We start from the raw sequence: 71,439 nt of genomic DNA, 5'->3' as shown, positions 1-71,439 counted from the left end.
AGGGCATCAAGGACCACCCTGACCACAGCTTGCAGAAGATTGTGCTCGTCACTCTTAGCCTGAAGGGTCCTTCGCACATGGGCAAGTTCCTTTTCCAGCTTGATAGAGACATTCTTGGTGCTCAACCTTTGGCTCACCATGTCACCAAGATCCGCCCGGAAGGAGCGGACCACCTTGACGTCCTCATCCACCTTCTGCTGAAGGGTCATGGCCCTACTCTCGGCCTTCCGCCTGAGATCCCACTTCGTCTCTAGCTCCTTCAGGACCTCGATAGCCCGTTTACTAGCCTGGGCATCCTTCTCGAGTAGCTCATCCCGCTACTTCAGAATCCTGGCGGCCTCTTCCTCTTCTAGCTTCACCCTCGCTGATAGGTCCGTGAACATCCCATGGATCTCCTCTGCGTCTCGACGCGTCTTGGCCTCTCGCTCCTAGGTGGCAGCAAGCTGCGCGGCCATATCTGCTCACAGCCGGGCCTCCTCGGAAAGGCGATCCCACTCCGCCTTCTGCTCACAAAGGAATCGGGATTTATTCTGACTACGAGCAGCGAGAATCTGAAGAAGAAGAAGACCAGTATCAGAAATACGAAAACACAAAAACATGCGAAGAAAGAAGAAAACCAAGCGAATACCTGGGTAGTAGGAATAACAATCTCACGCAGGGCTCCTCTGGCCTGGTCCAGGGCATCTAGCATGGTCGAGATCCCAACGTCAAGACCCTCCTGCTCCATGCTCTCGGCACGATCATCGAGCGAGAAAAGAGCCGACATCGAATCCTAGGCGGCCATCCACTAGAGCGGTGGCTCCCCCTGCACGGGGGAGCGGCTGCCTCCCGACAAAGGGGCCAGGGGCGGCTCCCTCCTGATCCTATGCGGCACCACCACCATGCCCGATGAGCCTCTGGCCATGTCCGCCTCCATCCGGCCTGCCTCGTCCGCCACGGCCTGGGCCGCCGATGGCATCGATTGTGCCACCCCCTTGGACGCCATCACGGCAACATCCAGCCCTACCGGGCTTGGTACGGTCGCGGCCACTTCCACCTAGGGCTCCGGCGGCACGAACTGCACTACGCCCTCGGGCACCACCTCCGTCGGCGATACCAGACCCTCGGCCAGCTGTACCACGCCCGCCACGGAAGATGCCGCCTGCTCAATAACCACCGAGGGCGCGGGCGCCACCACAGGCGCCGTTAGATCGGCCAACACGGCTCCAACATCGGCACCACTCCTACCCAAAATAGGGGCAACGCCGGGCAGTGCCATCCATCCCACCTGAATGGCGAGGCTCTTCTTGGGCGCCAGCCCTAGGGAGTGGCCCGTCTGCAAGAACCTACACAAAGGTAAAAGCCATTAGATCAAAATAGAAAGGGAAAAATGATGAAAATAGGGGAACCAGCGGCTTACGCTGATGCCTTCGGCCGGCGGAAGCATTTTGGGGACGGATCCCCAGATCCCTGCCCCGACTCGTCTGGGCGGGACCATTTCGAGCTTGCCCCCTGCTCTGCGGCCGGGGGACTCATCTCCCTTACCTCATGGGGCGCGGCACCAGAGCCGCTCCCCTCCACCGTCTCATGGGGCGTGGCACCAGAGCCACTTCCCTCCACCATCCCCTCGGGGTCAGCGGCGGTAGGCCCGCCTTCCCCCATCCACCGATCCTCGGCCGGCACGCCGTGCGAAGCGGTGGACTCTTCGGCCTCCATCAACTCACTTCCCTCTACGTGGAACGGGAAGGGTCCCTGCACGGATGGGTGGGCACTTGTCAGCATGTCCTCATCCTCCACAACACCCCAATCCACGTCGATGGCTACCTCGTCGTCATCGTCATCATCGTCATCATCATCATCACTGCTCACGTCCTCTCCCCGATCCCGTGCTTCTTGCTTCAGTCGTATTTTCTTCTTCATCTGCTCCCTTGCATTCTTGTCCTGCTTGGCCATGAGGCAATTCGCTGCCGCCAGGGCCTTGTTCTTTGGTAGTAGAACCAGATTGTCTTTGAAAACTAACCCCCCCCGGCTGGTCCCAACATCGCAAAAGCGAGTATAAAAAAAATGGAGATCCAGGAAAAAGAAAGAGCACGGGAGAAGAAGGCTTACGAATTCGAAGAACCCAGGTTCCGGCCACATTGGGGGATGTCCGGGCACCAGATACACAATGTCGAGGACGCCACCTGCGGAATCCTTCGTCAGCTCTGTCGCCTCCTTAATGCGATGCGCCACTTCCGAGAAAGGGAGCACCTTGTCAACAAGCACCGTCCCCTCGAACGACATCCCGGGCATCATCCGATGCAGGGGAAGCGCGCGCGCCATCAGCGGCGCCACCCTCCTCGCATGATAGGTGCCAATAATCCCTGCCCCCTTTACACCCCATTCCTTCAGGACTTGGAGGGTGGAAAGAAGGTCGGAAAGGTGTTTCTTGTCTTTGAACTGGATGCCCCAAGCCCACGACTCTGGAGCCTCTTCAATAAGGCGCTCGGTGTACCTCAGCAGGGTGGCACTCACATCATCCCTGACATAAAACCACTACGAGTGTCATCCCTTGTTAGAGGTCGCCAGACGCATGAACGGGTAACCCTTCGATCGGGTATGGTGCAGATGAACGCTGGCACATCCCATCGGCACATTCAACTCCTTCCCCCCGATCCGCCTCTTTGACAAACTGACGGTAAAGAAATACCGCCATAGATCAAAATGGGGATCAATCCCCAGGAAACCCTCGCATAGGGCAACAAATGCCGCCATATGTTGAACCCTATTGGGAGTTAGATGCTGCAGCTCCACCTCATAATAATCCAGCAGCCCCTGAAGGAATCTATGCACGGGTACCGCAAATCCCTGCTCATGGAAGATGGCGAAAGATACGACATACCCTTTGGGCGGCGCCGGCTCACCCTCGTCACCAGGTAGCAGCCACTCCTGGACGGCGGATAGTGGACGGAGAAGGCCACGGCGGATGAGGCCCTCCAAACGCCGAGAGGTGATGCTAGATCTGCCCCACAACTCCATTAAAGCGATTGGGGAGAAAGGTAGGCGTGAGCTCGACGGCGGCTACAAGGCGGTGCAAGCTTGACGGCGGCTACAACATGGATGCAAGCCGGTCGACGGTGGTGGTGCGGGCGTAGGAGGCTGGGGTGATTGGCGGTGGATGTTTCAGACACAAAGGTAAGGGAGCGAAATACGAAACCTTGGGGGCAAACCCCGTGGTTTTATAGGGGCGACGGACACGAGACGGGCAACCGTCTGCCTCGATCTCTAGGCCTACCACGCGCATGGCCGCGTCATGTCGTGGGACACGCGCCCGCAGTCCCTATCCTCTCCCACAAAAAATCACAATGGATGATTCACCTTCCCTAGGCAAATCCAGACTCTCTACCCACCTGGGAAACGTAGGTCATGAAGACTTTTTTCTCTTTGGCCCACCTAGGGCCCAGAAGCTCGGTGGCCGGCCCAACTGAGCATGGGTTCACGAACGATCCGAAATCAAGGGCGCAAGTATTACTGGGATCTCGGTCCATGGTCAAGCCCTAGTTAGGTCAGCCCCGAATGAGATCCCTACGAATGGGATACCATGACCCCCTCAAAAAAATATCCAGTTGACGAAAAACTAAGTCCTTCAGCCTTACCCGCGAAGGGTCCGATACAACCCCCGGGCGACCCTACTCGAATCACCCGGGGGCTCAGGGGCTACACCCATCGGGTGCGCTCGCGCGCACCCTCTGGCAAAGTAACTTTGACAAAATCAAAAACACCCTCCAGGCGATTCTATCCGAATCACCTAGAGGCTCACTGGCTACTATCGGGGACCTAATACTGGGGTACCCCAGGAGGTGGAACTAATAACCATCGAATGTTAAAAACTTCTAGATGGACAAGGACGCCGCTACGTTCCTTGCCCGAATGACGGAAGTTTGGTCCCGTCTCGCCCGACGCCTTTGGGCCAGCCCCACCTCGCCCTAGGGCTGAAGGCTAGTCTCCGCCTCACCTGACGCCTTCGAGATAGCTCTGCCTCGCTCGAGGGTTGAGGGATAGACTCCGCCTCGCTCGACCCCCGGGGGTGGGCTCGGTCACGCCCAAGGGATAAGGACTAGACTCTGTCTCGCCTGACGATCGAGGACAAACCTCGCCCCATTCGATGTCCAAAGATTGGTTTCATCTTACCTGATAACTTCTCCCCCGTTCCCTCATGATGATGGGTACAGAGCAAGACAAGATGTTTGGGTCAACCACGGCTTCAAGGACCATACCCTGCGCCCCGGTAGGAAAGGTACTGCCAGGGAGCGACTAGATAGGTGCTTTAGACCCTTCCGGGCGCCGCAGAGCCCAAAAGGTATTGCAGGCGCGTGCTCCTCGCCGTTTAGAGTTGTAGGCGCCGCCTTTAGCTCTAGGACATAGAACCTGACGAAGATATATGACAACCACTACACTCCAGAAAAGGATTTGTGATCTACTTGAAGGACAGACATGCCGTCACCACGTTATGGACCCAAGGGAGCGGCGCCCGCTTCCTGACCCCTTGGGTCCACCAAATCAAAGGACCTTGCCCATAGTGCTACTCCGGACCCCGACCCCACGTCCCTCCGGCAGAGACTCATAGGAGCCAGAAGGAGTGCGGAGCAATGATGGGCAAGGTTCATAAGTCAAAACCACTGTACTGCAGCCCATACCCTGCGTAGGGCAGTATTCTGCAAACATCCTGACATTCTACAGGGGCATCGACAGTATTGTAGGCGCTTATCATCCTTTCACACCCATCAGAATGGGTAACCGAGCTGGGTAGACATGAGCCACAAGGCTAGGTGGAGTACGCATCCTAAGTCCTCACCCTTGTAAAGCCATCCCCTTTCATCTATAAAAGGGGATGCGCTTCCTCCAACAAAGGGAGACCAAACGACACAAGACACACACACACAATCAAGCTGCTACCAAGCTCTTGGCCTCCTTTCGACCCTTCCATCAGAGACTTGGGACCTGTCCCTCTCTCGATCGTTTGTATCCCCTACTACAAACCATTCACGGTGCTAATAACACGAGTAGCAATAAACTGGACGTAGGGATATTCAGCCCAAACCAGTATAAATCTTGTGTCCTTTAGCGCACCATTCGACCCTAACACGCATTACTATAAATTTACTTGCCGGTGCTTGTACGAAACACCGACAAGTTTGAAGTTCACTTCAACATGCAAACACTTGCAAAAGTCTTCATATTTCCATTGGAAATATTATTAGCCTAATGTCGTATTACCACATGTAGTATGCTATCCATTACCAAAAATATCATGTACCTCATACATGGTATACATATTCTATATGAGTGCAAAGTCTTTTGGATTCTACCTCGATCTATATAGAATCACTTGGGATTCTACTAGATGGAAAGGAATCTTGTTTAGTGGGCCATCGTACCGCTAACACAATTATGAGAGATTACAATCTCTATGGGTATTCATTTTTAATCATGGATGCACCCATGTATCCTGATTTTATTGATACTCCATGATGTTTTCATGTATTCAGTTGCATGGTTTTCAAACTGGAACTCAATACTAAAGAGTGATGATGAAAATCTACACTCTACTTAGTGCAACATATATGAAAACTATATGATTGTGCAAATTTCTTCCATATCATCTTGGGTGTATTATACATACATCAATCCCATAATATATGTTACGTACAAAATAATTTTCTCTCTTGATCCCATCAAATTTAGGCACATTTGGCTTGATCATTCTACATTTAGAATGATGAGAAAATTATTATCAATTCTATTGGTCACAACATCAATGTGAGCCACCAAATTTCTGAAGAAATTCAAGAACATACATGTGACTCCATTTCCATTTTATGGATCATAATGATACTATGTAATGCATATTTATGCAACTACAATGTTGTCCTAAGTGTGTGCCTTACTCATAAGGTACCACAAATTTGCCAAACTCATCGCTCAAATTCTTCAATTTAGAGCAAATGATCCCAGACGCGGGATCTAATCCATTTATATGAAAATGTTTGGTTTCTAGGGACTAAATCATTAAGTATCTTATATTCTTACACATGATGGTCAAACTAAATCTCTCATTGAGAGAATTAAGTTTGTTGTTTGATGACCCAAAATAGAATTACAATTTACCAACATTTAGTTGGTGGCATACGAATTTACACCTCATCATAAATCCAAATTTATCAACTACAATTATACGGCTCCCTCCATTGCAGTTAGTACGAGGAAATTTGGCCCTATAGCCAAAACATTTCTCATCTGTGAATCGGTAACATTTTACACGTACCGATATCACCACCGCGGCATACATCAATGGGCATTGAAGGTCTACACAAGGTATCATTATATGTCACTCAATAATACCTCAGATCTCTACTTGGGGATTTATTCATTGCCCGTATGCTGAATACATCTTTGAGGAAGATTCCAGACATTAGGGGGAGATACTTACCACACATAGAATGCCAGGAATCAGAAAAAGAGTATCACTATTGATATTTGGTCCTCATATCCACGTATCAAAGAATCTGAACCAACAGTTCAGAAATATCTTATATTTGCAACACATTGCAAATAGTCTGCCAAATGCATTTACTTGTCATAAAGTTGTCTCCAAATCCAATTCCCATTGAATGTGCCAGAAAGAGTGGAGGTACCTGATAAAACCACCCAGCGCCTAAATCTCAATAAGAGGGGGAGAAGTATGGCCACATGGGGATATAGCTTCTTGCAAGCATTCACGGATTAGGGGGAGAGAATTCTCCAAGATAGTACATGCATTCAACATCAAGTTGATAGACACTATGGATATTTGCTATCCAAAGCCTATGGATGTTTAACATCCAAAACCCCAACACAACTTGTGTACAAATTTAGGCGTTCTGTCATTGAAATGCCCTAACTCTGTTATTATGGGAAATGACATAGAGTTCAAGGGGTAAAAAATTTCCACATGCTTAATTGGTTCCATTGAATCAATCATACAAAAGACTACAAATTATCGACATACTCCTCAAAATTGCCATACACCTTTTTTGGATCCAAACCAAAAGTCCTAGGCAGAGTGTTCAAACACTCATACTGGCTCAATCAAAGGTGGCAATTAAGGCGAATTGCTTTCACTCATTAGTGAGAAGTCGTTACCTCTTAAATGACTTCTCCTCACATTGCTTTTCCTATGAAAGCATTATGGATTTTTCAAATCCATAAGGTGGTGAAACAGTGAGAGCTTGTAGCACATGGTTTCATGCAAAGACCTAGCATAACATACCCATTGGTGTGTGTGGAAATTATGTTCCTATATCGATAACTAGCAGATCAAATTTGATTTGGATAGATTCGGATTTTAAGTCCTAAATGAACTTTGTATTCTAAATCAAATGCAAACCATAACATACATTTGTGTACAAATCAAGTCACTCTATGACTTGAGATAGTCAAGTTGATTGTGGTACAACTGACTAGGTGAGTTCCTTCCATAGAAGGATGGCTCCCATCTGGATGATTTCACCTGTGTGATCATAATAAAATCCCAATTGAATTTTATACATCTCATAGGACACATATAAAAATAGGTACTCATCATATAAGACAGAATTTGAGATGTTATATTTGGGTAAAACCAAATTACGCTTAAGTCTATGGCTTAAGCATGTACATCAGTCATCCAATATTCAATTGATATTGTCTACCAATATCCAAATAATATTGGACAATTGTACTTCCAACACTATTGGTCATTCAATCCCTAAATATGGATAAATATACATTCAGACCCTGGGATGATAACCTTAGTGCCATCAAAGTGCTTATGTATCTTGCATATCGCAACATGCCTGATATTGCACCTGTAGATACTTGTTATAGCTTGAAATAGCGCAACTTCTATAACACCGAAATGTGGGAGTCAAAGAGGATATCCACAGATATCTATACGGCACAAAAGGATCTTGATTTATTGCTATATGAATTAAGATATGATCATAGTTGGCTATACAGGTACTGGCTATCTAATCCCCATAATGCTCGACCATATACTGATGTTATAGTGGTAAAGTTTTCATGGGAGTCATCAAACTTGACTCTAGTGGTTACTTCCACTCCTCATTTTGAAGTATTACATTAACATGTGTGACTTCATTGAATGGTCGCTTTTGATTTCATCGAATCACTAGCTATTATCTTCAAAGATAATGTAGCTTGTATTGTTTGGATGTAAACATGTTATATATGGGCAATATCACTATATTGCCTTATATAAAAATGTGTTACTCTCACAAAAGTGAGGAGATAAACACCTTGCAAACTAAATCAAATGAGAACTTCACGAGATTTATTCACAAAGTCTCTACCAATTTTCACATTTCACAATGTATTATTGAGATTGATATGCGATGACTTTGAGAGTTGCAAGGTTCAGGGGGAGACTCCTCTTGAAACTATAACCTGTTCAAACATCATATTATACTCTTTTCCTCTATGAGTTTTTCCTCACACAGTTTTTTCATAGAAGGTTTTTAATGAGGCAATATCAATACAAGTTTATATGCCATATCTCTTATTTTCCTCACCGGGGTTTTTATATGGAGGTATCTTAGACATGTACATGCCATATCTTCTGTTTTCCCCCACAGGGATTTTTGAGAAGGTATCAAAGACATATAATTACAATTATGATCCTCAGATCATATTTATTGTTCTCTAAATTTGGTTATGCGTTTTTTCTTCCGAGGTTTCCCATATAAGTTTACAATGAGACAATATATGCCATATCATTTTCTCATTATTTTTTCCACTGGATTTTAAGGAGTTTTAATGGCATGTCCACACATATTTCTCCGTATTTTTCCCACCGGGTTTTTAGAGAAATTATCCAATACATTGATCTAAGTGATGGATGACGCTATTGATCAAGGAGGAGTGTTATGAATCACTTTACTAGTGATCAACCGCTCTCTTAGAAGACACCCCTTCAGAAGTTGTCCCTTCACACACACACACATAATATATATATATATATATATATGGAGAGTATATTCAGTAGCCAGCTACAAAAATAAGTTATTCTGTAGCCACCTTCGTTTACGATAATTTTATATACTAATTTACGATAATATCAATACATATTTACGATAGTTAGGTTATTATAACACATGGGATATTTACCATAACGTTATAGTAAACCACTTAGTAAGGAGTTACTATAAACTCGTAAATTAATATAGTAATTATCGTAACTCAAAGTGGCCACAAAATAAGTTATTTTGTAGCCAGCTACAGAGTAGTAGTTATATATATATATATATATATATATATCATGGATCAATGAATAAACCAGAGTTTTCACTTTCATTTATCTCTTGAGTCTCTTGCTTTACATCAAAGACACTCCACGCTAAACATCAACGAATGCTCTACACATCGCTGGGCACCTCCGCATCGTACTTGTACACCATGAATCTTGGTGGCTTCATTAGCACCACGCGTCGTGCTTGGTGCGTCGTGGGCGGCGTGGCCGGTGCCGCGTCGGATACGTCGCCCGCAGCGATGGGCCAGGAGTGACCCGTGAGTTATCGCTTTGTTTGCAGCGATCCTCTGCTTCACGCTTCAATTCGGATGCGCCGGCCTGTTATTGGGTAAATTAAAATCAACAAGGCAACAGGGTATTTAGTGGTGGTTACCCTCATTCTCAGCACAGACATGGCCCATTGTTCTCACATTTCTGTGGGATATAAAGATTCATTCACAACGGACCACTCAACATGAACTGCGCGATGAAGATTTCAGCCACAGCGGCTGCGCCGCAGCGCTGAAAAGTTCAAGCGGTTCTTCTTCTGAATGATACATACATGTTGCCACGTCTCTAATCAAACATCTGAAAACTGGCATGCTGCAGTACTGACTTTCTTTTGGATGTTGCAATATCTTGAATGGGTGTTTATATGTTGTGATTATTTAGGGGGTGACAAACTGTCAAACTCGATTGACGGAGAGTTTACGCGTCAATGGACGCCGCCCACATAAAAAATCAATAATACCAGCAGCTATTAATTTACTTGTACTATTATAGTGGAATGCCGGTTTGCCACAAGCAAATTCACATAAGAGTCGTTAGGTTAATAAGTAATCGTGGGAGGTCGGCGTCTGGGCCAGGACGGTGGTTTTATTTTAACGGTAGCGTCAACGTTCGGATGGCTAATTGCGTCTAGACGTCTACGACTGCAGTCGGTTTCCCCTCCGTTTCGTGTGTCCACGCGTGGGCTCACGTCGCCCAAACTAGTCGCCCGCATGGGGACTGCTCGTGCCCCTTCCTGCTTTCTATACGTATTCCATGTGCAACATCTGATCTACTTTTGAAACATCCGAATGTAACACTTGCAACATATAAAAAGGACAGATAAAATACTTGAAACATTCATCTGAAACACTTGAAAAAAATTTGAAAACCATTGCAAATATACGCAAACATCGAGATAAAACACTTGCAACATATGTGTGAAACATATGCAACATCCAGATAAACGCACTTACAATATAGTCTAAAAAAACAGATAAAACATTGGAGATATACGCTTGCAACGTACGGATACAATAGTGGCAACATATGCAATGTCATGATCTACTTTTACAACATCCATGTGAAACAACTAAAACATACCTCTAAAGCATTTGAAACATTTCAAATATACACTTGCAACATGCATCATATCCTAGTGCGACCTTCTCCGCCGTCAGCATCGGGAACCGTAGCTATAGCAAGAAGCGAGGCCGGAGGGTTTCTGTGCCAAGGCCCAGCGCTTCTCCTTAGAGCAACTCCAACCGAACTCTTACTTGAGTCCTCATCTTATTTTAAGAGTTCAAACACATCAAAAACCTCTCCAACCGAACCCCTATTCAAGCCCCGATGGATGAGGGACTCTCATTTCTCTCTCATAAACTCCCAGATGTAGGAGTCCCTCATCCTCTCCCTCATCCTGCTTTCTCTCTTCCATAAAGCTGACAAGTGGGACTAATAAACAGGGCCTATGACAATACAGTGTAAAAGTAGGAAAAATTTAGGAGATCGGTTGGAATACCCTGAGGAGTAGGAGATGAAATATGGATGAGGGACTCTCATTTGCAGGAATAGGGGGGCAAAATTTGAGGGATTAGTTGGAGTTGCTCTTAAGCCGGTGACATCGTCGGGCGGGTTGGGCAGCAGAGGAGGAGCAACTACACCAGCAGCAGGCCACGCGCGCGGAGCATCGGCCAGAACAGCGGCATGAGGAGCGGGGCAGGCGCGCACAGCATTATCTAACAGGAACAGTGTAGGAGGAGCGGAGCGGGCAGCCGAATGAATGGATAGGTGATGTTAAATTAACTCGATATAATATATAAACGTTGTGTCACATGGCCCTACACCCTGTGTCTGTTCGACACTCCAGTAAAGCTCAGGTAGTGTTTAGTTCTCAAAATTTTTTAAGATTTTTCGTCACATCGAATCTTTGAACGCATGCATGAAACATTAAATATAAATAAAAAATAAAACTAAATACACAGTTTAGACGAAATTCACGAGACGAATCTTTTAAGCCTAATTAGACTATGATTGGACATTAATTGTCAAATAACAACGAAAATGCTACGGTACCATTTCGCTAAAAATTTTTCCAACTGAACAAGGCCTCGGACGAATGGACCAAGAATTACCGTTTATTTTACTGCCTGTGTTGTTTTACTGGTGTGTGTGGTCGCCCACTCGGACATGGTTGTGGTGCAGGCTAGCGGGCACGAAAATTTGAATTTGGAAAGGGAGCGCCGAAAGTACCACGCAATTTGGAATTTTAAATACACGAGCTACGACTTTTTAAAATAGCGCCCCGCCGGCCGCGGCCTAGCGGGAAACGGCTATAAAACGATAGTAGGCTTAAGTTCAAACGCTGCATTGCCGCCCAGGGAAAAGAAAAACTTTCTAGTTTCTACGATCAGGCACCCGGTCCCTGTCTCCCCTGTGACTGTGAGCATCGCATGGATCGGAGCTATTCTGGGCTAACCAAGGTAGGCTTCAGTGTCCTAGCGTGCAACTCGGCGCTCGCCGTCTGCAAATCCTGGGGCGACGCAGGCGCCGTCGCGTTCGTGCTCGTCGCGGACGCGGCCCTCGTCCTCCTCTTCGTCTGCCTCCGTGAGTTCGAGCGTCGCCGCGGCAGGGCAGGGAGCGGCAGGGTCAAGGCCGCGGTCTGGGCGCTCACCGCGCTGCTGACGGCGATGTTCGCGTCCAGGGTGGCTCCGCTCATGCCGCCGCCGGTGGACGCCCTGGTCTGGGGCATGGCCGTGGCCACGGCCGCCGGCGGGCTGTGGGCCTTGTTCTTCAACTAGCTAGTACCTAAGTTGCAGTCGTGCATGATTTGTATTTGCCTGTCGTCGCTTTACAGAATCCTATTCCTTCCTTCGTCACCTCGGTTTCTTCTTCTGGAACTGGATTCCACATCATTACGTTCGTAGCTCGACAAATAAAAGTCGAACGTCGTCTTGAATCTTGATAGTCGCTGTAGTTCAATGAGCGTCGGCTTGATGGAGAGAGAGCCGCGTCGGAAGGGGCAAGGTGCTGACTGCCGAGGCAACACTGCAGTGCTCTACGGAACTCAGATTTTTTTTATTCTGAGGCTCGCAAACGATGCGGTGGCGCACCGTTTACAATAATTTCCCTTTCCTTTTAGTGGAAATTTGGTTATCAAGCAGCATCATAGGTACCGTCTGTACCGGATTGTTGAAATCTAGGAAATAAAATCTAGGACACCGATTTTAGGAACACATAATACGTTCCAATAGAATATGTGGATACCGAAGTTTTAGAATTCCTGTCGGACGTGGGTAGCGCCTGGACGTCCGGACGGACGCGCGCGTCCCGAATGTCCGCGCAGCCCGTTCCCGTCCGCCTTCGCCCTGACCCCGTCCGTCTTCGTCACCCCCCACGCACGCACTTCGCCCCGCCTCTGCCCGCTGGTCGCCCATGACCCCCTCCTCTCCCTCCTTGCGGGCAGCACTCAGGAGCCGGGATGAGCAGATGAGAACGAGCACGCCCCCAACGCGCTACGACCGCAACACCACCATCCGTCCGCCCCAGCGGCACCGTCCACCGACCCCCCCCCCCCCCCCCCCCCCCCCGCGCGCACGCCATGCCCAACCTGCTCGAACCTGGCCATAGATGAAATATTTGAATGCAACATACGTCTAAAAAGTGGATGCAACATTTAGAACACACACTTACAACATGGGTGTAAAACACACGAAACATCAAGATTTGCAACTCGCAACATGAAACCATTTGCTGCAACATAAGACTGAAACAACTGAAATATTTTGAACATACTATTGCAACATATGTGTAAAACATATGCAACATCCAGATAAAAAAAAGATTGCAACAGATGTCTGGAAACAGATTGAACATTTTGAATAAACGCTTGTAACATGCCTCTGAAAAACTTGCAACATATACAATGCAACATCTTTCGATCTACTTTTGCAATATCAAGATAAAATAATTACAACATAAATCTGAAATATTTAAATCATACATATGCAGCATAGGAGAGGGAAGGCCGGGCCAGTCGATTCCGACCGTCGAGGCGGGAGCCGGCGGCGAGCCACAGTCTGCGAGCACCACCAGCGCCAGGCATGCTCGTGGGTGCCCTTAGCTCGACCGGAGAAGACCTGAGGCGACATGGCACGTGTGCCCCAGCGGCCATAGCGGGATCAGCGGCACGCCCAACGACGATGGGCAACGGACAAAAGGCGAGAGAGCGAGCGACGCAGGGAGAGGGGGCGCGCGGCACGGCCGGTGATTGGGGGGAAGGCCACGGTGCGGCACCCCGACGAGCACGCGCTGGGAAGACGGCGGACGGATGAGAAGCCACGTCGAGCGACGCCGGTGGCTACCACGCAGGTGAGCGCGTAGGGAGCAAGGGTGTGCAGCGCAGCTGGCAACGGAGAAAGGAAACGGCGCGACAACCTAACGAGCACGCACTGGAGAAGGGGGTGGACGGATAAACAGCCACGCTGCTTTAGGGCCGGGTAAATACACAAGGGGGATTGAGGTATGGGCTTAGGAGAGACAGGTGGATAAACACAAAAGAATAGAGATTTGTTTCTGTTTAGGACCCACCCCTAGGGAGGCGTGTTCGGACGCAAAGTAATTTGATGCATTGCATTGATCAGCGAAGGTGGACCACATGTGCGTGGCTAAATACGTATCAGTAAACGATGCCGGTCAGCTTTGCCGGCATGGTCCGCACCGCCTCTAGTAGTCGGTGGACGGCGTGGTCGGTGCCGCGTCTGGTACGTGGCAATTTTTTTTTATTTTTCAGCTTTTTTTCAAAAAATATTTATAAATAGATCTATGATGATTTGATTTTCGTTTATGGACCCTGATCTCGGTGCCATGGCTTTTGACGCTGAGGAAACGTGTCTCGGTGCCATGGCCAATGGCGCCGAGGTCTTGGCGAGGCGTCGGACGTGGTGGTGACCTGGCGTCGACGTGGGCATGGCATCGACGCCGAGCTGTGACCCTATAGATCTTGGCGTTTGAAATGAAACAAGTATAATTGTTCCGAGAAACATGCAACAACGTCATTGTGGTTCAGCTGGTTAGAACGCGCATGACTTGGCTCAAAGGCCTGGGTTCGAACCCCAACGCTAATTCTTTTTTGCTACATTTTTATAAGCAATAGAAAAAGAAAAAATATTTTGAGGAACATGCAATGAACCCATTGTGGTCCAGTTGGTTTGGACGGACGGGTCTCAGCCCACAGACCTGGGCTCGAACCCAAATAGCAAATATTTTTTTAATTTTTTTTATTTTTATAAAAAATTACAACAAGAAATATTATTCCTTTATTATTAGTGTCATGGGTTTCACCGCACACTGTATATTATTGTTTCATTATTCCACAGTACACTGTATATTTAATTTATTTTTTATTTGATTTTAAAACATTATGTACCTCGATTAAGTTGAGTTGAGTGACGTGTTTATTTATATCATGTTGCTTGGCTGTCCTTTTACTTACATGCATATGGTTTTGTCATCATATATAAGTTGAAGGCTTGCGAGACAAGAGTAAATAAATAAAAGAATATATTTTACATTAAGTAAGTGTAATTTTCTTTGCCTCCCTATTTTAGTGTTGATCTCTTTAATTTGCATACCTCCCTATTTTATATGAAATAGAATTAACAAGAAGAATGGGCTTAATGTATTAACTAAGAGGTCCATATTATTATCATTTGAACTGTTCAACTAAGTTTGATGAGGAATGGAGGAGGATCTCCTCCTCATAAGAAAAACACTACTACCGAGGTATATAAACTAATAAATAAATAAATACATCCATGATTATGATAATATAAGGAGGATTTGGATTTAGATAATATATAAATAATACACCTTGAGATGTATCCTTCATCCAAAACAAATTATAAATTAGTGAATAGTGTTCTCTCATGTTAATAATAACAAAGTTTGGTGGATCCCAGGACGTTAGTAATAACTAAGGGGGGCCTGTTTGGTTTCTACAGGATCTCCTAAATATCCTGTCACATCGAATGTTTGGACACATGTATAGAGTATTAAATATAGACTAATTCTGAAACTAATTGCACAACTTGCGACTAATTTGCGAGACGAATCTTTTAAGCCTAATTAGCACATGATTTGGCAATGTGGTGCTACAGTAAACATGTGCAAATGATAGATTAATTAGGTTTAAAAAATTCATCTCGAAAAGTAGCCTCCATCTATGTAATTAGTTTTGTAATTAATATATATTTAATACTCCTTATTAGTATCAAATATTCGATGTGATATGAATTTTAGGAGCGACTAAAGAACCAAACACCCTCTAAGTAAGCAAAAAAAATGATTAATAAATGCAGCAAACAAAATTTGCCTGCTGGATTTGTACCTAGGTCTTATGTTAAAGCCAAGCATCCTAACCAACTAGACTACAACTGAGATATAGCATGTTTCTTGAAATAAGTTTTCTTGTTCTATTGCTTATACAAATGTAGCAAAAAAAGATTCAGCGCTGGGGTTCGAACCTAGGCCTTTGAGCTAAGTCGCGTGCATCCTAACCAGCTGAACCGCAATAGTGTTGTTGCATGTTTCTCGGAACAATTATACTTGTTTTATTTCAAACGCCAAGATCTACGTCGCCTAGTCCTTATCCACGTCGGCGCCAGGTCACCGCCACGTCCGACGCCTTGCCAAGACCTCGGCGTCATTGGCCATGGCGCCGAGACGTGTTTCCTCGGCGCCAAAAGCCATGGCGCCGTGGTCAGGGTCCATAAACAAAAATCAAACCACCAGGGATCTATTTGTGAATATTTTTGAAAAAAAGGCTAAAAAAAATTCGGTACGTCCGTACGTGCCACAGGCCCACAGCACTACACACGTGTCGGCGGTGTCATCATCGTTTTCCCCGTCGCGGCCCATACCGAGAAAAGAGAGGAACTGGTGGTCCAGTGCAAGCCCAACATCGTTTTCAGGGTGGGTCATCATCCTTTGAGATGTATAGATACGCGACCCATAAGCTACCTTCTGGTGGCCAAGGCCCACTATGGGCGCACTACTCCGTACGTGTGTAGTAGGAGTACCTTTGCCATCCTTCGTCGTTGGGAAGGGGGGATGTAGGAGGGTCGGCGGCTAGTGGGACCCGAGAGGAGTGGGGAGCCAGAGGAAATGAACTAATCGAGTAGGAGCCACCCTCCCTGAAGATAGGCTCAATGGGGGGGGGGGGGGGGCGGGAGAGGAGAGAGAGAATGCGACAGGTAAGAAGAGATATGTGTGTTTGGGCGGAGTGGTGAGATGATGAAGAAAAGAATAAAAACACAATGATAGGTGTAGTCTACATTGATTGATGATCTACAAAATTATCTCCTTCAATACTCTGAAAAGGGTATTGGGACAACCATATTACCAATCTGTTGTGGAGTTGTAACTGGATCACCTGGAGATGCTCTTATCAATTACTTCCTCCGTCTAAGAAAGAATGCAAGTACGGGTTACGTGCCGATAAAAGTAGTTCAAGTTTGACCAAATTTCTAGTGAATATTATTTACATTTATGACTCCAAATTAATATATTGTGAAAATACATTTCATAATTAATCTAATTATATTTATTTGATATTAATAAATATTAATGCCTTTTAATCTATAATTAGTCAAACTTAAGATAAAAAATGTGATACTATGCTAAAATTGCATTCCTCCTAGATAGAGGGAGTACTTGGTTAGGCCATCCTCGTAGTCGTGCACCGAGCGGCGGAGCATATCCCAATACCAAGAGGGGCCTGGATTGCTCATTCCAACATGAAACCATCGTGACATATTATAGATATATAGAATTCAACTTGCTTCATATCTTGGGGGCCATTAAACTTCTGTCAACCAAGTTGGTAGTTTGGCCTCCACTATCCTCTGTCCCAGTGTGCACCCAAAGCCACCTGCACAAACTACGTGTAATTGGTTGAGTATTGGTTCAGCAAGGGTATCCGGAGCCCATCTGATTTCGATGGCCTTAGGTCAGATAGTGTTTTTAATCAGGTTTCATGCAGAGATCTAGCATAACATACCTATTGGTATGTGTGAAAATTATGTTCCTATATCGAATAGGTATGTGTGGAAATTATGTTCCTATATCGATAACAGGCAGACCAAATTTGATTTGGATAGATTCGGATTTTAAGTCCTAAATGAACTTTGTATTCTGAATCAAACGCAAACCATAACATACATTTGTGTATAAATCAAGTCACTCTATGACTTGAGATAGTCAAGTTGATTGTGGTACAACTGACTAGACGAGTTCCTTCCACAGAAGGATGGCTCCCATCTGGATGATTTCACCTGTGTGATCATAATAAAATTCCAATTGGATTTTATACATCTTATATGACACATATAAAAATAGGTACTCATCATATAAGACGGAATTTGAGATGTTATATTTAGGTAAAACCAAATTACGCTTAAGTCTGTAGCTTAAGCATGTACATCAGTCACCCAATATTCAATTGATATTGTCTACCAATATCCAAATAATATTGGACAATTGTACTTCCAACACTATTGGTCATTCAATCCCTAAATATAGATCAATATAGATTCAGACCCTGGGATGATAACGTTAGTGCCATCAAAGTGCTTATGTATCTTGCATATCGCAACAGGCCTGATATTGCATCTGCAGATACTTGCTATAGCTTGAAATAGCGCAACTTCTATAACACCGAAAGGTGGGAGTCAAAGAGGATATCCACAGATATCTATATGGCAGAAAGGATCTTGATTTATTGTTATATGAATTAAGATATGATCATAGTTGGGTATAGAGGTACTGGCTAGCTAATCCCCATAATGCTAGACCATATACTGATATTATAGTGGTAAATTTTCATGGGAGTCATCAAACTTGACTCTAGTGGCTACTTCCACTCCTCATTCTGAGGTATTACATTAACATGTATGGCTAATTGAATGGTCACTTTTGATTTCATCGAATCACTAGCTATTATCTTTAAAGATAATGCAACTTGTATTGCTTAAATGTAAACATGTTATATATGAGCAATATCACTATATTTCCTTATATAAAAATGTGTTACTCTCACGAAAGTGAGGAGATAAACACCTTGCAAACTAAATCAAGTGAGAACTTCACGAGATTATTCACAAAGTCTCTACCAATTTTCATATTTCACAATGTATTATTGAGATCGGTATGCGATGACTTTGAGAGTTGCAAGGTTCAGGGAGAGACTCCTCTTGAAACTATAACCTGTTCAAAACATCATATTATATTCTTTTTCTCGATGAGTTTTTCCCCACACAGGTTTGTCGTAGAAGGTTTTTAATGAGGCAATATCAATACAAGTTTATATGTCATATCTCTTATTTTGCTCACCGGGGTTTTTATATGGAGGTATCTTAGACATATACATGCCATATCTTCTGTTTTCCTCCACAGGGGTTTTTGAGAAGGTATCAAAGACATATAATTATAATTATGATCCTCAGATCATATTTATTGTTCTCTAAATTTGGTTATGGGTTTTTTCTTCCGAGGTTTCCCATATAAGTTTATAACGAGACAATAATAACATATGCCATATTATTTTCTTCTTATTTTTTCCACTAGATTTTAAGGAGTTTTAATGGCATGTCCACACATATTTCTTCGTATTTTTTCTACAGGGTTTTTGGAGAAATTATCCAATACATTGATCTAAGTGATGGATGACGCTATTGATTAAGAGGAATTATTATGAATCACTTTACTAGTGATCAACCGCTCTCTTAGAAGACACCCCTTCAGAAGTTGTCCCTTCACACACACACACACACACACACACACACACACACATATATATATATATATATATATATATATATATATATATATATATATATATATATATATATATATAATCATAGATCCATGAATGAACAAGAGTTTTCACTCTCATTTATCTCTTGAGTCGCTTACTTTACGTCAAAGACACTCCACGCTAAACATCAATGAATGCTCTGCACATCGCTGGGCACCTCCGCATCGCACCTGTACACCATGAATCTTGGTGGCTTCATTAGCACCACGCGTCGTGCTTGGTGCGTCGTGGGCGGCGTGGCCGGTGCCGCGTTGGATACGTCGCCCGCAGCGACGGGCCGGAAGTGTCATCCTGGCGCCGTGGCCCGTACAACACAAGGACATTGGACATCTTAGACCACATGATGATAGTGGCCTAACGTGGCCCATTCCCTGCGGGGTTGGAGATTGAACGGCTCAGAGGCTGGCTGGCTGTGGTGTCTGTGGCCAGTTTAGCGCTGCTTATATTTCGTAATCTAGAAGAATACTCATTTTCTGCTCAAAAAATAAAGAAAAGAAGAAGAAGAATTCTCATTTTGGAAGTAACGTGGAAGGTGTATATCCTGATTTTTGAGGCAGCAGACCTGGCCGATCCCTAACGGCCTAATCCACACATTATTCCAAGCTCCAACCACCCTCAGCTCATCTCCTCGATCACCACATGAAACAGAGAGACACCGCCGATGCCAGTGGCCTGGAGGTCGTCCTGGCCATGAGTCATGACCTCCGCCGCGGCCATGTACAGGGCGCGGCGCAACCGCAGGCGACTTGGGCTCCATCTCGCTTTCGTGACTCTCGGCTATGGCAAACTCCACCCTGTGACCCTGATGCTGTTCTTCTGAATGATACATACATGTTGCCACGTCTCTAATCAAACATCTGAAAACTGGCATGCTGCAGTACTGACTTTCTTTTGGATGTTGCAATATCTTGAATGGGTGTTTATATGTTGTGATGATTTAGGGGGTGACAACTGTCAAACTCGATTGACGGAGAGTTTACGCGTCAATGGACGCCGCCCATATAAAAAATAATAATACCAGCAGCTATTAATTTACTTGTACTATTGTAGTGGAATGCCGGTTTGCCACAAGCAAATTCACATAAGAGTCGTTAGGTTAATAAGTAACCGTGGGTGGTCGGCGGCTGGGCCAGGACGGTGGTTTTATTTTAACGGTAGCATCAAAGTTCGGATGGCCAATTGCTGTCGATGTTTGATCACCGATAGCCTACCACGGGGGTATCTGGGGCAGTATGTTCGGGCTTCAGCGTATGCAGAACTCGATGGTTAACGAAAGAGACAGTCGATTTATCCTGGTTCAGGCCCTCGATCGCAGATCGAGTAATAGCCCTACGTCCAGTCGGTGTTTGCCTTTGCGTTGGATTGACTATGAAGCGTTGTATCGTGTTGAACTTTCCAATCTAAGGAGCCCTGCCCTCCTTTATATAGTCAGGAGGCCAGAGTTCTAGTCGGTTTACAATGAGAGTTCCTAGTAGGATTACAGAGTAATACTGCTACTAAGATTACAGGGGAAGAATCCTAATTAGACTAGGTCTTCTCCCTTCCTTGCGGGGTATCCCGTGGGTCCCGTACCGACAAGCCCCCGAGCACTTCACGGTTGAGTTCTGGAAGCCTCGTCTTGTTCCTTCAAGCCTCGTTAAGTAGGAACAAGCGTCGTCCGAGTGCTTTCTCAAGCGAAACCGTGCAGCGCTTCGTGAGATCTTTGCGTGATTGCGTATCTTTTTGAAGAAAAAAGTACTCCTATTTGGATGTAGCCCCCGAGCCTCTGGCTATTTGGTACAAGGAGCTTGAGGGTCTTTTCTTGAAATCGTCCCGATTCTTTGTTGAAAGGCTCCCGAGCGTATACCCGGGTTGTTTTTAAAAGAACTCGGATATAGCTCGGTCCGGCTTCTTTTGGTCAGGAGTCCTTGAAGTAGCTTTGTCTTGAAGAAGTCTTCTTGGTGACGTGCACTTTTTCGAAGAAAAAAGTGCACTCACTGAGTGTAGCCCCCGAGCCTCTTGCTATTTGGAACAATGAGCTGGAGGGTCTTGAATCTTATATTGTTTTGAAAAATTGTTGTCTTGAAGAAGTTTTCTGAGTGACGTGCGCTTTTTTGGAGAAAAAGTGCACTCACTGAGTTAGCCCCCGAGCCTCTTACTATTTGGAACAAAAAGTTGGAGGATCTTGAATCTGAGTTGTTCCCTAGAATTGTATACCTCTCCTTTTGCAGCCCCCGAGCATATATCCGGGTTGTTTTGTTCAGGAGGAATTCGAAAGCAGAGTTTTGGCGTATCCTCCGGTAGTCTGCTGTTTGTCAGATGTAGTTGTATGGTGGTGGTTGAGTGTAAATGTCTTTCGTTCACGGGTTGTACTGTGTCGGTATATTCTTCCGAATATGCCTGTCTTCGAGTACTGTTCCTTCTCGCCTGAGTCTTCCATTATTGAGTCCTATCTTTTCACTGTGTCCTTTGCTAGGCTTATTTTGTTGGTACTCCTAGTCCATGTGCACCGCTCCTTTGATCTATAAATACCCTCCCAGAGTGTTTGTTTTCATCCATTGAACATTCTGTTGAAACCTTTGTGATCATTAACATGGTAGTTTGTGAAGTAGAGCAGCCCCCGGGCGTGTTTTGTAGTTCCTGTGTGTCTTGTCGTAGCTGGAGGAAGTCTTGTGATAGGGATTAGAGGTAGGCTAATCCCGCAGCAGCAATGTACCAGGATGTACGTGGCGGTAGTTGGAGGAAGTCTTGTGATGTGGACTTCGTTCCTTCATCTGGCAGTTCTGGGTTGATCCTCGTCGCCTGTCTTGAGACTGTTCGGTGCAGATCAACACCATATCCAGCATCACATCGGTCTTGGGTAGACAGATGCCTGTCGGCCTTCTCTGCTCTATGTTGTCCTGCCGTGCTGCTGATTTCCGCCTTGGATGCACTGCGTCCGTCATTTGAAGAAAACAGTGTAGCCGATGGCGGTTTGTTCTTCCGAGTAGCAATTTGGGACACGTAGTCGTTCCAGAGCCAGCCGTGTCCGTGTTCTTCTTTGCTACTTTGCTTTTTGTGGTACCGAGTACGTTGGGTCTTGTAAGATTTGTAATCTTCTATTTTTGAAGTTGCTTGTAATGAAAAGAATCTTGTCTTCTGAGTTGTTATTTATTTTTCTGCTGTAGTCCCGGTTGCTCATGATATTCCCGAGTTCTTTCCGTAAGAACCGAGTTCTTTATGTTCCTTGTGAAGTTGCCCTTCTTTTCTTCTTTGTTGATGGGTTGTTTTTGTAGTTATCTGATAACTCCGCAGTAGTGCTGAATGGATAAGTCTGAAATCTGCCCGTTGAATTGTACCGTTGTGTGGATTTGTGCCCTCCGTCATTTTAGCTGTGTCGGTAAATGGACCGTTGCGTTCTCACACGATGTTTTAACGAGCCTGGTGAGCCGTTTTTAACGCTGTGAAATCTATTTAAAGACCATTCATCTTCTTTTTCTTTACTGCCTTTCTCTTGCCTTCAAACCCTAGTTCTCAGTCATCCGCCGTCGCCATTGCCGCCGCCGTCTTTAGAGCCGCTGTCTAGGCTTTCTTTTCTCCTAATTGCTTTTTGCCTCCATTAGTTCATGGGTAAGAAGAAAACCGCAAGTAAGTCCCAGTCTTCTTTCATGGATGAGGAGTCATCACTCTCCGTGATCGAGAATCAGGAGTTTGTTGCCATGAGGGCCGCCTAGAAGTCTTGGCCGACTCCGACAACCACCGAAGAGTAGCTCCGTGAGCTTGTCAGTGACGGCTTGATCCAGAGCAAGGCTTTTGCTGAATGGAGAGTTCTAGGCGAGCATCGGGTCCCTGCTCCAGGTCCTGGTGAGATCGTTCTTTTGTCTCTTTCATTCGCGCTGGACTTTGCCTTCCCGCCTCTGCTTTTCTTCATCAATTTCTCAGCTATTTTGGGATTTGCTTAAACCATCTTGCTCCTAATGTAGTTCTCCACCTTTCAGTCTTTGTTCATCTTTGCGAAGCTTTCCTTGGAATTCCCCCTTCTCTTTCTCTATTTCGTTACTTTTTTCGCCTGAAACCCCAACCCCACCGTGAAGAAACCAGTGTTCTTGGTGGTTGTGGGATCCAATTTCGCTAGGGTCTTAAGAGCAAGTTCTTTGACTATGACCTGGTCGATTCTGTAAGAGATTGGCATACTGATTGGTTTTATGCCGTCAATCTGATCCCTTCCCTTGTTGTCCACTCTGGATCTAGTCCCGTGGTTAATGACCGATGGGATAAGAACCCTGTGTTGCCCGCTGAGGCCTAGGCAATCCAGCCATTCCTTGATAGGATTAGTATGCTGAAATAGCAGGGTTGAACCGGTTTCGGTATTGTTTCGAGTTTTCTTCGTCGCCGAGTTCAGGCTTTGAAGGAACGAGGGCACCTCGGCTTCGAGTACTCTGGGGCTGAGGATCCTTCCCGCATGGTTCTAGCTCTTGAGCTGACCGATGAGGAGGTACTCAAGCGTCTCTAGAAGATGCTGAAAGGAGCAAGCGTTGTCCCGCTTACTGTCTCTGAGTTCTCTGCCAACAACCCGCCTCCAGCTGTAAGTTGTTTTTCTCTTTGTTTGGGTGCTTTATGTATTCTTGTTGTATCCATTTTTGTTTAACTTTTCTCTGTCTTGTTGTTTTATTCTTTTTCATAGGAGCTTGGGCGCAACTTTGTTGACCCGATCCCTCTTGATGTTCTCCCTGCCATGGCAAAAACTAGGGAGAAACTTGCTAGAGCTTCCGCAACCAGTAAGTTCCCAATCTCCACAGCGCTTCCTAGAGTTTCTTCCGAATTTGTTGATGTATATGAAGAATATGTTCCTCGTCTAGTCCCCTGCGGTCCTCGTAGTGTCTCGAAGAGGGGGCGAACGGATAGGTCTTCATCTGGCATGCCTGCTTCCAAGAAGTCTCGCAAGCCAAGTACTCTTCCAGGTACTCCAGTTGTAGCTAGCATGCTCTTAGGTGAGCATATTTTATACTCTCTATCCCTTTGTTTTCTTGTTTTTATCTTGAACCGAGTACTTTTATTCTTTTTTCAGCGGGTGCTCTGGTGGCCTTGGTTGAGACCAAGGGGGAAGAGGATGATGAGGTACCCCTCATCATGCGGCGGTGAGTTGTTTTCATATTCCCCTTCCATTGAATTTCTCCTCTTTGTCTTGACTTTTAGTCTTGATCTTTCTGAAGTAACCGGACGTCGGGTATGGGTTCTTCTGAGGCTCCCGCGCCGGCTTCTTCTGAGGCCCCGGTGTTGAGTTCTTTGGTAGCTTTAGTACCGAGCTCTTCCGCACCTCTGGTGTCGAGTTTTTCCACGGCTCTAGCCTTGGCTTCTTTTGGGGCTCCGGTATCGGCTATACCGCTCCTGTCGCCAAGTGGCGGGGACGTTTTTGCCGCCGTGGTCCCCCTGTGAGGTCTTCTTTTGTCTTTGCGAGGAAGAAGGTGGCTGGGTGAGTAGATTATGGCTTCATCTTTTTGCTTCTGTTCTCCTTTTTTCTGGTTCTCATCGACGATTTCTTTTATCAATTTTCAGTCCTTCGTCTTCTCTCGCTTCTTCGTTGACTTCTTCTCAGCCCTCCGTCGCGCCACTGAGTACCGAGCCTCAGGACTCACAGCATACTGTTGGTGAAGTGGCTACAGGGGCTACGAAGCTTTCTGGCGATGGTGCCGCTGCAGACTTGGCCGCCCCGGAGGTGACCGTGGCCATTGTGTCGGGTCCTTCTGAGGGATTGGCCTTGGCTTCCTGGGAGGTCGCTCTGGTCGTTCCTTCTTTGCCTCGGCCGGCCTCTCCTTCTCCTTCTCCTTCTCTTGCCTCCGGCGGTCTGCCTTTTGCTGATGATGTGGTGCAGCAGTTCGATACCACTCATCGGCTATCGGAGTTAACTGCTGCCTGGGGAAACTTGTCGTCCCTTGCGACTTCTTTTGGAGAAAAGCTCTAGGTAAGCTTTTTCATCGTTCCTTCTTTGTCGCTTTTCTTTGGTCCTTATTCTTTGTTTTTCTTTGTATCTTTTTGCTTAGTCCTTCTCTCATGATCATACCGGCTTCTTTTTCTCGTCTGAAAACGAGAAAAAGTTGTCTTCAGAAGTGAGCATCCTGAAAGCTAATCTTGATCTCCTCTGGGCCGAGATGGAGGCTGAGCGTCAAATGCATCAGGATGAAGAAAAATCTCTTCGTGCTCGAGCTGTTGAAATCGAGAAGTAGAGGGATGCCGCTCTTCAGGAGGCTCGAAAGAACTCGGAGGCCGTGAAGGACTTGGAGGCCGTGAAGAAGGAGTGCAACGGTATTGAGGGTTATTTTTGTTTCTTTTTGTGCTCAAACTTTCCTTTCTGCTGACTTGTTGTTTGCTGCTTCGTCCAGCTCTCCGGGTTGAAAAGCAGAAGCTCTCGGAGGGCGTTGAAGAAATGAAGACTCTTGTTCGTACAAGTCACAACAAGGCTGAGGAGGTAATTACTCATGCTGAAGAGGAGCTTGCGCTTGCTAAGTTGATTAGGCGTGGAGCTGATAGAGATCTTGTGCAGGCCCAAAAAACCATTGAAGACTTGTCTGGCAGGTTGGCGACGGCTACTGAAAACTAAAAGGCTTTGTGGAAATCCTTTCATTCAGTAGCCGACGTTCTTCAAACTCTAGCGGATGACGGGCAATCTTGGGCTCAGTTGATTCCTCGAATTCCGACTCGTTTCCAAGAGTTTGTGAAGAGGTGCGCTCAACTGTGTACCAAGAATGTTCTGGCCCAAGTTCGGGTTCTTGCTCCAGCGATTCCTTTGTCCAAGATAGCAGAGGAATCTGATAGTCAAGAATACATCGATGCTGTTGAGAGGATGGAGCTAGAAGTTGAAGACTTGGCTAGTAGGATAGTAGATAATCTTAATATCATTCTCCCTTCTTCTGATGATGAGGCTTGATGTATTCAACTTTTATGCCCGTGCCTTGTAATATGACATTATACTTCTTTTTTGAATGAAGGTCTTTTTTGTTGATGTCTTCTTTGCCTGAATGCCCTGCCTATTCCTCGGATGATTTATCAAGTACTTTTCTGTTTAAGTAAACAACTCATTATATATAGATCTTTGTGTTGACGACCTTTCTTGATATGTCGAGTTGTAAACAACTCGTCATATGTAGATCTTTGCGTTCTTGGGTATCTCCAGTGTAGCCCCTGAGCCTCTTGCTATTTGGTGCAAGTAGCTGGAGGGTCTTGCTTTTGATAATGCTCTAGTCTATGCCCAGGCTTAGTTTTAGTCGTTTTGATTTTATTTCGGGGTTCTAGCTTGTTAGCTACCCTCATCAGCGGGCTCAAGCGTCTTTTCAGCTATTTTGCTCTCGGCCGGGATGCTCAGGCGTATTTTCAGCCATTTTCAATTTATTTTGGGTGTTAGCTTGTTAACTACCCTCATCGGCTGGCTCAAGTGTCTTTTCAACTATTTTGCTCTCGGCCGGGATGCTCAGGCGTCTTTTCAGCCATTTTGCATTTTATTTCGGGTGTTAACTTGTTAGCTACCCTCATCGGCGAGCTCAAGTGTCTTTCCAACTATTTTGCTCTCGGCCGGGATGCTCAGGCATCTTTTCAGCCATTTTGCATTTTTATTTCGGTGTTAGCTTGTTAGCTACCCTCATCGGCGGGCTTAAGTGTCTTTCCAACTATTTTGCTCTTGGCTGGGATGCTCAGGCGTCTTTTCAGCCATTTTGCATTTTTATTTCGGGTGTTAGCTTGTTAGCTATCCTTATCGGCGGGTTCAAGTGTCTTTTCAACTATTTTGCTCTCGGACGGGATGCTCAGGCGTCTTTTCAGCCATTTTGCATTTAGGAAACAACTCGGATAGAGCCATGAGACATATGTTTGTCGAGAGATAATCATCTTTATTGATCATGAGTATTGATGTGTTACAATGATACATTGCGGTATCTTGTTGATCATGAACGTTGACCTCTTGTGTCTTGTATACATATTCTCCCTTGAGTTATTTTTATGCGTAGAATCTTCATAGCTGACTGATGTGCCATGTATTGTTGACTTCTTTTCCATCTTCAATTATGAGCTTGTATGTGCCTGGTCCGATGACTTTTGCGACAATAAAAGGACCTTCCCATGGACTGAGTAGTTTGTGTCGTCCATCGGTTTTTTGTATTCTTCTTAGTGCTAGGTCTCCGACTTGTAATGATCGAGACTGTGTATTCTTGTTGTAGTGGTGCCTTAGTCCTTGGAGGTATTTCGCTGATTGTAGGGTGGCATTTATTCTGACTTCTTCTGTGCTGTCGAGTTCTAATCTACAGGTGTGTTCTGCTTCTCCTTCGTCGTATTGTTCTATCCTTGGTGACGTCCAGATCAGGTCTACGGGTAGTACGGCTTCTGATCCGTACACTAAGAAGAAGGGTGAGTATCCGGTGGCTCTGCTTATTTGAGTCCGTAGCCCCTATACAACTTTGGGTAATTCTTCGATCCATTTTGACCCATAGTCTACTAGTTCTTCATACAATCTTGGTTTTAATCCGGCTAGTATGAGTCCATTAGCCCTTTCTACCTGTCTGTTAGCTTCTGGATGTGCGACTGATGCGTAATCTATACTGAAGCCACAATCCTGTGCCCAACTTTTGAATTCTGTAGCTGTGAAGGGAGAACCCAAATCTATGATGATTCGATTGGGCATGCCGAAACGGTGTATAATATCTTGGATGAACTCGACCGCTTTGGCTACGCTGTATTTTGCGAGTGGTTTGTATTCGATCCACTTGGTGAACTTGTCGATTGCTACAAAGATGTACTCGAAACCACCCTTTGCTTTCTTGAGAGGTCCCACTTGATCCAGCCCCTAGCAGGAGAAAGGCCAAGCGGGTGGAATGTAGATGAGGTTGTGGGCTAGCACATGAGCTTATCTTGCAAACATCTGACAACTTTTGCATCTTCTGACGAGTTTTTCTGCGTCTTTCAAAGCGGTTGGCCAGTAGAAACTAGTGCGGAATGCTTTACCGACTAGTGTTCTTAAAGCGGCATGATTTCCACAGCAGCCTGGGTTTATTTCGTCTAGGATTTGTTTGCCTTCTTTAAATGAGACATATTTTAGGAGTACTCCTAATGATGCGGCTCTTCTGTATAGCTTGTCTCCCACTAGGACGTAATTCTTGCTTCTGCAGACAACTTGTGTGGCTTGATGTTTTTCCACCGGCAACTTATTCTCTTTGATGTAATCAATAAAAACATGTGTCCATGAAGTTTTGATCACCAGAATCTGGTTGCCTTTGGCTATGAGTTCTGTGGTTGTCTCACCGGATTGTTTGATAGAAGGAGCTGATAACTCCTCTATGAATACGCCGGGTGGGACCTTTGCCCCGTCGGATCCAAGCTTGGCAAGAAGATCTGCTACAATGTTGGAATCCCGCAGGACATGTAGAATTTCTAGTCCTTGGAAGTGTTTTTCGAGTTTTCGGATTTCAGCACAGTAAGCACCCATGTTTTCTTTGGTGCAATCCCAATCTTTGTTGACTTGGTTGATGACTACTGCTGAATCGCCGTATATGAGTAGTCGCTTGATTCCGAGGGTAATAGCCACTCTTAGCCCGTGTATGAGAGCTTCATATTCTGCTTCATTGTTGGTGGCTTGCCATAATATCTGGAGGACATACTTTAGTTGTCTTCCATCTAGAGAAATTAGGAGGACGCCTGCCCCAGCTCCGCCTAGCTTAAGTGATCCATCAAAGTACATCTTCCAATGATCAAGGATGGCGCTTGATACGGGTTGTTGAATTTCTGTCCATTCAGCAACAAAATCAGCAAGGGCTTGAGATTTAATTGCTTTTCGCGGGGTGAAATCGATGTTGAGAGCATCGAGTTCAACCGCCCACTTGGATATGCGTCCTGTTGTGTCTTTGTTGTGTAAGATGTCTCCTAGTGAGAAATCTGTTACCATGGTAATCTTGTGGCTTTCAAAATAGTGACAAAGCTTGCGTGAAGTGATCAGTAGGGCGTAGAGTAGTTTTTGCACATGCGGATACCGGATTTTTGATTCTGATATAACTTCACTAATGTAGTATACTGGGTATTGTACTTTATACACGCACCCTTTTTCTTCCCTTCCCACTACTATTGCTATGCTGACTACAGTAGTAGTTGCTGTAATATATAACATCATGTCTTCGTCTTTCTTTGGAGGTGTGAGGACTGGTGAGGAGGTGAGGTATGCTTTAAGTCTCTTGAAAGCTTCATTGGCTTCTTCCGTCCACTCGAACTTGTCTGTCTTCTTTAGTAGTTTAAAGAAAGGCAACCCTTTTTTGCCGAGTCTTGATATGAAACGGTTGAGTGTCGCTATGCAGCCTGTTAGTTTTTGTACGTCTTTGATGCTTCGAGGAGGGCCCATCTCTGTTATTGCTCGAATTTGCTTGGTGCTTGCTTTGATTCTGCGATGACTGACCAAGAATCCGAGTAGTTGTCCTGAGGGAACTCCGAATACGCACTTGTTTGGGTTCAATTTCCACCTCCACCTCTTTAGGTTCTCGAAAGTTTGTTTTAAGTCTTCAATCAGTGTATCTGGGTTCTTTGTTTTTACAACCACGTCATCCACGTATGCTTCTACGTTTTTGCTGATCTAATCACCGAGGCATGTTTGGATGGCTCTTTGGTAAGTGGCTCCAGCATTCTTAAGTCCAAATAACATGGTCCTATAGCAGTAGGCGCCGAACAGAGTGATGAAAGATGTCTTGCTTTGGTCCTGTTCTTTTAATGCGATCTGGTGATACCCGAAATAGCAATCAAAAAAAGATAATAGGGTAGATCCTGCTGTTGAATTAACTATCTGATCAATGCGTGGTAGCCCGAACGGATCTTTTGGGTAGTGTTTGTTGAGATCTGTGTAGTCAACACACATGCGCCACTCGTCTATGTTCTTTTTCTATACCAGAACTGGATTTGCTAGCCAATCCGGATGTAGAATTTCCCTGATGAATCCAGCTGCCATTAGTTTTGTAATTTCCTTTTTAATCGTTGCCTTCTTGTTAGGAGAGAATCGTCATAGTCGTTGCTTCACAGGCTTGGAGCCTTCATTGATATCAATTCCGTGCTCAGCCAACTCTCTTGGGACCCATGGCATGTCGGCCGGCTTCCAAGTGAAGATATTCTTGTTGTCCCGAAGAAAGTTGGTGAGCACGAGTTCCTATTTTGCTGATAGGTGGGCACTAATGGTTGCTGTTTTTGTGGGATCACCGGTGCCTAGGTCGATTTACTTCATGTTGGCTTCTTTTGGTGGTGCTAGGATGCTTGGTCTCTTAGCCGGTATCTCTAGTTCTTCTTGGCTTGTTTCTGCGGCGATAGTGGCTATTTCCTTTCTTCCATCGTTTGCCTATGCCTTTGCTGCAATTTGGATCGCATGTACGTCGCAGTCAAATGCGCGCTTTAAATCGCTCCGAAGAGAAAGAACTCTGTTAGGCCCTGACATCTTAAGAAACAGGTACAGATAATGTGGTATTGCCATGAATTTTGCTAGTGCTGGGCGCCCAAGAATTGCATGATATGAGGAATCGAAATCTATGACTTCAAATTTGATGAACTCTGTGCGGTAGTTCGAGGGAGTCCCAAAGGTAACTGGTAGAGTAATTTGTCCAAGTGGCATTGCTGCCTTGCCGGGTACTATGCCATAAAAAGGTGTGCTTGTTGGTGTGATCATCCCGGCGAGTTGTAGTCCCATCTTCCTTAGAGTTTCTGAAAAGATGATGTTGAGTCCTGCTCCTCCGTCAATTAGTACTTTTGTGACAGTCATACCGGCAATGGTTGGATCTAAAACCAATGGGTAATGGCCTGCGTTTCCTATGCTGGTCCACTGGTCTTCTCTTGAGAATTGGATTGGGTACTCTGACCAGTTGAGATATCTTGGTGTAGCGGGTTCTGCGGCCATAATTGTTCGTAGCGCTAGCTTTTCTTGATGTTTGCTTCTAGAGTCTGGAATTCCGGCAAAGATTACTGCTACTATCCCTCTGGATTTTTAGAACCCCTTGTCATCATGGTTGTCTCCTTCCTTTTTCTGATTGTCTTCTTTATTGTTTCCCTTGCTATCTTTTCTAGTGTACCTTTCGTTGAAGGTGTAGCAATTTCTGATGGTGTGCCTCCCATTGGGGTGTAAAGGGCAACGCATGTTTTCAATGTCATCATATCTTCTAGGCTTGGTAAATTTCTTTAATTTGTCAGCCATTGCTACCGTGTTGTCTGGTCCTCGCTTTCTCTCCTGATGTCTATTGTTTCGATGATTTTGCCTATCCGGGTTGTCTCTGTTGTTCCTTTTTGGGAATCTTTCTTTCGTTTTTTCTTCTGTAGTAATCATGTTTTCTACTGTTCTTCTAAATTCTTCGTTATTTCTTGGGTTTTCTTTGTAGAAGTCTTGGAATTGCCACCTAGCCACGATTCCGTGAGAGAAAGCTTCGATTACTTCTCGTTGTGTGATGTCATGTACTTGAGCTCGTAGTTCGCCAAATCATCGATAGTAATTTCTGAGACTTTTACTTCCTTTCTGCTTGAGTCCTTTTAATTCTGTGTTGGTGATTGGATGTGTAATAATTCCCGCAAAATTTTCACAGAAAGCTCTTTATAAGTCTTCTTAATTTCTGATTGATCCGGGATTTAATTTGTCAAACCATTGAAGCGGCATGGTTTCTAGGGCCATGGGGAAGAACAAGGTTTTGATGTCATCGTCTCCTCTGGCTAATTCAATCGATTGTGAGTAAATTCTAAGCCATTGCTTCGGTTCGGTCTTGCCGTCGTATTTGGAGTGGTTGGACAGTTTGAACTTGTGAGGTAGTCGAATCAAAGCGAGTCTGTTTGCAAAATAGGGAAATCTATCATGTGTCCTGGCTTCTGTATATTCTGATTCTGCGCCCCCTTCTTGCCAACTGTCATCTTGGTAAGAGTAGTTTTGTGTGGTTGTCCAAGTAGGTGCTTTGCTTTTGTCCTTTCTTGGTTGCTCGACTCGGTTATTTTGACTATGATTTCTTTGGCTTCCTCTGTTGTGACTTCCACTTGGTCCTAATCTTTCTAAAGCAGACTTCCTTTGATTTTGATCTTCCTGTTCATGAGATGTTTCCTTTCCGTCGTTCGTTTTAAAGATTGTTGATCGAAGGAAATCTCGAAGCTGTTCTTGTTTCTCATTGGGATGTGAGGTCGCCCTGAGTTCTTCTAGTGCTTCCCAGATCTTATCGTAGGGAGTACTCGCTGCTCGTCCTTCTTCGATTTCTCGTTCTGATTTTCTTCTATTGTACTAGGCTAGGTCTGATTCATATTTGATCCAAGTGTCTTTCTACTGTTTTGCATGGCGTTGTCGTCCTTGTTTTAATTTGTTCTTTCTTTCACTTGCTTGCCTCTGGCTCTCAGTCTCACCATCGTATCCCTGGATAAATGGTGATATATTGGACTCGGATTCATCTGAAGACCTTACGTCAGGTGCTTCTGGGGGGGTCAATGGTGATCGAGGACGACGAATCATGAGTACTTCTCTAGCGTGAGTTGTTCTGTCATTGTCGTTGATTTCTGTATTGGCAGAGCTGTTGATGACTTCAGTAGAGGTCTCAAAGTCATAGATGGAATCTCCTTCTTGGTAGGGTAGAATTGCTGTTGTTGTGTCATCGACTAGTTGGGCGTTGTCATCCTCAGGAACGGTATCTGGCCAGTGAATGATGCAATCTTGAGATGTTATGGTTAAAACGAGACCTTTCTGGGCTCCCTTCAGTGGCATTCTAAGCATGGGATAAGTGGATCCTTCATGCCATGTCTGATAGGATGTTGCCATGTTGTGGAGTCTGAACGGAAAAAGACTCGACTCCTTTGAAGTATTCTAGGTGTACTCCGAGTAGTATCCTTGACAGGTTGACGTTATGTCCCGGAGCTTTGTCAGAAAAGAACACGGTTTCCCGAAAGAACTCAGATAAGACTTCATTTCGGAAGCGGAACCTGAGTTTGAATCGGACGCGTGAATTTGCGAGAACTGAGTCGGATTGAGCTGTGCGAATCTTTCGGCAAGCAGATCTGTTGTTATCGTCGAAATAGGATGGTCCTGATGATGATCTGAATCTTCAAGAAGACGGCCTTGGAGCTTGCCATCGTCGCCCGCCTTGCAGATCCATGAACCGAAGATGAAGGTCGATCCCTTCGAGAAGATCATGTTGTCGAGGTCCATCAAGCTCTCGGATGCAAAGTCACCGAAAGCCCCTACCTGGCGCGCCAGCTGTCGATGTTTGATCACCGATAGCCTGCCACGGGGGTACCCGGGGTAGTATGTTCGGGCTTCAGCGTATGCAGAACTCGATGGTTAACGCAAGAGACAGTCGATTTATCCTGGTTCAGGCCCTTGATCGCAGATCGAGTAATAGCCCTACGTCTAGTCGGTGTTTGCCTTTGCGTTGGATTGATTATGAAGTGTTGTATCGTACAATTGTTCTGTTGAACTCTCCAATCTAAGGAGCCGTGCCCTCCTTTATATAGTCAGGAGGCCAGAGTCCTAGTCGGTTTACAATGAGAGTTCCTAGTAGGATTACAGAGTAATACTGCTACTAAGATTACAGGAGAAGAATCCTAATTAGACTAGGTCTTCTCCCTTCCTTGCGGGGTATCCCGTGGGTCCCGTACCGACAATCGCGTCTAGACGTCTACGACTGCAGTCGGTTTCCCCTCCGTTTCGTGTGTCCACGCGTGGGCTCACGTCACCCAAACTAGTCGCCCGTATGGGGACCGCTCGTGCCCTTCCTGCTTTCTATACGTATTCCATGTGCAACATCCGATCTACTTTTGAAACATCCGGATGTAACACTTGCATTATATAAAAAGGACAGATAAAATACTTGAAACATTCATCTGAAACACTTGCAAAAATAATTAAAAACTATTGCAAATATACGCAAACATCGAGATAAAACACTTACAACATATGTGTGAAACATATGCAACATCCAGATAAACGCACTTACAACATAGTCTGAAAAAGCGGATGAAACATTGAAGATATACGCTTGTAACGTACGGGTACAATAGTGACAACATATGCAATGTCCTGATCTACTTTTACAACATCTATGTGAAACAACTAAAACGTACCTCTAAAACATCTGAAATATTTCAAATATACACTTGCAACATGCATCATATCCTGGCGCGGCCTTCTTCGCCGTCAGCATCGGGGAACCATAGCTATAGCAAGAAGCGAGGCTGGAAGGTTTCTGTGCCAAGGCCCAGCGCTTCTCCTTAAGCTGGCGACATCGTCGGGCGGGCCGGGCAGCGGCAGCAGAGGAGGAGCAACTACACCAGCAGCAGAGCAAGCGCGCGGAGCATCGGCCAGAACAGCGGCATGAGGAGCGGGGCAGGCGCGCACAGCATTATCTAACAGGAACAGTGTAGGAGGAGCGGAGCGGGCAGCCGAATGAATGGACAGGTGATGATAAATTAACTCATATTAATATATAAACGTTGTGTCACATGGCCCTACACCCTGTGTCTGTTCGACACTCGAGTAAAGCTCGGACGAATGGACCAAGAATTACCGTTTATTTTACTGCCTGTGTTGTTTTACTGGTGTGTGTGGTCGCCCACTCGGACATGGTTGTGGTGCAGGCTAGCGGGCACGAAAATTTGAATTTGAAAAGGGAGCGCCGAAAGTACCACGCAATATGGAATTTTAAATAGGGTCCTTTTAAATACACGAGCTACGACTTTTTAAAATAGTGCCCCGCCGGCCGCGGCCTAGCGGGAAACGGCTATAAAACGAAGGCCGAACTGCTCGGTCGTCTCGTCACCGACACCAACGATAGTAGGCTTAAGTTCAAACGCTGCATTGCCGCCCAGAAAAGAAAAACTTTCTAGTTTCTACGATCAGGCACCCGGCCCCTGTCTCCCCTGTGACTGTGAGCATCGCATGGATCGGCGCTATTCTGGGCTGACCAAGGTAGGCTTCAGTGTCCTAGCGTGCAACTCGGCGCTCGCCGTCTGCAAATCCTGGGGCGACGCAGGCGCCGTCGCGTTCGTGCTCGTCGCGGACGCGGCCCTCGTCCTCCTCTTCGTCTGCCTCCGTGAGTTCGAGCGTCGCCGCGGCAGGGCAGGGAGCGGCAGGGTCAAGGCCGCGGTGTGGTTGCTCACCGCGCTGCTGACGGCGATGTTCGCGTCCAGGGTGGCTCCGCTCATGCCGCCGCCGGTGGACGCCCTGGTCTGGGGCATGGCCGTGGCCACGGCCGCCGGCGGGCTGTGGGCCTTGTTCTTCAACTAGCTAGTACCTATGTTGCAGTCGTGCATGATCTGTATTTGCCTGTCGTCGCTTTACAGAATCCTATTCCTTCCTTCGTCACCTCGGTGTCTTCTTCTGGAACTGGATTCCACATCGTTACGTTCGTAGCTCGACAAATAAAAGTCGAACGTCGTCTTGAATCTTGAGAGTCGCTGTAGTTCAATGAGCGTCGGCTTGATGGAGAGAGAGCCGCGTCGGAAGGGGCAAGGTGCCGACTAACGAGGCAACACTGCAGTGCTCTACGGAACTCAGATTTTTTTGATTCTGAGGCTCGCAAACGATGCGGTGGCGCACCGTTTACAATAATTTCCCTCTTTCCTTTTGGTGGAAATTTGGTTATCAAGCAGCATCATAGGTACCGTCTGTACCGGATTGTTGAAATCTAGGAAATAAAATCTAGGACACCGATTTTTGGAACACATCCTACGTTCCAATACAATATGTGGATACCGAAGTTTTAGAATTCCTGCGGGGCGTGGCTAGCTAGTGTCCGGACGTCCGGGCGGACGCGCGCGTCCCGGATGCCCGCGCAGCCCGTTCCCGTTCGCCTTCGCCCCGACCCCGTTCGTCTTCGTCACCCCCACGCACGCACTTCGCCCCGCCTCTGCCCACTGGTCGCCCTTGACCCCCTCCTCTCCCTCCTTGCGGACAGCACTCAGGAGCTGGGTTGAGCAGCTGAGAATGAGCACGATCCCTATGCGCTACGACCGCAACACCACCATCCGCCGGCCCCTAGCGGCACCGTCCACCAAAAACCACCCCCCTCCCCCCGCGCGCGCACGCCACGCCCAACCCGCTCGAACCCGGCCATAGATGAAACATTTAAATGCAACATACGTCTGAAAAGTGGATGAAACATTTAGAACACACTTGCAACATGGGTGTAAAACACACGAAACATCCAGATTTGCAACTCGCAACATGAAACCATTTGCTACAACATAAGACTAAAACAACTGAAATATTTGGAATATACTGTTGCAACATATGTGTGAAACATATGCAACGTCTAGATAAAAAAGATTGCAACAGACGTCTGGAAACAGATGGAACATTTTGAATAAACGCTTATAACATGCCTTTGAAAAACTTGCAACATATACAATGCAACATCTTCCGATCTACTTTTACAACATCAAGATGAAATATTTACAACATACATCTGAAACGTCTAAAACATTTGAATTATACATATGCAGCATAGGGGAGCAAAGGCCGGGCCAGTCGATTTCGGCCGTCGGGGTGGGAGCCGTTGGCGAGCCACAGTCCGCGAGCACCACCAGCATCGGGCATGCTCGTGGGTGCCCTTGGCTCGGTCGGGAAAGACATGAGGCGCCACAGTACGTGTACCCCAGCGGCCATGGCGGGGTCAACGGCACGCCCAACGACGATGGGCAACGGACGAACAGTGAGGGAGCGAGCGACGCAGGGAGCGGGGGCGCGCGGCGCGGCCGGTGATGGGGGAAGGCCACGGTGCGGCAGCCCGACAAGTGCGCTGGGAAGACTACGGACGGATGAGAATCCACGTCGAGCGACGCAAGTGGCTACCACGCAGGTGAGCGCGTAGGGAGCAAGGGTGTGCAGCGCGGCTGGCAATGGATAAAGGAAACGGCACGATAGCCCAATGAGCTCGCGCTAGAGAAGGTGGTGGACGGATGAGCAGCCACGCTGTTTTGGGGCCGAACAGATACGCAATGAGGATTGAGGTATGGGCTCGGGAGAGACGGTTGGATAAATACAAAAGAATAAAGATTTGTTTTAGTTTAGCCGTGTTCGGACGCAAAGTTACAGGACGGCGTACAGGAAGTATTGCAATCCGAACGATACCCCAGCGGACATGTAATTTGATGCATTGCATTGATCAGTGAAGGTGGACCACATGTGCGTGGCTAAATACGTATCAGTAAACTATGCCGGTCAGCTTTGCCGGCATGGTCCGCACTGCCTCTAGTAGTCTGTTGGACGGCGTGGTCGGTGCCGCGTCTGGTACGTCCGTACGTGGCACAGGCCCACAGCACTACACACGTGGCGGCGGTGTCATCATGGTTATCCCCGTCGCGGCCCATACCGAGAAAAGAGAGGAACTGGTGCTCCAGTGCAAGCCCAACATCGTTTTCAGCGTGGGTCATCATCCTTTGAGATGTTGTATAGATACGCGGCCCATAAGCTACCTTCTGGTGGCCAAGGCCCACTATGGGCGCACTACTCCGTACGTGTGTCGTACGAGTACCATTGCCATCCTTCGTCGTTGGGAAGGGGGGATGCAGGAGGGTCGGCGGCTAGTGGGACCCGAGAGGAGTGGGGAGCCAGAGGAAATGAACTAAGGCTCGTTTAGATCGTAAAAATTTTTAGCTTTCGGCTACTGTAGCACTTTCGTTTGTATTTGATAAAAATTATCCAATTATGGACTATTTAGGCTTAAAAGATTTGTCTCGTTAATTACGGGCAAACTGTGCAATTAGTTATTCTTTTTACCTATATTTAATGCTCCATGCATGTGCCGCAAGATTTGATATGACGGAGAATCTTGAAAAATTTTGGATTTTGGGTGGCATCTAAATGGGGCCTAATTGAGTAGGAGCCACCTTGACCCTGAAGATAGGCTCAATGGGGGGGGGGGGAGAGAGAGAGGATAGAGGAGAGAGAGGAGAGAGGAGAGAGAGAGAGAGTGCAGCGGGTAAGAAGAGAGATGTGTTTTTGGGCGGAGTGGAGAGATGATGAAGAAAAGAATAAAAAAAACACAATGATAGGTGTAGTCTTGATTTATTGATGATCTACAAAATTATCTCCTTCAATAATCTAAAAAGGGTATTGGGACAACCATATTACCAATCTGTTGTGGAGTTGTAACTGAATCTACTGGAGATGCTCTTATCAATTACTTCCTCCGTCTAAGAAAGAATACAACGTACCGGCAAAAATAGTTCACGTTTGACCAAATTTCTAGTAAATATTATTTATATTTATGACTTCAAATTAATATATTGTGAAAATACATTTCATAATTAATCTAATGATATTTATTTGATATTGATAAAATATTAATATCTTTTAATCTATAATTAGTCAAACTTAAAATAAAAAACGTGATACTATGCTAAAATTGCATTCCTCCTGAACCGAGGGAGTATTCGGTTAGGCCACCCTACCCCAATACCAAGAGGGGCCTGGATTGCTCATTCCAACATGAAACCATCGTGACATGTTATAGATATATAGAATTCAACTTGCTACATATCTTGGGGGCCATTAAACTTCTGCCAACTAAGTTGGTAGTTTGGCCTCCACTTGCCCTGTTCGCTTGGCTGATAAGCCATAGCTGAAAGTACTATTGACTGATTTATTGTGAAAAATACTATTCGTTGGCTGAAAAAGTACGACTTATAAGCTAAACGAACATGACAACTATCCTCCGCCCCTGTGTGCACCCAAAGCCACCTGCACAAACTGCGTGTAATTGGTTGAGTATTGGTTCAACAAGTCTATCCCGAGCCCATCTGATTTCGATGGCCTTAGACTATCTCCAACAGTCCATACCTATATCAGCGACCCATTCCAGAAATTAGGCTCTGCACAGTAAATAGGTCACGGACCCAAAACGTTGCCTCTCCAACAGCCCACCGCGCCTGCCCAAAATATCTCATCGCCTCCTCCATCTCTCTGTCTGTCTCTCTCTCCCTCACTCCTCGTCCCAACCCCCGTGCCTCCGCCCGCACCGTGGCTCCCGTCCGAGCCCCCTCCCCTCCCGCCTCCCCTTTCTCTCTCTCCCTCTCCCTCGGCGTGATAGCGCGGCGGGTGGGCTAGAGCGCCGCCTGCTCCTCACGCTGCTCACCTCCGCCCCCATGCGGCGCTGCTCATCACCGGCCGCGAGGGAGCAGTCCCAGATCCGGTGAGGCCACCAAGGCCGGCGGCTCCGGAGGTGCTCCCACGGCGAGCTCGCCTCGCGCGAGCCGGCCACGCCCCTCTCCTCCTCCGCCCGTGCGCCTCTCTCTCTCTCTCTCTCTCTCCCTCCCTCCCTCCACCGCCCCCCCGCGGTGCTCGCCCGCCGGCGCTCCGGTGCGGCCAGGCCTCGGTGGTGTCCGCAGCCGCGACCAAGCCTCCGCGGTGCCCGCCCCCCGGCACAGGCGCGGGAGCCCCTTCCTCGGCCAGCGGCGCTAGGGCGAGCGCCCCGCCGCGGTCCTCGCCGTCATCTCGTCCACAGGCCCAGGGCGCAAGATTTTTGCGTCGTCTCTCCTCGACGACGCTTATTTGCCTCCCGCGTCGCCTCCGACCCAAAATGGCTGTTGTGTTTGCGTACTCGGTTGGAGGCTAATTTTTTGCTACTTATCCACTGTGCACGACGTATTTTTGGGGATAAGTCGCGTTATTGGAGACCGTCTTAGGTCAGATAGTGTTTTCAATCAGGTTTATTAGGCAACGGCCACCAACCAAACAGCCGATCGAAACTATTCTATGGTACTATCTGGACGATTCTCGGCTCGGATGCTTGACATATTATTATTATTTTTCAATTTTGAGGATGACTCTTGAGCTCTTGCTTTACTTTTGGCAGATACACATGATGCTTGAAAGTTTACCGTGTGACGACGGTGGTGGGATGCACATGAGTCATGTATAATTTCACATAAATAAAATTATTTGCTAAGGCTCCCCGTGTTTCAAGGTTTATTATTTAATGCTCAATTAGAGATTAATCCAAAGAACTTTTCATATCTCTCTCTAACCGTCCACATGAGGTCTATATATATATATATATATATATATATATATATATATATATATATATATATATATATATAATACAACGAATAACTATTTGCATCAATCGCTCTCCCTTGTTCTCTATTTTCTAACAACTTTATCCTATACGCGACTTATCAAGAACACGGGGCGTACATCCCGGGGAGGAAAAAAAATAAGAAAAAGAAAAGAAACGACGTGCTCTGATGCTTGGGTTGTCCTCTCCTGATTCCTGAAAAAGATCGACCCACAGGAAAGTAACGGACGATGGGCACATGGAAGCTTATCCAGCGATTAGTCAAGCACACTGCTGCAAAGCATATCCCGAGATCTTGACCAGCGACAATGTAAATGGCGAAATTGACAACGTATACTCACTCCGTCTCAAGAATGACATTATAAGAATATAAGATACGTACCGGTTAAATTTTCTTAATTTTAACTAGATTTATATAAAATATGTGCAACATTTATATCCTCAAATAAATTTATTATGAAAGTATATTCAACAATCTATTTAACGATATTAATTATGTATTATAAATATTAATATTCTTTTATATATAATTAGTCAAAGTAAAAAAATTGGCTTCTCGAGAAATTAGAATGACTTCTATTTTAGGCCAGAGGGTACTTGAAAGGTGTAACAGGTTTATGAATTGCATTGTATGCACAATGCTCAGTGCAATTGACATTTAAAGATGGCAACGGGGAATTCCCCGTCGGAGGATGCCTCCCCATCCCCGTCCCCGCGGGGAGATAAATTCCCCGTCCCCGTCCCCGCCAAAGCTAACCGGGAAGCTTTCTTCCCCATCCCCGTCCCCGCATGGGGGAAAATCCCAATCGGGGATCCCCGCCCCGTGTTAGTTTATCATCATCACCATTCACATAAGGCATTGATATGAAATTAGAGTACAACACGAATTACAATCCAGAAATAGCAATCAAGAAAATAGAAATAGCCAAATAGCAAGATATTGAGTAGGGTAGGGACGTGGAGGACAAATCCATGGACCACGACAGTGGTGATAAGTCTTGATCTGAAGCTCCAGTACCTACCTACTTCAAGAAGCCACTACTATCCTTGGGGAATGGGGAAGCACGCACTGTTGCCCGTGGGGAGCACATGGACACGAGCTGCTGCTCTTTGTGGAGCACGCGCGGCTGCAGGGCGTAGCTACCCATAGTGTCTGCACGTGGATGCGTCGCCGCTACTGGAGGATCGCGCAGATGCGCCGTCGCCGGAGGTGCACAGATGGACAACTTGCGGGCTTGCTGGAGCCGTCGTGCAGCAGTGGTGAGTGGTGACAGGCACCTGGAAGCATGGCGGCGGCGGAAGGGGTGGCTGGGAGCCTGGGACAGGGAACTCTAGGGTGGAGAAGTTAGGGTTATTGGTGTTATATACTTGGATGATATTGGGCCTTCATGGGCTAGTTGGGCCATCAACAAAGAAAGCGAAGCATGTGTACTAAGGGCTTGTTTGGAATGGAGGATTTCCAAAGGAAAATCAAAGGAATGAATTCCATAGGAATATTTCCTCAATTTGCTGTTTGGAACAAAGGAAACCTGCATTCCTTTCCAAAGGAAAGACTAACCGTGCTTCACAAAACTTAGGGAAAAAAGCATCCAAGGAAACCTAAAGGAAAAATTCCTACAATGTTTCGTCAAGTTCTCAAGCATGGAACCTGGTTCTTGGGCACATGTGGCATTTTTGTTTTCCTGTGATCCAAACACCCCAAAGTTTTTATTCCTGTGTTTTCAAATCCCGTAGTTTTCTACTTTTTGCTCTATTCTATTCTTGTGTTTTTTCCATTCCTTTGTTTTGTATTCCTGCGTTCCAAACAGGCCCTAAACGGGGCGGGGAAGCGGATATCGGGTACGAGGATTGATCCCCCATCCCCGTCCCCGCCAGACCCGACGGGGGGTAATTTTTTCCCCGTTTAGATCCCTGTGGAGATCAATTTGGCCCTATCCCCATCCCCTAATAGAGAAATTCCCCGCGGAGAATCGGGGATCGGGGCCGTTGCCATGTTTAAATTGACAACCAGAGCAGAGCTAGCTTTCAACGTACGATATACGCCACCCTCCGCGATTTCCATGAAATTCGCCTGACGACGTCACGTGGTCGGGGGTCCTATCCGGAACATGTACTACGCCGCCTATAAGCAAGTCTGTGAGCAGCTGGGGTGGGCGCAGCGGCTTTGCTACACCAACACGTACTAGCCAATCTCCTCCGATATTCATGTTCGAACGGGCGAGACTAGCTTGTCTTATAGTCGTTCCACTGGTCGAGTCAAACAGAGTTTCCACGTACACTCAAGCACGTACTCCGCAAGCTCTCTGGTATACCTGGCTGCCGAATTCAGGCTTGAGCACACACTGGCACTACTACACTATTGGCACCGGCCACTGCCCATGGCGGACAACAACAACCGGGGGCAGACCTTGATCGCCGGCGCGGGCCTCGGCGTGCTCACCGTCAACTCGGGCCTCGCCATCTACCGCGCCAGGGGCGACGTGGCGTCCACCCTCTTCGTCGCGTCCTCGTACCTGCTCCTGCTGCTCCTCTTCGCCTGCCTCCGCGCGTACGAGCGCGCGGCGCCAGGGTCCCCCGCCAGGGAGCGGGCCAGGCGCGCCGCGTGGCCCGTCACCGCTCTGCTCACCCTGGCCTTTGCGTGGAAGGTGGCCGCGGTCATGCCGTCGCATGTCGTGGCCGGCGTCGTCTGGGGTCTGGCCGTCGCCACCACCGCCGGTGGCTTCTTCGCGCTCTTCCTGCAGGCCTGAAGAGTGAAGACATGGGTGGTTCGTCAGGGCCAGGCTGCCAGCGGGAGGACTTCTTCTTCTGTGCTGTAGATAGTGTTCATACGTGTGTGCAGTGTGCCTACCGAGTACCTCTGCCTGCTCGACCCGTGTAGTAAGGTATGGAGTACGTACCCCAGTGCTAGCTAGCTTAATATGTGTATATAGCTGATGACTTTTGTAATACAAAGTGGCTTATGTGGCGGCCAGGTGGCCGTAGCCGCGCCTAGAGACAGCTCTAACGGTGTAAAAAGAGCTAGGTTATAGTAAACAGGGTCTAAGAAAGAATAAGAAGTTAACTCTTTATTAGAAGCTAAGCTTACATACTTTTATATGATTTATATGTCTATGTTTACATGTTTTTTAGACTAATATATGGGTTTACTCTGTTTCTTTCTCTTTTTTCAAAGTTCATATGTTAACAAGTTGACTTTACAGTTTAGAGTGTCCAAAGGTCGACAAACGTTGCAACAAAACTCTGCAACTTTGATGTGGACCACAATTGAATAAACCTCAAAGTGACCGTGGACTTTTGCTAGTACGTAGTATTGGTGTTTGGAATGAATCAAAGCAGAGGTTGATTTGTGGATTTTGCTGGTTACGGGCGGCTTCCGTCGTTAGGAGCTCTTTTGTCGCAAATTGTCCAAGTCTCATAAGACTAGAGCCGTTTTGTGTAGCTTGGGAACTTGTTCTTGGGGCCGGTGTTTGTTTTGATAAGCCATGGCTTACTGTAATGTGTTTTATTTTAACCTTTTAATGAATTATGTGACGTGCCAAGGCATAATTGTAAAAAAAAAAACTATATCGCTCTAAAGTTTTTCTTTTTTCTTGTTCTCCCCTTAACGCTATCGAGACATCCGACATTTGAAGTGTTGCCTTCGCACTTTTGTTTCTTTGCAAGGGGTCATTTGGCGTAACTTCAATCAATACTATTGGTCACTAATTCATTGTAGCACTATTTCACTGTAGAAATACTGTAGCCCAGAGCCCGTGGAGGTTGCCATTGCAGTTCTGCCGGCTCCTCTTTTTGTCAGTTTATTTTTCGCCTTAAAAAAGATAAAGGCTCCACCTACAGGCAAACAGTGCTATTATAATATTTTTTCAAGGGGCAGAACGCTAAGGAGCTATACGGAACAAGGACTAATTAAGGTCTCCATTCTCACATGCAGCAGCTACCTATTTAGCCCATTCATCACTGAAATTTAGCTTAAGCGGATGCTTATACTGATTTGTTGTGAGAGAAAAAAACACTGTTCATTCGCTGAAAAGTACTGCTGAAGTAGTGCTAAAGAACAAGTGGCCCCAAATACACCTATTTTCTCGGATGGAACAATTCTCTCTTGCATCTATACCTGGAACAATTTTCTTCGCACGTTTCATCGAGAAACATTTTGTTCACCTATTTTCTCGGATGGAACAATTCTCTCTTGCATCTATACCTGGAATAATTTTCTTCGCACGTTTCATCGAGAAACATTTTGTTCCACGGGTAAGGAAGAATAATAAAAGCATCAGAATGAAAATGTTCCGGACCCATTTTCTAGTTGCAAAGAAAATATGTTCCACATATAAAAGAAAAACGGCGAAATGCTCCATCACAAGAGAAAGAAAGTTCAGAAGTGTGGTGTGGCAGAACCGTCCGAAATAACACGCTTTTAGAGGCGCTAGTCTTTCACTAGACACTAAGCACCTCGAAAGTGAGCTACATCGGACAGTTCCGTCGAGCACACCCCAAGGGAGAACTCAAAACAATCCACGTTTTACCTCCAGAATCTAATAATGAGTACGAGCTTACAAAATATTAGTCCATTTCATACAACAAGAGTTTTGAAAAATTATTTATTACAATACCAGAGTTTAGAGTGAGATAATCAAATAGCGGAACAAAAATAAACATCTAGCGGAAACGATGCAAGAATCCGTCTGTGCCCACCAGAAGAATCCTCCACACAAGAGCTACTCCTCAAGCTGCACCTACAACAGGGGTAAAATAAACCCTGAGTACACAATGTACTTGCAAGACTTACTCGACTAGTGGGAATAGTTTTCCGACTCTCAGAGATATGATAGGCAATATGGGCATGTTGTTTTCTTTTTTTTACGAAAAGCATTACTAGAGGTACGTCCTTAAGATCAAGTTTAATTAGCAGTCATAATTACTTCATTAGCTAACCATTCTAGGTAAGCACATGTTCTGCTTTTAAGCAAGGGTTAAGCAATCAGAACTATTTCACCATTTTTCATTTTCCAGTTCTTACTACGGTCCAGGTGCTAGACCATTGCCAAGTCGTACTGTCTGACGGAAACGGCGATTCGCGAACCAATGTATCCTAGCTGGGTACTCCGAAACACACGGCCCGTTTGTACCCCAGGCATAAATAAGACCAATCCATTTCACTCATGTCAAGGGGTCTAGGTCCCTGTCCAAACTTGGACTCCAAGCCCGCACACTTGAGACCCAGTCTCAACATGGTGCTTAGACCTCCACCTTTCCCCGCCTCCAATCAGTCGGTCTGGAAAGAGTCAGAACCTACGACACGAGCGTAACGAGCCTTTCCGCTGCCATAAGTAAGTATGTGCTCAGGATAATAAGTCTATGACCTGACTAACATCCACAGCAACGGACGGTCCTTAATCGACACGAACAGAGAAAACAGTGTAACCAAGCTAAGCCCCGTTGGCCGCGGGATACAACCTGTTACACCCACCAATATCCATACCATATCCCTGTCCGGTCTCCATTTTCTTTTTATTATTTTATTATGAGAGTAATAATAATAACCACCTATTATGAGTAACAACAGGTTACTCATGCTACCGAAAACCTAAGCATAGCATCTACTCGAACCTGTACTAGTAAGACTCATAGAATAGATATATCTATGCATGTGGTTTTCATAAAATTCATATAACGTAAATGCACATCACATATATATTTAGTGATTATAAAAAATAAGGATGATGTATCGGGGCTTGCCTTGGGCAGGCGCGGTGTCAGCTGAGTCAGTCAGTGGCCGCTCCGGGCCCTCCTCCTGCACGAGAATCTCCTCCTCGTACTCCTCGACGATCTCCTCGAACTCGTGATCGCCGGTGGTCACGATCACCGTCAACTCGTTCTCTACATGCATACGATGATGATGCAACACTTAGCATTTAGGCAACAACAACTCTTAAACTAAGAATACACATACTAAGTTACTAAACTAGCTCTAATGACTAAGGTACTAAGCTAATTATCATCTTTACGAAGCAAAGTGTTAGGTTCAACTAACAAACACCTAGCTTTGCAAATGAAGGATATATCTTTATTTCTACTAATGATTTAATGTATATTTGAAACAAAGAGCATTTAACTACCCTAATGCTTAGTCTATTCTTAGGCTACAAAAATTACAGTGAGCACATAATAATATAATGAAGCTACCATAAATTTTTTAGGACTAAAGCTACCATCAATTTACCACAAAAATTCATACAATATTTAACCTAATAATATTGAGACCTCCCAAATGATTTAATAGCTTCTGGTATCAACATGTATATATATGAACTAAATACACTTACAGATAGAGCACAATTTTAGGAACCTAACAAAATTTATTTCACAATTTATGGACACCTACACGATTTTATATTAATTGCCAAAGATCAACTCAGAAATTAAATTAAAAAACTATTTCTAATTCCTTATGAAAAAGAAAAATGAATTCTCCCACGCAGCCCACATGCGCGGCCCATGCGACACAGCGCGTGCAGCGGCCCGTAGGCGTGGCCCACGCGAGGCCAGCCCATGCGAAGATGGCCCTCGCTGGGAAAAGCGGCTGCGTCACGGCGCACGGCGGGTCGGCAGTGCGGCAGCGCGGCGGGGCCGGTGACAGCACCGCCTGGCTGCGCAAGCAGCAGCAGCGGCTCCACACGCTAGGAGCCAGCTGCGGCCAGGCCACAGCTAGGCCAGAGCAGCCGTGGCCGGCCACGCGTGGCAGCGCGTGTGCGCGCGGGACATCCAGCGTGGCGACGCCGAGTGCCCGAGCATGGTGACCACGCCCACGCAGCCAACCAGCCCGAGACCGTGTCGTGCACGAATTTTAAAGCGCCTATAGAAATTAAACGGTTGCTTCTGGACCTTAACCATCTTCACCATGCTCAAGATAGCATATGAGGGTACCAAACCGAACTAACACATGACACATTTTCTTAACCCAATTTGACAAAATAAATTGCCAAACATGGCATTGTCTAACTGTCAACATACTTGAAATTATTCTAAGTCTTTTGAGCTGAACTTGATTCCAATTTGTATTTCTAGGCTATTAGAAATGTTGGCTAGCACTGTTATTTTTCTACATCAAGTATTTTATTGTCATCTACAAAGTTCATATTTCAATCTTTATTTAAACGTCACATACATGTTCTATAGCATTTTTGTTCAATAAAAATCAGTTTTAAACCCTACTCAATATACATGAGCTATTGAATCGACTTTCATTTAACATTTTTATTAGTGATTTTAGGTTACAAGAAATTAATCTACACACTTTATCACATACACTAACACATAAACATGATGCTCATGACATGTTTTAGTAAATGTTTAGGGTGTAACATCGAGGGTGTTACATGTGGACTGTGTCCGATTCGCTAAAATACGATATGATATTCCACACTACTACAGGAAACTTAATCGAGGCGGGCGAAATGGCTTAACTGAGGCGGACAAGCCAACCACCTCGGTCCAAAGGTCACGGTTAATCATGAACTTAACCGAGACGGCTATAACACCCGTGTTTTTGCATCATTAAAATTCACTAAAAAATTAAACTTTTTAAAACTTACAAACGAAACCTTGACTAATTATCTCCCGCAAAACCGCTTTTTAAAATAAAAGGTTTTCCGAAAACCCTGCATCAAAATCCACCATATGCATTTGTGTCACGTAGGATTTAGTTGTAGCAATAAAAATAATTTTCTAGGATTAGAAAGATTGCTTCGCATTTAAATTCCATTGCCTGCATTTTGTTTGCTTGAGTGTATGTTTGAATGCTTGCGTGATTGCTTGAATGATTGCTTGCATGCCTGATTGTCTTTCTGGAATTTATTTGCGGCACCAAAATAACCTCTCCTTCCAATTCCATTCTTAATTATTTAAAACCTTTTCTTTATATTATAGAGGTAGATAATACACCGTAGATGTTAGCGATATTTTATTCTTTAGAAATCATAATAGGCATCGCGTTGATAACACACCCACACCGGTGGACTAGATCGGAATGGAACATGTTACCGCGGTATGTCGTGTCACCGGCTCCATCAGTTTTTTTTTTTTTTTTTTAGTTTTGGGTGAAATGCATGTGGCGATCACTGCCGTGCACGTCTGCACGATGGGTCAATCATTCAAGGCCAGAAGGCAGCTCCCAGCGAGCAAGCAACGAGTCCGACACGCGCCATCAATACCACCGCACACCGGGACCGGGCAAATAAACTTTTACCACGAAACCTGCGAGGACCTTCGCCAAAGGAGAGAGAAAAAAAATGAAAGAGACAATCATCATACGGTGAAAAGACCAAATTACACTAAGTGATGGTCGAATTAGGGCTTTAAATATTTACTTCACCCTATTAGCGTTTCTAGCCTTAGAACTAAAAAGATTACACTAAAGGCTCTGTTTGGCGGGACTTATTGTGGCTACGGCTGATTTGCAGGGCTGATTTATCGTGAGAGAAAAACATTGTTTCATGTTTAAAAAGTAGAGCTGATTCTGGCTGATAAGCTCAGACGAACGAAGTGAAAATCAAATCCTTGGGGAAATCATACTAAGCCAGGTCGACCTTAGTCATAGTCACATTGACAATATCGTACTTAAGAGCAAAAGTAAAACATATCATCTATGAACACACTACCATGAAAAGATCCTATGTCACTCAAATGTTACTTGCACACAAAAACATATGGGAAGCACTAAATAAGATGAGGACACTATGAAAATGCAAAACAAAAGACACAACAAGAAACAACTTAGCGCGTGTTTAGTTGGGTGGAAGTTGAAAATTTGGCTACTATAGCACTTTCATTTTTATTTGGCAAATATTGTTCAATCATGGACTAATTAGGCTCAAAACGTTCGTCTCGCAATTTCCAACCAAACTGTGCAATTAGTTTTTTTTCGTCTACATTTAATGCTCCATGCATGTATCGCAAGATTCGATATGATGGCTAGTGTAGCACTTTTTTGAAATTTAGGGTGGGAACTAAACACGCGCTTAGATTTCTTTTCTGTTGTATCAAAGTGTTGTGACATCCCTAAGTACACGTTCTTGACCCAGAGTTTTACAGCCTTGGCCCTTGAGTCACCAACACCCAATATCTACTAAGATTATCCCCTCTCCTAAACCAAGGCATTACTCAGAACGAGCCAAAAAAAACTAGACTTTTTCAAGCTAAAAACTCTTGCTCATTAGCATCAAATAGGCCGCTCGGACCAGGCCTAGACCTGAGTGGGCCATCCGCTGGTTTTTTTTAATATGTAAATAATTAGGTGGTCCGAGCATACATGTACAGCATCAAGTTTTTAAATTTCAACTAAGGCTATGTTTAGTTCCCAAAAAGTTTCCAAAAAAATGCTTAAGTAGACATCACATCGAATCTTACGATATGTGCATGGAGCATTAAATATAGATGAAAAAAAACTAATTGCACAGTTTGGTTGGAAATCGCGAGATGAACATTTTGAGCCTAATTAGTCCATGATTGAACACTAATTGCCAAATAAAAACGAAAATACTACAATAGCCAAATTTCCAAATTTCACTAACTAAACACACCCTAACTAAGCTTGGAATACACATAAACGTAGATAATACTATAATAATGTGTGGCTCTTTAAAGATCGTGTCTGCAAACACAAAAGGGTCATATAGGCCCCGTTCGGCCATATTCGGCTTGTTTGGCTTATTTTTTCAGTTAGAATAGTATTTTTCTGTCATAGTAATTCAGCCAGAACAGTGTTTTTCGACCAGTTTCAGCCAAGATACAGTGTGCACAAATGGGTCCTACTTTATATTTCGACAAAAAGCTAAATGTGCTTTAATACGAACAACCTCGTGTGTCCTTATCATTAGCACAACCCTCATAGTATGTTGTAGTATTTTAAAGAGCTTTACACATAACACTTAAGATTAAACACTACCAGCCAATAATATAGTGTTGAGCCATTTTTCTTAACTTTTTTTTCGTCCAAGAGTTTACTTGGATACGAGGGCTAATTGCTAGCTAGTTAGTACGCATCCAAATAAAAGGGTCAGTTTTTTTTAACTAAGTCTTTAACTATTTATGAGCCAACTAACTAGTCCATTATAACTCATTTGGATTAATTTCTAGCCTCAACTACTAACTAGTTGTGTGTATTAAAGAGACCCTTAATTAGACAACCATACGGTTTTTGTTTCCCTACATGGGCCAGTAGTCAATCATGTACTCTTATAAAGCAAAACTCTACTGGCAATTTTTTTGACATGCAAGATGTCCACTCAGCAGTCCACTACCACTTGAATTAAAGTTCACTAGCACAAACAATTATGATATCCACGTCAGCGAGACACATCATCCACTAATATACATTTAGTCGCGCCACATATGCGTGCCACGCTATCCACTAACATTAGTTTATAATAGATAATCTCTTTCTAAGAATTATATAAATAGTTAAATTTTATTCCAATTCAGTAGTTCCCGAGGCCAAGCGTGGGTGTTCTTCTGGTTATAACTAATTTACATGGGTCGCGCGGCAAAATTTTCTTGTTAAAATTAGATGGCTGAAAACTTTTTCCTAAAAAAAAAGATGGCTGAAAACTTATATTTTATCAAAAAGATCCTGGCCACAAGGCCACGAGACTTGCTGTCCACACGTTCCCCTTCATATAGAGCAGTGTGAACCTTGACCCTTCCTAGACGTCAAGAACTCAAGACTCAAGTCAAGAGTCAAGACACACCACACAATAAAGCTGTCGACGTCAGCATCCCTAGCTCCACACACCTCTGCTCTGCCATGGCCAACCTCGCGCCGACCTGGGTCACCAAAGCCGGCCTGGGCGTGCTCACCCTCAACTCCGGCCTGGCCATCTACCGCGTCAGGGACGACCCCGCCTCCATCCTCTTCGTCTCAGGTGCGTACACCACCCTGCTCCTCCTCTTCTGCTGCCTCCGGGACTACGAGCGGGCGGCCCCCGGTTCGCCGGCCAGGGAGCGGGCGAGGCGCTTGGTGTGGCCGCTCACCACGCTGCTCACCGTGGCCTTCGCGTGGAAGGTCGCGGCGGTCATGCCTTCGGCCGTCGCGGCCGCCGTCGTCTGGGCACTCGCCGTCGCCACCACCGCCGGTGGCTTATTTGCTCTGTTCGTTCCCGGATGATGAAGCCGCCAGGATGGATCGGTCGTCAGATCAGTCAGATGCATGCTTCAGGCCGGCTCCGGCCGCCTCCGGGTGTGTGTGCGCGTTACTGCTGTCTGCAGTGCAGACAGCCGGAGATGATGTGTAATTACGTCGTGTACGGACTACGAAGGAGACTGCAGGACCCTTGTTCATCCTGCTCGCTCGGGCTCGGAAGTGATTGCTGCAGCAGTTACTGTTCACGACCTGAAGGAAACTAGCAGCGGCTGGTGGAGTAGCACAGTCGAGCAAGAGCGAGAGCTTGTATTTTTGTACTAAATGTTTGCAACATCAGCCATGGTTTAAATTTGTATGCATTATTAGGAAGGATGAGCGAAGCTGCTTGTAAGAAAAAGATGAGGTCACCGGTGAGGTGGTCATTCTCCCCACTTGTCAGAAGTATCGTGGCCACTACTGAGCATCAATAAGTGAGCCCTTCTTTAGTTGCAGGAAGTTGGAATTTGGGATAACGATAGCAACTTCGTTTTTATTTGGCAATTAGTATTCAAACATAGATTAATTAAGCTCAAAACGTTCGTCTCACAATTTTCTACCAAACTGTGCAATTAGTTTTTTTTTCATCTATATTTAATGCTCCATGCACAGACCATAAACATTTGATGTGATAGGTACTGTAACACTTTTTTAAAATTTAGGGTGCAACTGAACAAGGGTGCTCCGCGGAATCAAACGAGAGTTGGAAGTTGGGAACCAGACAACTCTTATCTCTCGGCGGCCACAGAACAATCCATTAGAATTTCGGTGCTCGTTCGTCTAAAAAATGTAAATTTTGTAGTCCTCATTCGCCCATTTTTTCAGTAGCCAGCGCCCATCGTCCTGAGCCCTTTGTGCCGTCCAATGGCCGCCTCCTGCACCGGTGTTGGCGAACTGCTCCACCATCACACCGCATCATCCTGCTACTATCATAGCACCGTCGCCATATGAGCAGAGGGAGCTAGTTCAAATTTGTACTATGGAGTATGGACTATCGAAGGATCACCGAAGCACCTTGTATGTAAGAAAAAGATGAGGACTGAAGCACTGACCAGCGATGAATAGAAGTCACCGATGAGGTGGTCGTGCGCTGTGATTTTTTTTTTATTTCTAACACTTTTTTTAAACTATTTCCAAATTTGACACTGATTTTTTTTTTCAAATCTAACACTTTTTGCTGCGTCTATTGCCACGGCGCAGCCAAACAACGCTGACGCGCCATGCATGGCGGCGCGGCAGCGGCGATGACGTGGCACTTCCCCGGGCCCATGGCGCGGCGAAACCGCGTCTAAGCGATGCGTCCTGGCTCCCTCCCTCCCTCTGTCTATCACTGCGTCGAGGCCGGACGCCCGCGTCCCGCGCCCTCACCCTTCGCCAGCGCCGTCCCTTGCTCCCAGGCGGCCTCCCAGAGGTCGCGCCGTGGCCGTTCGCCCCCCCCCCCCCCTTGGGCGGCCGCAGCCCGCCCTCCCTGGCTGCCTACCTCCCTCCGTCCCCCAAGCTTCTCCTCAGCCTCCATCAAGGTATTTATGCTCTTATTTGTTGTTTGAACTGTGGATTCAAAGATTACAATTGGTAGCTAGGGTTTAGAGGAATAGTAGGATTGGTAATGGAGGATTCCTACTTAGGGTTTGGAGGAAAATAATAGTTAATTTTCTCTATGTGAAGGCTAATTAGTTAGTTACAACTATTAGTTAAAACTATCGGTGCGTAAGTGTAGGTTATATTTTCTTTGTTTTAATGCAACCGTTTCACCTTTACATTGCTTTAGTACATTTTTTTGTTTTACATTAATTTGTGATATTTTGAATGATGTTAAATTGCATCCGTTTTCTTAGATGGAAGACATGTATCGGAAGCAGTTGTGGCGAAAATGGGGTCGTCTTAGAGAATTATACCCCGATGCGTCTAGCAAAGATGCCCTCATCCCTCCTGACCTCCCTGTCCCTAACTGTGACTATGGTCGTCCGGCCGACGTATTTCAATCGAGACATCGAGACACAGCTGCTTGTTATTTCTACACATGCAGTCGTTTTAATGTAAGTGATTCTTTCCGTACCTTTTTTTATTTATTTGAGTTACTAGGTTACTAATATTTTGTTGAAATCTTGTTGTGTAGGCCCATGAGAGATGCTTTTTCTTTCAGTGGATCGACGGTCCGAACAAGTTTGACTCAAGGTACCTCCTTTTCGACGATTGGTGGAGAGAGACATCTACGTGAGCATTTGGACCGGTGGGTTCCACCTCCCGCTAACCCCCGCCAATGACGGCTAAGGAGAAGCACTTAGCCATAGTTAGATGACTCGAGGAACCTCCTCTATGCGATTGCAAAGATCGAGCTGTGATAAACTCTGAGAATACATTGGAGTTTGTGTGTCCAAACAAGCATAAAGTAAGTGGACCCCGTATCTGTTGAAATGTTGAGCTATAGGTGTTCATGTACTAATGTCACCTCTTTTAGGTGTTTGCATTTGCGAAGTGTCGTTTCAAGGAGTAGCTCTATAGTCATAAGAATCATTGGCCGGAGCCGCCAAAGGAAAACGAAAAGGAAAAGAAGAAAGAAAGGGTAATTTTTAAAGCACCACCTGTCATGTTTGAATGTGGTGTTAAATCCAACTATGGCCTAGTCCCTTCGGAGCTTGGAATAGGCCATTATTGCGGCCATATGGTTGACTATAATGAGGTTGGTTATTGTTGTGGAAAACCTAAAATTGTAATTTTTTTCTTTTGCTAAGACTTATGATCTAATTTTTTGTTTGAACAGAGCACTAGGGAATCCAAGTGGAAATCTTATGATGGTCAAGCTAGGTTCTTGGATGAGTTGAAGGGGATTCGAGTAATTGCACAGAAGAGGGGATATGGACCTGACTACGTCGACCTGTTCGTTAAACAACGGAAGAAGGATATGCGTGAGTTTGTTAGACAAAGCGGTATTCGTAACCCGATCGGTGTTAGGCTTGACAAATGGGGGTTGGAGAGATGGAGGGCGTTAGAGGAGGAGAGGGTAAGGAAGGCTGCAATGGAGGAGGAAAGAGTATAGATGCAAGTCTTGAATGACCATGTTGCTGCATTGTGTGCAAGTGAGTCATTGTAAGCCTTGTTATTTTTGTTGCCTACTTTTAAATGTAATATAATCGCGTTGCTAACTTGTAGCATTTTATACATGAAGGAATTGGATGCAGTGGGGAGCATGCTACAGAGGTGGCCTATGCAAGGTCTATGGAAAAGAAGTTACATGAGCACAGAACGCGAGCTGGTCATAGCGTTCTATCTCCGATTGTGTTGGACAATAAGGGGGACGAGGATGAGGACAACACTGTTAGGTTGAGCAATCTCATCGCTCTAGCGGAGGTGGGCTTATAGGTGGAGAAGGATGAGGATGACACTGACAGACTAAGCGAGCTCATTGCTTTAGCAGAGGCGGGTTTGCAGGCAGAGATGGCTGAGGATGCGTTCTTCTCTCAAGCCGTAGAGACCGTAGATGAAGCGAAGGCTGCTTACTACAGGCGATATGCAAATCAGGGCAATGAAGGTGAGCCTATCCACATGAACGAGGTGGAGGAGAACGCGTTCTTGTCTCAAGACATAGATAAAGCGGAGGCCGCTTATTACATGCGATAGGCAGATCAGGGCAATGCAGGTGAGCCTAGCCATAGCAATGAGGTTGTGGTAGAGGATTGGTACTCGGATGACGAGTTGCTTACTCAGTATGTTTCTAATTGAGTATTTGTGATTGCGCCGTGTGGTAGTTCCATGCTTTAGATTTGTTAGTTCCATGCTTTATTAATGAACAATGTTGTTATGTACTAGAACTTTCATTGTGTTGTCTTGTGTTACATTTGAACTATTGATGTATTTGAACTTTCAATGTGTAGCCTAAGTGCTTTCGAAGTGGTCAAGAAGAAGAGTCTTTCATTTAAACTATTGATGTATTGTACCCATGTATCGAACATTGTTTCTTTGTACTCGGAGTACCCATGTTCGATCATAAGGAAGTATCTTCATCCCATTCGTTTGTCACCCTCCAATCTATCTAACTATAACCCAAGTTTTTTTAATAATAACGTATATGAGTACCTTAGATGTGGGTTGGAGAGGTTATTTAATTTTTATTTCTATGACGGCACAAAACTTATCTAATCCAATATTGCTAGCAAGACGTGTGAGAAACTCACTTGGATCGTCACCATATAAGCCATTTCCTGCGCTTAGTCTGCCTAGCTTCTATTGCACCACCACCAGAGGTGCGGCAAGCCTGACGCGCCAGGGGCTATGGCATGGCAGCCTAACGAGCTAGGGGCAATGGCGTGGTGGCCCGACGCGCTAGGGGCAATGGCGTGGCAAGCCCTAGACGCTGTTTTGAGCAGAACAAAGCCGATAAGTAGCCTCCACGGCGCATCAATACCACCACTGATGTAGGCTGGACGCACAAGATATCTGAAAGTGCAATCAAGCCCTAATTGTGGGTTTTGGTGATAATGACCACGCAATTAGAGAACTAATAAGATTTATCGAGATGACAAGCAGGGAATTCATGTTCGAGGATGCTACACGAAATAGAGGAGCCCCCAATTATAAATGTAGATGGCTTCAAACTCAAAGAAGGTTTAAATTCTTTTATATTTTAAATTTGAGTATAGAAAAACCATACTATAAAGGGGGATACAATGCTTAAGCTAATATGTGCTACCAAGTGCTCAAACATACACATGCATCCTCAGATTCATAGCCAAGACAGTCTACACTTCACTCTTACACTTTTTGTCTTGCGTGGTGTGGCACTACCGCCCTTGAAGAGAGGCACTGTCGCAGTGCGGCACTGCCACACTTGAACCGCAGCACTACCGTGACTTAAGTGACCGTTGAGGGCTGGGGGGTATTTATACCCTTCCCCTTCCTTCCCGACGGTACTCTGCCTCTTCTTCCTTACTTCAGCACGCCCAAAACAGAGCAGGAGCTCTCTCTCTCTCCCTCCATTGTTGACCTCAAGCCCCCAAGCAAATCCATTGATTTCCCCATCAATCCTTGAGGGAAAAAGGTCCAAAACTCGATTAGAGAGCAGCTCCATTGATTCTCCAACTCTAAAGATCACTTGGTTTAGGTTTTGGCCCGACGGTTATGTTTGTTACTCTTGGAGCTTGGCTCCTAGACATCTAGAGCATCGCCCGTGGAGCTTGCCAACTTGTGTGGTAGCCCCGAGAGGTTTGTAACCATCTCTTGAAGCTAGTAAACTCACCCCTCATCTCAAGAGTTAAGTCTCTTGACTTGAGAATGAGGAAGGGTTGGAAAGCACTAAGCCTTAGTGGCTAACCTCAACAACTTGGAGGTAGGCAAGCCTTGGTGACGAGCCAAACCATGGGATAAATCATTGTGTCACTTGTGCTTGATTTACATTACTTGCATGACATATTGTGGTTGAGGTGATTTCTAGGGTTTCTAGTCAATCTACTTATGTGTGGTGTTCCTACTACTTTTAGCTCTTGATCGGTGATTGTCATACCTGCAGTAAGCTAGGAAATTTCTCTGATCTAAGTTTTCATTCACGAATTTTAAATCGTGACTCAAAGTTGTCTGCAGGTGCGGTAGTGCCACCCTCCAGAGCGGCAGTGCCGCAGGGTAACCTTGATAAAAGTTTGAGTGATTGTTTTGACAGTCCTATTCATTCCTCCTCTAGGCCAACTAGAGATCCTACAAGTGGTATCAGAGCCGGTTACCTCATATACTCTTCACCGTGTGAGGTATGGAGCCTGGAGGAGGAACTAGTGGCACGCAGCAGGTGGATGTCGACACAGACAGCAGCGAGCTGAGCGCGTCAACAACAAGCAACACCATGCTACCACATCTTGAGGCTAGCAATGCCGAAGGAGCTCTCCATGAGAATGAGAGAAGAAAAAGGAAAAAAGAAAGAAAGCTAAAAAGAGAAGCAAGAGAGAAGAAGAAAGAGGAGCAATGGTTAGAGGAGAAGAAGCAAAGGAAAGAAGAAAGAAGGCTTAAGAGAGAAGCAAGAAGAAAAAGAAGAGAAGCTAGGAAGAAGAAGGAAGAAGAAGAGAAGGCAACAAGTGCATCATCAAGCATATCAAGTAGTTCCGAAGATAGAGATGATGATGAGTCATACCAAGTGTCGGAGGGAAACAAGAAGGAGAGGAAAGGAAAGGGCAAGGCCAACAACAACAAATATGCTGCCGTATCCTTTAACTACTCTTCTATTCCTATGACTAACCATGATCGAAGGTCTTTCATCAATGTGCTCGCGGGCAAGTTACCTTATTTTAATAGGACTAACTTTGCCAAGTGGAAGCACTTGATGAGAGCTTATCTTATAGGTCTTCACCCCAGCATTTGAGAGATTGTTTGCAATGGATTTGAGCCACCGGTTGATCCCAAGAACCCAACACTAGAAGAGATGAGAATCATTCACCTCAATGGTGAAAGGTCCTTGTTTGGTTTTGGTAATTGAGTGACAACTTAGGTGGACTAATTATGTTTATGTGAGATACACAGGTGATTAGTCCACAGGTACATGTGTGTGAGCAACATATGCCATAGAGGTGAAAATGGCTTGGAGATGTTGCAAGGCTCACACATGTGATGATGAAGGAGCTTAAATGCACATGAGACATGACATTGAGTCATGTGATCAAGGTGGAGAAGATCAAGACAAGACTTGGCTTGATGGACCGATTGCAAGCGTGAAGGGCAAGTCGAAGGCTTTGGAGTGATGGACCGCGTGGCGGTGAAGCTTGAGCAAGACTTGGCGCCGATGGACGATGGCAACGGTGAAGAGCAAGTAGAGTCAAGATCGATGAACCAATATGATCATGTGATGATATGAAGTGGATCATATCATTGTTGATCGTGTTGGTGCATGTGTTGCATCGACATTGAAGGAGATGGAATGGAATGCGCAAGGCAAAGGTATAACCTAGGGCATTTCATTTCACCGGTCATAGGTGTGTAGAGAAGTTTATGACCGGGTTTAGGATAGATGGCCGTACTATCAAGAGGGGCAAACTTGTTTGCATATCGGTCATCTAGTGCCACTCGAGTGATCTAACTTTGCATTGTCGCTAGGATCGAGTGGCGTGGCAAGTTGAGTGCCTAACATCCTTTGGGAAATGATTGTGAAAATGCTAACACACATACACATGGTGGTGTACACTTGGTGGTGTTGACACATTTACAAAGGAGGTGGTGTTTACAGGGGTGAGATGGGTTTGGGTCCCTTCGGGAAAATAGAATGTCTATTTTCTATTGTGCCGGATGCAAATTCTTGTGGTTAGCACACTTGGAGCAAGGGTGAAGAAGTTAGAAGTGAAAACGAGTTGGTCGCGAAGATGCCGGCGTCGGTCAACTGACCGGACGCTGGATCTGAATGCACCGGACGCTGGCAGGCTGCGTCCGGTCGCGCTGACGTGGAGTGTAGCAGTCGCTGGAGTGTGACCGGACGCTGGCTGCGTCCGATCGCATTCGACCGGACGCGTCCGGTCATGCTTGGGAGCTTACTGGAAACGACCGGACACTGAGGGTCCAGCGTCCGGTCAGTTGAAGCTGGAGCGTCCGGTCAGGTCAAGTGACCGTTGGAACCGGGACACGTGGTCGTCTGTGGGCGATCGGACGCTGAGGTCCAGTGTCCGGTCAACACGACCGGAGCGTCCGGTCGGCCCGACCGTTGCCCAGTGAAGGGGTAACGGCTAGTTTAGCCCTTAGGGCTATAAATAGAAGTGGCCCTCGGCCATGGCTGGTGTGGAGCACCTCAAGGGACTTAGTGTCCATGCTTGTGAGTGCTTAGGAGCCCTCCATCACACACATACTTGATAGTGATCATTCGATTATGTGAGTGAGCGATTCTAGTGCGATTGCATCGTGAGGTTGCATCGAGTGGCACTAGGTGATCGAGTTGCAAGCCGGTGGTGCTTGTTACTCTTGGAGGTTGCCACCTCCTAGACGGCTTGGTGGTGGTCTTCGTCGAAGCGCGCAAGAAGCTTGTGCGGCGCTCCGGAGAAGTGCTTGTGAGGGGCATTGTGCTCGCCCCGCGGGAGTCGCGAAGAGCAACTCTAGTAAAGCGTGTCATTGAGCTACCCTCACTCAAGGGGTAGGTTCTTGTGGCGCCCGACGTGCGGGCTTAGCGGGTGATGCTAATTAGCCGCCGAACCACCAAGTGAGCGGTCGACACAACGGGGACTAGCGTATTGGCAAACACGTGAACCTCGGGAGAAAAATCATCGTGTCAACCTTATTCTTCCCGTTGGTTTGCATCCCCGTTACACAAGCTTGCAATTACTTTTATACATATTAAGCTTGTGTAGTTGCTCTTGTAATTAGATAGCTTGTGTAGCTTGCTAATTACCTTCTTGCTTGTGTAGCATAGAAGTAGCTCCCTTGCGTGGCTAATTTGGTTTTAGTAACCTTGTTAGTCACATTGCTTAGTTTGTGTAACTAAGTATTTGCGCTCTCTAATTAGGCATTGGTTGCCTTGTTATTGAGCATTGCTAGTGAGCTTAGTTAGCTTTGTGCTTTTGCTTACTAGCATGTGTAGGAGCTCCCTTGTCACTTAAAGTACTAGTGGCATAGGTTTTGTAACCTTGCTCCTAGAATTGTTTAGGAGAGCTCTAGCTAACCCGGCACCTTTATTGCTTAATTGTTATCTTTGCAAGGTGCTAGTGAACATATATAGTGGGGTGTAGTCTTGGCTAGACCGTTAGTTTAAATTCCGCATTTGTATCGGTTAGCCGACGCGATTAAGTTTTAGAAAAGACTATTCACCCCCCCTCTAGTCGCCATCTCGACCCTTCAAATGGTCAAGCCACAAGTGTGTTGCTTAGTGCCTTAGATGGTGATGAGTACAATAGAGTGATTGGAGTCGATGTTGCCAAGTAAATATGGGACACTTTGCACCTAGCACATGAAGGGGTTGACAAAGTAAGAAAGGCAAGAATTGACTTGTTGATGTCAAAGCTCAACCGATTTGTAATCTTGGATGGAGAGGGGCCACAAGAGATGTTTGATAGGTTGATGACAATGATTGCAAAGATTAGAGGCTATGGTTGTGATGAGCTAGATGATCACAAAGTTGTCAAGATTATGTTGAAAGCTTATTCACCTAGAAATGAGACCGTAGTCACTCTAATTAGAGACAAGAAAAAGTTTGAGTACTTCACACCAAATAATGTACTTGGGAGGATCTTGACCTTTGACAGGCAAAGAAAAGAAGCAAATGAGAGGAAGAAACTTGGATAATTGCAAGCAAAGCTAGAGGGCATCAAGATCAAAGATGTAGCTCTCAAAGCCAATAAATCAAGCAAGCATGGCTCTACAAGCAAATTCAAGATCAACCAACAAGCTTCAACTAGCAAGCCCAAAGCAAGCAAGAAAGTTCAAGAAAGAGTAGAGACCACATCATCTTCAAGTGAAAATGAAAATGATGATGATCAATATGAGAAAGTTGATGATGTTGCTCTCTTTATGAAGATGTATCATAAGGGGCTAAAGAAGCAATGCTACAAAGTAGTAAAGAGAAGCTTTTCAAACAAGAAAAAGAGGACATGCTACAATTGTGGAAGCACCGATCACTTCATTGCCAAGTGTTTATATGAGATCAAGGACAACAAATACAAGAAGAACAATAAAGAGGAGAAGGCCGACCGTAGAAAGAGCAAGAAGTACATAGAAGAGGCTCACATTGGGCATGAATGGGACTCAACTAAAGAGAGCATAAGTGAAGAGGATGAGAAGGTTGCAACTATTGCTATTCACAAGTCATCCCCTACACCAAGGCTCTTAAACGACATGTCCGATGATGACTACTACTCCCCTCACATTTGTCTTATGGCAAAGCGTGAGAAGGTAAAATCCAAATCAAAGGCCAAATCTCCTCCACCTCCTATTGATATCTCTAGCAGTGATATTAGTGATGGCTCTAGTGATGAAGAAATAACATGATAACTAAAAATTTGGATGGAAAGACCAAATTATTAATCACTAAGCTAATGGAGGATCTAGAGAGTGTCCAAGCCGAGCTAGAATCTAGAGAAAATATTCTTATCCAACAAGAGGATCTCTACATTGCTAGCAAAGAAGCTCTTGCATTAGAGAGAAGTGAGGTGGAATCCTTGCGCAAGGCTTTGGCCAAAGAACAAGAGGACCATGCTATTACAAAGAAAGCAAATAAAGCTCTTAGGAAAAAAATAAAGAACTTGAGATGCAATATGGCATTCTTTGAGATAGCAACTCACATCTCCCTAAGGCAAAGGAAACCTCTACTCCCTCCACTGGTTAAGATTGTGAAAAATGTTTTAATCTTGATTTGAATGCCTATTCCACTAACCTTACAAACATGGAGGCTATGAGAAAGGAAATTGCTAGGCTCAATGAAGTCATTGGAAAAGGGTGGATAGGTAAGACCTAATCCAATGATAAGAAGAATGATGAATCAAAAGGGCCACAATTTAAGCAAGGAAGGCATCCCTCAATCATGCATGGGCTTGGACACACAAAAGGAGCCAAGACAAATGGAAGAAAGATAGTGAATGGCTATGAGTGTGTGCAGATTGACAGGAAGGGCAAAATTGGTACAGATCAGCCTGTACAAACCGCGACAGTGCCGCGTCCCGTAAAAATGGGAAGGCTTCCAATTCTGCTCCTGATCAAATTAAGCCCAAGAAGAAGGTGTACCAGGAGAAATAGGTTTTTCAGAAGCCTAAGGAATCAGTGTGGGCCACAAAAAATAAGTATGCCTATCAACCGAAGACTTATGCACCTCGACAAAGTTTGACATCATACTTTGTTTTAAGGAACAATAGCAGTGGGAAAGTGGTTGCAAAAATATATTGGAAATGAAACCAACATATATAAGGATACTTCTATTTTGGTTCCTAAGATTCTTGTGACTAACATGCAAGGCCCCAAGTTAAATTGGGGACCTAAATCTAGCAACTAAACTTCTTTTGTAGGCATACTCCTCCGGTGGATCAAGTTAGGTGCTTGATAGTAGATGTACAAATCATATGACTGGAGAAATGAGTATGTTCTCATCATATTTCCCGATGACATACTCAAATGAAAATATTATCTTTGGAGATAGTTCAAAGGGGGATGTGATTGGTCTTGGTAAAGTTGCCATAACTCTTGAGCATTCAATTACAAATGTATTACATGTTGATTTGTTGAATTACAATTTGTTGTCCGTTTCTCAATTGTGTGAGATGGGCTACAATTATCTCTTTTCGGATAAGGGTGTGGAAGTCTTTAGAAGGGAGGATTCCTCTATTGTCTTTACGGGTCAATTAAAGAACAAGCTTTACTTAGTTGATTTCAACAAAAGTAAAGCTAAGCTTGAGACTTATTTAGTGGCAAAATTTAGCATGGGTTGGCTTATAGTCTTGCGAGATCACATCAATCGCGTTTGTGGTGTGGCGGCCACCGTATACCAAAGGGAACAAGGCCCGCGATGGTTCGGCCGGAAGCTTGATAGTGAAGACGACAGGGAGCTGTCTGGGAGAGGCTCGCCAAAAGGCACACCGGAGACCCACTTGCACGTGGGGAAGGCCCGGAGTTATCCACGGAGTTACCCGACCAGAAGGTTGACCCTTGCAAGGGATTCCTTACGAGGGGCTCCAACAAAAACTAGAAAAAAACTTGCATGTTTCTCGATATCTTGACGTGTCACATGGCCCTACACCCTGTGTCACATGGCCCTACACCTGTGTCTGTTCGACACTCGAGTAAAGCTCGGACGAATGGACCAAGAATTACCGTTTATTTTACTGCCTGTGTTGTTTTACTGGTGTGTGTGGTCGCCCACTCGGACATGGTTGTGGTGCAGGCTAACGGGCACGAAATTTTGAATTTGAAAAGGGAGCGCCGAAAGTACCACGCAATTTGGAATTTTAAATACACGAGCTACGACTTTTTAAAATAGTGGCCCGCCGGCCGCGGCCTAGCGGGTAACGGCTATAAAACGAAGGCCGAACTGCTCGGTCGTCTCGTCGCCGACACCAACGATAGTAGGCTTAAGTTCAAACGCGGCATTGCCGCCCAGGGAAAAGAAAAACTTTCTAGTTTCTACGACCAGGCACCCGGTCCCTGTCTCCCCTGTGACTGTGAGCATCGCATGGATCGGCGCTATTCTGGGCTAACCAAGGTAGGCTTCAGTGTCCTAGCGTGCAACTCGGCGCTCGCCGTCTGCAAATCCTGGGGCGACGCAGGCGCCGTCGCGGACGCGGCCCTCGTCCTCCTCTTCGTCTGCCTCCGTGAGTTCGAGCGTCGCCGCGGCAGGGCAGGGAGCGGCAGGGTCAAGGCCGCGGTGTGGGCGCTCACCGCGCTGCTGACAGCGATGTTCGCGTCCAGCGTGGCTCCGCTCATGCCGCCGCCGGTGGACGCCCTGGTCTGGGGCATGGCCGTGGCCACGGCCGCCGGCGGGCTGTGGGCCTTGTTCTTCAACTAGCTAGTACCTAAGTTGCAGTCGTGCATGATCTGTATTTGCCTGTCGTCGCTTTACAGAATCCTATTCCTTCCTTCGTCACCTCTTCTTGAGCTGGATTCCACATCATTACGTTCGTAGCTCGACAAATAAAAGTCGAACGTCGTCTTGAATCTTGATAGTCGCTGTAGTTCAATGAGCGTCGGCTTGATGGAGAGAGAGCCGCGTCGGAAGCGGCAAGGTGCCGACTGCTGCCGAGGCAACACTGCAGTGCTCTACGGAACTCAGACTTTTTTGATTCTGAGGCTCGCAAATGATGCGGTGGCGCACCGTTTACAATAATTTCCCTCTTTCCTTTTAGTGGAAATTTGGTTATCAAGCAGCATCATAGCTACCGTCTGTACCGGATTGTTGAAATCTAGGAAATAAAATCTAGGACACCGATTTTAGGAACACATCCTACGTTCCAATAGAATATGTGGATACCGAAGTTTTCGAATTCCTGTCGGGCATGGCAAGCGCCCGGACGTCCGGATGGACGCGTGCGTCCTGGATGTCTGCGCAGCCCGTTCCCGTCCGCCTTCGCCCTGACCCTGTCCGTCTTCGTCACCCCCCACGCACGCACTTCGCCCCGCCTCTGCCCGCTGGTCGCCCTTGACCCCCCTCCTCTCCCTCCTTGCGGGCAGCACTCAGGAGCCGGGATGAGCAGATGAGAACGAGCACGTCCCCAACGCGCGCGCACGCCATGCCCAACCTGCTCGAACCTGGCCATAGATGAAACATTTGAATGCAACATACGTCTGAAAAGTGGATAAAATATTTAGAACACACACTTGCAACATGGGTGTAAAACACACGAAACATCCAGATTTGCAACTCGCAACATGAAACCATTTGCTGCAACATAAGACTGAAACAACTGAAATATTTGGAAAATACTATTGCAACATATGTGTAAAATATATGCGACATCCAGATAAAAAAAAGATTACAACAGACGTCTGAAAACAGATGGAACATTTTGAATAAACGCTTGTAACATGTCTTTGAAAAACTTTCAACATATACAATGCAATATTTCCCTATCTACTTTTGCAACATCAAGATAAAATAATTACAACATACATCTAAAACGCCTAAAACAACTGAAATATTTGGAAAATACTATTGCAACATATGTGTAAAATATATGCGACATCCAAATAAAAAAAAGATTACAACAGACGTCTGGAAACAGATGGAACATTTTGAATAAACGCTTGTAACATGCCTTTGAAAAACTTTCAACATATACAATGCAACATTTCCCTATCTACTTTTGCAACATCAAGATAAAATAATTACAACGTACATCTGAAACGCCTGAAACATTTGAATCATACATATGTAGCATAGGAGAGGGAAGGCCGGGCCCGTCGATTCCGGCCGTCGGGGTGGGAGCCGGCGGTGAGCCACAGTCCGCGAGCACCACCAGCATCGGGCATGCCCGTGGGTGCCCTTGGCTCGGTTGGGGAAGACCTGAGGCGCCACGGAACGTGTGCCCCAGCGCCCATGGCGGGGTCAGCGGCACGCCCAACGACGATGGGCAACGGACGAACAGCGAGGGAGCGAGCGACGCAGGGCGCGGGGGCGCGCGGCACGGCCGGTGATGGGGGAAGGCCACGGTGCGGCAGCCCGACGAGCACGCGCTGGGAAGACGGCGGACGGATGAGAATCCACGTCGAGCGACGCAAGTGGCTACCACGCTGGTGAGCACGTAGGGAGCAAGGGTGTGCAGCACGGCTGGCAACGGAGAAAGGAAACGGTGCAACAGCCCAACGAGCTCGTGCTGGAGAAGGGGTGGACGGATGAGCAGCCACGCTGTTTTGGGGCCGAACAGAAACGCAATGAGGATTGAGGTATGGGCTCGGGAGAGACGGTTGGATAAATACAAAAGAATAAAGATTTGTTTTAGTTTAGCCGTGTTCGGACGCAAAGTTACAGGACGGCACACAGGAAGTATTGCAATCCGAACGATACCCCAGCGGACATGTAATTTGATGCATTGCATTGATCAGTGAAGGTGGACCACATGTGCGTGGCTAAATACGTATCAGTAAACTATGCCGGTCAGCTTTGCCGGCATGGTCCGCACTGCCTCTAGTAGTCGTTGGACGGCGTGGTTGGTGCTGCGTCTGGTACGTCCGTACGTGGCACATGCCCACAACACTACACACATGTCGGCGGTGTCATCATGGTTATCCCCGTCGCGGCCCATACCGAGAAAAGAGAGGAACTGGTGCTCCAGTGCAAGCCCAACATCGTTTTTAGCGTGGGTCGTCATCCTTTGAGATGTTGTATAGATACGCGGCCCATAAGCTACCTTCTGTAGTACGAGTACCATTGCCATCCTTCGTCGTTGGGAAGGGGGGATGCAGGAGGGTCGGCGGCTAGTGGGACCCGAGAGCAGTGGGGAGCCAGAGGAAATGAACTAATCGAGTAGGAGCCACCCTTGACCCTGAAGATAGGCTCAACGGGGGGAGAGAGAGGATAGAGGAGAGAGGAGAGAGGAGAGAGAGAATGCGGCGGGTATGAAGAGAGATGTGTTTTTGGTCGGAGTGGAGAGATGATGAAGAAAAGAATAAAAAACACAATGATAGGTGTAGTCTAGTGTCGATGTTTCGGACTGAGTGGTCCTCAACCAACTAGTAAATTTGTACTACGTGTTCCCAATCCCGGATGGTGATGCAAAGAGACACAAGACTTATACTGGTTCAGGCGATCGGTGCCCTACATCCAGTCTGAGAGATTGATCTTGCATTCCTTGCACCGAGGTGCTTGTAGTAGGGGGTTACAAGCTGGGTGAGAGAGGGAGCTAATCCTAGGTCTCGGCACGGAGTGATGGGGGCTACTTGAGACGTTGCTCTCACACAGCGGATGAGTATGTGTGTTACAGGGTGCTGTTTTTGCGTATGCCTGTCTTCCTCCCCCAGAATCGGCCCAAATCCTCTCTTTTTATAGTTGAAGGGAGGACCAGGGTAGTACATGCGCTAACTATACGGCGTCGTGCGAACGGAGGCGGCATGTCCGAGCCCTGTAGCCTGTTCCTGTGGCGGCGTGGTCGTCGGAGTGGTCCGTCCTTGAAGCGCTGGGGCGACGTGCCGGTCACATCCGATCATGTGCGTCATGGGAGCTCCAGGGCTATCTCGAAGCGGGCGCGGCGGTCAGCGTGCGGGTCGCTGTGGATTGACTGTGCGCGAGGCCGAGGCTCGATCGGTGCCGAGGCCGAATCACGGTGGGGGTCTCGGCAGACGTGAATCCCGAGATAGCCGAGACCCTGGTGCAGAGTGCCGAGGCCCGGAGGGAGCGGTTGATCTGGTGTGCCGGTTCGGAGGCAGTGATGACCCAGGCCAGGCTGCCCATGTCGTGTTGTTTTCGAGGCAGGGATCGTGGGGCACAGTGTAGTGCGGGCGCCGATCATGGGCACAGCATCAGAATACAGTTGCCGGTAATCCCCGCCGTGCTATGTCTCAGCCGGTATGGTGCTGATGCGACCTTATGTCCCGTCGGCCACTCCGCGGTGTCGAGCCGTCGTCCGGCTGAGATTGCGGGAGTGGTTGACGTATTAATGGGACATAACATGTTGCCGGGAAGACCGGTCGAGGCGGAAGCGATGGGTTGTTAACAAGCCGGCCTCGAGCGATACGGAAAATAGCTTTCTTATTCGAGGTTGTTCGCACGGGGCCTCGGGCGAGACGGAGATTGGGCTCCTTGCCGAGACCTCTCGCGAGAGGCCTCGCACGAGGCGGAGATTGCGTCAGGGCGCCGAGACCTCCCGTGCGAGGCCCGAGGCGAGGTGGAGAGCCTGGTGGGCTCGGACGGGGCTGGTGGCGAGCCCCTAGCTTACCCTCTAGCTTTGTTGTTGACGGGATTTGAGTGCCCCTCTTGGTGTATGCTCGGGGTACCCTATTTTATGGTACCCGACAGTAGACCCTGAGCCTCAGGGGGAGTGGGTGCACTCTCCCTGAGGGTTTGTCGAGATTTGGCTTGCAGCTGCTCCCGTAGGGATCGTGTTTTGCTTCTTGAAGTTTCGGTGGGTGCGCGCGAGCGCACCCACCGGGTGTAGCCCCCGAGGCCCTGGAGGAGTGGAGTTACTCCTCCAGGGGCTTTTTTTCGTTTTTGCGTTTGAGCAAGGAGTTTTCATCGTATTTGTCGAGCCCACAAGTGCGAGTTCGGGTCGCGGGGGTCTTGGTGGGATTGCAGAAAGAGCCCCCTAGCCTCCGCACGGGGCAAGAGGTCCGTCAGGGGTTCCCCTGGCTTTTTGTACGACCCTCACGCTTCTTTTTCGCTCGGAAGGAGGGGTGGAATGTGCTAGGCTACCCTCGGTGGGCACGAGCGTTGGCACTTCCGGTGAGCTGTTATCGGGTAAGTCCGAGTGGAGGCCTGTGCCCTGTTCGCTAGGGGGTGGCTAGCGGTCCAGAGATGCACTCCAAGAGTATCAGAGGGTTTCTCTAGTGGGTGCCGAGGCCGTTTGCTGGGCCTCGGTGGCTGGGTGCCTCCCTACGGTGGGATCCCATTCGGAGACCTCCCTGCCGGTCTCGGACACGAATTGGGACACCCCGAGCGACTGTTCGCTCGGGCCTCGGCCATTCGTAGGCTCGCCTAAAGTCGTCCCTGACTCTGTTGCCCTGGGGCGGCCGTCGAAACCTCAGGGGGCCCAGCCTTCGAACCCCTGGACCGTAACGGGCTCGGTGCCCTTCATCGTATTCATAACGAAACTTCTAGCGCGGGCTTAGATCGTTTGTCTTTGTCTTGGGTGCAGGAGGAGCCCTCGAGCCTCCGCGCGGAGCGAGAGGGCGGTCAGGGGTCCTTCTGACTTTTTTGTTCGACCCTCACATATCCTTTTCGTTCGGACGGAGGGTTTGTTTGCCGAGCCCATTCGGGTGCGAGCCTGGGTCGGTGGGTTTCAGCAAGGTTGCAGGAAGAACCCCCTAGCCTCCGCATGGAGCGAGAGGGCCGTCAGGAGTTCCCCTGGCTTTTTGTACGCCCCTCGCGCGTGAGGGTTTGTTTTGCCAAGGCCCCCTTGGGTGCGAGCCTAGGTCGCGGGGTCTCGGCATATCTACAGGAAGAGCCCCCTAGCCTCTGCATGGAGTGAGAGGGCCATCAGGAGCCTCCCTGTCTTTTTGTATGACCCTCACGCTTCCTTTTTGCTCAGAAGAAGGGTTTGTTTTGCCGAGCCCCCTCGAGTGCGAGCCGGGGTCGCTGGGTCTCGGCAAGGTTGCAGGAAGAGCCCCTTAGCCTCTACATATAGCAAGAAGGCCGTCAGGGGTTCCCCTAACTTTTTGTACGACCCTCATGCTTCCTTTTCGCTCGGAAGGAGGGGTGGAATGTGCCACGCTACCCTCGGTGGGTACGAGCGGTGGCACTTCCGGTGAGCTGTTATCGGGTAGTCCGAGTGGAGGCCCGAGCCCCGTTCGCTAAGGGTCGGCTAGTGGTCTGGAGACACACTCTAAGAGTACCGGAGGGTTTCTCTAGTGGGTGTCAGGGCCGTTCGCTAGGCCCCGGTGGCTCGTTGCCTCCCTACGGTGGGATCCCATTCGGAGACCTCCCTGCCGGTCTCGGACACAACTTTGGGCATCCCAAGCGTTTCGCTTGCTTAGGTCTCGGCCCCGTATGGGCTCGCCCGTGGTCGTCCCTAACTCTGTTGCCCTGGGGCGGCTGTTGAAACCCCTAGGGGCCCAACCTTCGAACCCCTAGACCGTAATAGGTTCAGCACCCGGTTCCTTCATCTGAAAGGAGTAGGGCGGGGGGGATATCTTCCCTATCGGCTCGGCAACGGCTGGCGCGCCTTTTGAGGCGGTTTTCTGGGGAGATAGAATGTCACCAGCTACCGCAGCGGTCGTGCGCGACGTGGTGTCAGCGGATGGGACGTAACTGTTCCCGCAATTAATGAGAAAAAAGTGGGCGCGTGGGCGGTAAAATCGGATCGTAGTTAACCACGCCGGATTGAGGGGAAACTTCCCTGATTTCATCGCCCGTCCATTTCACCTTCACCCCGCATAAATACTCAAAGAGTCTCGTCCCTCCTCACCTTACCTTGCCTGCGTTAGCTCTGCCTTCCTTGAGCCGTCGCTAGAGCAGCGGGTGCCGGGAAGAAGAAGGGAGAAGAGCGAGCCAGGGAGAAAGCGAGAAAGAGCGAGAGAGTGAGGGAGAAAAACTCACCGCCGCATCCGATCCCTCCTCTGCACTCATGGCCAGCGACATCATTGTCATCAAGGCAGATGCTTGGGATCCTTCTGATGTTACCGTGGAGACGCTCCAGTCGCTCGTCGACGGCGGACTCCTTCGTCCGGTGACGGACCCCAACAGGCCGAAGTGGATCGCTCCGTACGGCGAGCCAGAGTCGAGGCCTCATGATGGCTACGTCATGAGCTTCGTCTCCTTTCATGAGCGTGGCCTCAGCGTCCCGGTGGATCGGTTCATGCGGGCGCTCTCGCATTACTATGGCGTGGAGCTCCACAACTTTAACCCCAACTCCATCGCACAGGCGGCCATCTTCGTTGCCGTCTGCGAGGGGTACTTGGGGATTGCTCCCCATTGGGAGTTGTGGCTCCATCTCTTCCGGGTGGGGCACACTACTAAGCCGATGGGCACGTCGGGCATGAGGAAAGCGACGAGGGCCGACGGCTGCACTCTCCAAGTGCGCCAGGACCGCCAGCACCTCTACATCCCGGCCCAACTCGCGTCCTCCAATCGCTGATGGTACATGAGCTGGTTCTACCTTCGCAACGACGACGTAGGACTTCCCCCCTACACCAGGCGGATTGTGGGGAGCTGCTCGAAGAGGTGGAAGTACGGCGTCCCGAGGGAGGATCAGCCCAAGCTGCGGCCGCTTCTAGAGGGGCTGGAGAGGCTACGGGGCCGTGGCCTTACCGTGGCTGTGGTCGTGGCTGCCTTCCACCACCGGAGGGTGCTGCCGCTGATGGCTCGGCGGCGGCGGCTGTTCGAGATGTGGCCGGGTGAGCCTAATGAGGGCATCCGGATGTCCTCCTCCGCCCTTTCCGATGAGGAAATTCTTCGTCGGGTGAGGGAGACGGTGGAGGTGAAGCTGAGGGGCGGCAACCTGACCCCCATCGCGATACGCCCATCGTGGGGGTTCCTCTCGCTGGTAAGTTGTGCGCCGCTATAGCCTCCGAGCCTCCTCTGTTTCCCCTTACTTCTCATTCCCTTATGCGCGTTCGCCGTTCCTGCAAGGGATGAGGGACGTGCGCTCCTCTCCGTCGCCCGTTCCTGAGGACGCGAGGTGGCGAGCGATCAACCGGGCGCACGCCGAGGCGCAGAAGAAGAAGAAGGACGCCAAGGCGGCGAAGCGTACGAAGTAGATTCTCGCACGCGAGAAACTAGATGAGTGTCGCCGGCAGCAAAAGAAGGATGGCCTCCTGTTGG

The 71,439-nt window shown here is 46.9% G+C and overlaps 5 protein-coding genes across 5 annotated transcripts; all 5 read left to right on the top strand.

The window, feature by feature from the left end:
* Positions 1-11,934: 11,934 nt before the first annotated feature.
* LOC136529820 (uncharacterized) lies at positions 11,935-12,429 on the top strand. The gene has a single exon (XM_066522883.1). It carries the CDS (start codon positions 12,004-12,006, stop codon positions 12,349-12,351), a length of 348 nt encoding a protein of 115 aa, XP_066378980.1. The 5' UTR covers positions 11,935-12,003; the 3' UTR covers positions 12,352-12,429.
* A 22,743-nt stretch (positions 12,430-35,172) lies between these two features.
* LOC136529979 (uncharacterized) lies at positions 35,173-36,065 on the top strand. The gene has a single exon (XM_066523033.1). It carries the CDS (start codon positions 35,281-35,283, stop codon positions 35,626-35,628), a length of 348 nt encoding a protein of 115 aa, XP_066379130.1. The 5' UTR covers positions 35,173-35,280; the 3' UTR covers positions 35,629-36,065.
* Positions 36,066-42,519: 6,454 nt separating this feature from the next.
* LOC136525166 (uncharacterized) lies at positions 42,520-43,493 on the top strand. The gene has a single exon (XM_066518165.1). The coding sequence runs from the start codon at positions 42,802-42,804 to the stop codon at positions 43,168-43,170; it is 369 nt and encodes a 122-aa protein (XP_066374262.1). The 5' UTR covers positions 42,520-42,801; the 3' UTR covers positions 43,171-43,493.
* Positions 43,494-51,115: 7,622 nt separating this feature from the next.
* On the top strand, positions 51,116-51,943 carry LOC136527297 (uncharacterized). Its single transcript, XM_066519983.1, has one exon. It carries the CDS (start codon positions 51,228-51,230, stop codon positions 51,585-51,587), a length of 360 nt encoding a protein of 119 aa, XP_066376080.1. The 5' UTR covers positions 51,116-51,227; the 3' UTR covers positions 51,588-51,943.
* Positions 51,944-63,597: 11,654 nt separating this feature from the next.
* On the top strand, positions 63,598-64,126 carry LOC136526854 (uncharacterized). The gene has a single exon (XM_066519426.1). It carries the CDS (start codon positions 63,706-63,708, stop codon positions 64,036-64,038), a length of 333 nt encoding a protein of 110 aa, XP_066375523.1. The 5' UTR covers positions 63,598-63,705; the 3' UTR covers positions 64,039-64,126.
* The last annotated feature ends 7,313 nt before the right edge of the window (positions 64,127-71,439 follow it).

This window comes from Miscanthus floridulus, chromosome 19 (assembly GCF_019320115.1).
Source record: "Miscanthus floridulus cultivar M001 chromosome 19, ASM1932011v1, whole genome shotgun sequence".
Classification (NCBI taxonomy): domain Eukaryota; kingdom Viridiplantae; phylum Streptophyta; class Magnoliopsida; order Poales; family Poaceae; genus Miscanthus; species Miscanthus floridulus.
The sequence above is the reverse complement of the archived record's forward strand: the minus strand, read 5'-3'. Positions and strand labels throughout refer to the sequence as shown.

What these genes read in the sequence shown, in the direction of transcription:
- LOC136529820 (XM_066522883.1), top strand. Translation starts at nt 12,004, where the DNA reads ATGGATCGGAGCTATTCTGGGCTAACCAAGGTAGGCTTCAGTGTCCTA.
- LOC136529979 (XM_066523033.1), top strand. Translation starts at nt 35,281, where the DNA reads ATGGATCGGCGCTATTCTGGGCTGACCAAGGTAGGCTTCAGTGTCCTA.
- LOC136525166 (XM_066518165.1), top strand. Translation starts at nt 42,802, where the DNA reads ATGGCGGACAACAACAACCGGGGGCAGACCTTGATCGCCGGCGCGGGC.
- LOC136527297 (XM_066519983.1), top strand. Translation starts at nt 51,228, where the DNA reads ATGGCCAACCTCGCGCCGACCTGGGTCACCAAAGCCGGCCTGGGCGTG.
- LOC136526854 (XM_066519426.1), top strand. Translation starts at nt 63,706, where the DNA reads ATGGATCGGCGCTATTCTGGGCTAACCAAGGTAGGCTTCAGTGTCCTA.